Source organism: Sorghum bicolor, chromosome 8 (genome assembly GCF_000003195.3).
Source record: "Sorghum bicolor cultivar BTx623 chromosome 8, Sorghum_bicolor_NCBIv3, whole genome shotgun sequence".
In the NCBI taxonomy this organism is placed as follows: domain Eukaryota; kingdom Viridiplantae; phylum Streptophyta; class Magnoliopsida; order Poales; family Poaceae; genus Sorghum; species Sorghum bicolor.
The window spans coordinates 7,660,712-7,732,800 of NC_012877.2; the positions used below are offsets into that span (position 1 = coordinate 7,660,712).

The 72,089-nt window shown below is 44.1% G+C and overlaps 3 protein-coding genes and 1 long non-coding RNA gene across 4 annotated transcripts in view; 1 reads left to right on the forward strand and 3 right to left on the reverse strand.

Annotated features, from left to right (window-relative positions):
• LOC110437498 (myrosinase-binding protein 2-like) lies at positions 5,044 to 5,661 on the reverse strand. Its single transcript, XM_021465962.1, has one exon. The coding sequence runs from the start codon at positions 5,659 to 5,661 to the stop codon at positions 5,044 to 5,046; it is 618 nt and encodes a 205-aa protein (XP_021321637.1).
• On the forward strand, positions 17,006 to 18,143 carry LOC110437467. The gene is made up of 2 exons (XR_002455521.1): positions 17,006 to 17,240; positions 17,611 to 18,143. It is a non-coding gene; the product is annotated as an uncharacterized LOC110437467 (long non-coding RNA).
• LOC8084755 (L-type lectin-domain containing receptor kinase IX.1) lies at positions 47,157 to 51,780 on the reverse strand. Its single transcript, XM_021445595.1, has 2 exons — positions 50,209 to 51,780; positions 47,157 to 48,127 (listed from the first exon to the last, which is right to left on the reverse strand). Exons 1-2 carry the CDS (start codon positions 51,657 to 51,659, stop codon positions 47,359 to 47,361), a joined length of 2,220 nt encoding a protein of 739 aa, XP_021301270.1. The 5' UTR covers positions 51,660 to 51,780; the 3' UTR covers positions 47,157 to 47,358.
• The window catches only part of LOC8084756 (protein FLX-like 3), a 12,001-nt gene continuing 5,035 nt past the window's right edge, over positions 65,124 to 72,089 (reverse strand). The window contains exon 6 of the transcript XR_002446791.1: positions 65,124 to 67,088. The gene's annotated coding sequence lies outside the window, so the exon portion shown is untranslated. The remainder of the gene's footprint in view (positions 67,089 to 72,089) is intronic.

Consider the following 72,089-nt stretch of genomic DNA (forward strand, 5'->3'; position numbering starts at 1 on the left):
AATGCCAAATCTCTTCTTCTAGTATCAGCATAACTCTTTTGCCGAGACTGGGCTACCCTCAAGTTGTCCCGTATTTTCCGCACTTGTTCCTCTACATCTCTAAGAACATCAAGTCCAAATACTTGACGCTCACCAGTTTGATTCCAAAACAAAGGTGTTCTACATTTTCGCCCATACAATGCTTCAAACGGTGCCATATTAAGACTTTTCTGGTAACTATTATTATATGAATTTTCAACGTATGGCAAACTAGTGTCCCAACCGGTACCATACTGTAACGCACATGCCCTCAACTGTCCTCTAAAATCTGATTTATCCTTTCGGTCTGCCCATCGGTTTGGGGATGATACGCGGAACTAAAGTTCAACTTTGTTCCCAATGATTCATGTACTTTGTGCCAAAACTGTGATGTGAACTGTGTACCCCGATCAGATACGATCTTCTTCGGAACCCCGTGCAGACTCACGATTCTATCCATATATATTTTGCCAATTTTTCACCATCATAGTTGGTCTTGACGGGCAAAAAGTGAGCAACTTTAGTGAGTCGATCCACTATTACCCAAAATTGAATCATACCCACGCTGTGTGCGGGGCAAACCAGTGATGAAATCCATACCTACTTCTTCCCATTTCCATTCGGGCACTTGCATTGGTTGCAACAACCCTGCAGGTCTTTGGTGCTCGACTTTCACCCTCTGACAAGTATCACAAATGGCTACATACTCTGCCACATCTCTCTTTAATCCATACCACCAATATTTTTCTTTAAGATCTAGATACATCTTGGTGCTTCCGGGGTGAATTGAATATGCAGAGTCGTGTGCTTCACGCAGGATTGCATCTCGGATGGATTTCACTTCGGGCACACATATTCTCTTCCCAAACCATAGTGTACCATTTTCATCCAACCTGAAACCTGGTGCTTTTCCAAGCACTACATTCTCTGAAATTTCTTTTAATTTCTCATCCTCCAATTGATCTTTGTGGATTTCTTGCTCTAGGGTGGGCTCTAACTCCAATTCAATAGTGTTGTTCACTAAACCCAAATTGAGATGCTCTATTTCAGCTAGCAACTCTGTGGGAATGAAGGTTAAGTGCAGCCCATTGGCATAACTCTTTCGACTAAGTGCATCGGCAACAATGTTTGCCTTTCCGGGATGGTAATGCACTTCCAGGTCATAATCCTTTATTAATTCTAGCCAGCGGCGTTGCCTTAGGTTCAGTTCCGACTGTGTGAAAATATACTTCAAACTTTTGTGATCCGTATAAATATCACACTTGTGTCCAATTAAGTAATGCCTCTAAATCTTTAGAGCATGAACCACAGCAGCTAGCTCCAAATCATGAGTAGGATAGTTCAGCTCATGTTTTCTCAACTGCCTAGATGCATAGGCCACTACTCTCCCTTCTTGCATAAGCACACATCCAAGGCCTAGGCGAGATGCATCGCAATAAATAGAGAAGGTTTTACTCAGATCTGGTAAGGTCAACACTGGGGCTGTGGTCAACCTTTTCTTTAGCTCCTCAAAATTTTCTTGGCACTTATCTGACCAAATAAATTTAGCATTCTTCTCTAGTAGGGCTGTCATGGGCTTTGCTAACTTAGAGAAGCCTTCAATAAATCTCCTATAATAACCAGCTAGTCCCAAAAAGCTACGGATTTCACTAGCATTGGTTGGAGGCTTCCAATTTAGCACATCCTGCACTTTACTGGGGTCTACGGCTATTCCACCGTTGGAGACCACATGTCCCAAAAATGACACCTCATCCAACCAAAACTCACACTTGCTTTTCTTGGCATACAATTTATTCTCTCTAAGCTTTTGCAAGACCAGTCTCAAATGTTCAGCATGTTCTTCTTTTGTTTTGGAGAAGATTAATATATCATCAATGAATACTACCACGAACTTATCCAAATATTCCAGGAACACCTTGTTCATCATATACATGAAGTATGCATGTGCATTGGTCAGCCCAAATGACATGACTGTATACTCATACAAGCCATACCTTGTGGTAAAAGTTGTCTTAGGTATGTCAGTTGCACGGATTTTCAACTGGTGGTAGCCAGATCGGAGGTCAATTTTGGAGAACACACATGCTCCTTTCAGTTGGTCAAATAAGTCATCTATTCTAGGTAGTGGGTACTTGTTTTTAATAGTGACTTCATTTAATGACCGATAATCCACACACATCCTCCTAGTGCCATCTTTCTTATCAACAAAGATTACCGGTGCACCCCATGGTGAAGAACTAGGACGGATAAGTAATTCCTTAAGCTGTTTCTTAAGTTCCTCTAATTCATTTACCCCCATTCTATATGATCTTTTTGCTATGGGTGCAGTTCTAGGTAAAAGCTCAATAAGAAATTCAATGTCTCGGTCTGGTGGCATACCTGGCAACTCGTCCGGGAACACATCTGGGAACTCGTCCACCACCTGGTCTTCTTGATTACCACCACTCAACTGATTCACTGTAGCAGTCGGCTGAGGTTGCACTGCCACATCCACACTTATTCTGTCCCCACCGGGTGATGTCACCACCACAGACTTCTCCTGACACTGAATTACTGCCCCATGTTGCTTCATCCAATCCATTCCAAGTATGAGGTCAATTCCCATGGTTCTTAGCACAATAGGTTTCACCTTGAAATCTACCCCCCCTTAAGGATATACTAGTGGAGGGACTCCAGTAATTAGCTGGCATGTTGCCTCCCGGTGAATTTACTAGCATGGAATTTTTCAGTGCACAAAGTGGGATGCTATGCACTCTAACAAATGCTTGGGAGATAAATGAATGTGAAGCACCAAAGTCAAACAGTACTGTAGCGGGGATGGAGTTGATGTTGAACGTACCCATCATAACCTCAGGTGCTTCGTGAGCTGTGTCAGTGGACACATGGTTCACTCTTCTAGAGAACGGAGGTCGAGCAGGCCTCTGATTGCTGTTCTGGTTTTGCTAGGCTGGTGGGTTCTGCTTCTTGGGGCACTGGTATGCATAGTGTCCCACCTCTCCGCAGCGGTAGCAGGCATTGGGATTGCCGCTGGGTGCTGCACAATTGCCAGGAGCATTGTTGGGCACTCCTTGGCGTGGTGCTTGGTTGTTGGCCTGTTGTTGGGGACGCTGCTGATTCTGATTGCCATACTGCTGCTGGGGACGTTGTTGGTTCTGGTGGCTGTACTGCTGGGGATATTGAGGACGCTGAGGAAACTGACCACGGTCCCACTGATTCGGTGGTCCTTGACTGCGCTGAGGGAATCCCTGATGAGGATACGCACGTGGGCGAGTGTTGCTGCCCGACGGCTGCCCCTGGAGCTTCCTTTTCTTTGCGTCCATTTCGTTGTGCTTGTTGTCGATGACAATAGCGCGGTTCACCAATTCTTGGAAACAAGGGTAGGTGTTGCTCATCAGCTGCAGCTGCAGTCCATCATACAAACCCTTCAGGAAGAGTCGCTGCTTGTTAGAGTCCCTGGCCACCTCATACGGAGCATATCGTGACAGTTGTGCAAACTTGTCACGATACTCACTGACTGACATCGACCCCTGCTTGAGAGACTGGAACTCTTCTGCTTTCAGCTCTATCAGGCCCTCTGGAATATGATGGGACCTGAACCCTTCAGTAAACTCCTTCCAGGTGACCGGCGGAGCATTGTTCGGGCGTCCATATTGATAGGACTCCCACCACTCCTGTGCAGGTCCTTGCAGCTGGCCTGAGGCGTACAACACTTTCTCTAGATCACTGCATTGGGCTATGTTCAGTTGCTTCTCGACTGCTTTTAACCAGTCGTCTGCCTCCAGTGGATCAGAGGCGTGGGTGAACACCGGGGGACGTCCCTTCAAGAACTCCCCACGCTTGTCACGGACTTGAACCGGCGGTGGTCCTGCTACTGGTTCATTGTTCATGCGGTTCATCATGGCTTGCATTAGATTAGCTTGCATACCCATGAGCTGCTCAATAGTCATCGACGGCGGTGGTGGTGGTGGATTCTCAGGTACACCACGTCCACGGCCACGACCACGGCCACGTCCACGACCAGCGCCTGCTCCTTCGGTGTCCATCTGCTTCCAACAAAGATTCACGGCTTTTAGTGATCTTCCAAAATAATTATTCATCGCTTATAATGAATAAAAACAAGACTAGCAGTTTTCTGGACAAGTTTCAAACTCAGCTGGTCAGTAATCCATGCTTATCTCAGAATTTATAGATCCAATAGGAACATGGTATATATCGTTGGAAATTTTAGGAAATTATCTACAAACTTTATTTAGACCACATTTACTGGTTCCAACAGTAACATAATCAAAATTGTGGTTTATCAGGTTCTGCTCTGGTTCTCAGTCTGCGCAGGTACAGCAGATTAAATCGGACAAATCTCATAGACCCGAACAGATAATGAGGTGGTTCTAGGTGGAGATAAAAGATATGCCAGTCTAGTTTTCACCATAAAAATTTCGTAATTTTTGACTGAACCAATTATGAGATACAGAATAAACATCACAGACTGCTCCAGAATCGGCATGACTGAGACAGTGATAAAGTAACCCAACCTCGCATTTAAACAACATTTACTTCTAAGATTAAGGTTTAGAAACATGTGGACAGGCCCACATGTTTCCACAATCATACAAAAACTCCAAATCATAATTGTTCATCATCACAAACAGCAACAAACTGAAAGTTCACATGCCACACATAACTGAAACACTCGTACTAACGTCTAACTAGAAAGTATTGAGCTCTATCCTGCAAAACGATCTTGCGGGGCTTCTTCTTATAGATGGGTGGCTGTCCAAGCTGACCACGCAACTCATCCACCTGGTGCTGGAGGCGCTTCCCCGCCAGCTGTGCAACACGCAGCTCCTGCCTCAGTGCCACATTCATCTCCTGAATTGCACTAACGTGTCTCACAGTCGTATCCAGGGTAGGGTCACCGGCAGGAGGTGCCAGGACATGCCATGTCCTGCCATATGGGTCGTTGCGGGGAAGGAACTGGTACCTATCCTCCTGCATGGCCTCAAAACGGCGGCCATGGTAGTGGAACTACGCAGCTTGGGCTGCATCCTCCATGCTCTCATAGGCGGAAGCACGCCTAACCTTGCTCTCATGGATGGACTTCACCTCATCCGAGTTGTCGACGTTGTTCCGAGCTGTGATGATCACCTCGGCCTTCCAGTAGGTGTTCTCCAACGGGTGCTTGTGCTCCGAACAGAGGTAGCGGACGGTGGCAGCAAACTCCGGGTAGTAGCTCGCCAGCACACCCGTGAGCAGAGTGTGGTAGTGAGCGTCATCGTCAGCTCCCATGAACTTGTTCCTGGAGGTCCATCCCATCTCTGGGACAACCTGTGGGTGCTGAGGCGTCGGTGCTGAACCCGTCGACGCGTGGGGTGCAGGCGCAGGTGAAGCAGGCACAGGTGGAGCAGGCGGAGCTGGAGCGGCGGCCTGCGGGATCGGTACCGCCACCGGAGTAGGCGCTGAAGATGTAGGCGTAGGAGACCCCGTGTCCATAGGCTCCTCCTCGCCGCCAGTAGAGGCGACGACCTCGGGCTCAGGTACAGGTGCTGGTGCAGGTACAGGTGCAGGTACTGGTGCTGGTGCAACTGGCGGAGCCCGGGCGGCAGTGAAGAGGGCACGGTACGCGGCTGCGCTGCGACGAGGCATCTATAAATTTTATTTTAAGAATTAGAATCAATATGTTTACATAAATAGAACAGTGGGTAAGAATATAAAATTTTAATAAAATAACAAGAAGGTAAAGTAAGCAGTGAAATAAATAAAGCGAAAAGAACCCTAAAGTCGACTGTTTCTACCTAGGTTTGCGTCCTATAGTCAGCCTTGCTTTGATACCAATTTGTCACACCTAAATTTAAGGATAAATTTGAGTACAATAAACCTCATGTGCGCCCCAGGAATACTCGCGCACACAAGTCGACAAATTACAAACGTATCATCACAAGTGTCTCAAAGTCTGCAATGAGCGGGAATAAAATACATATCTAGCTAAGCTTGGTAGCTCCAATCACAGGGACGACCGACTGGTGGATCGCCAACCTAGAAGTCCTCAGGGAATTTCTCATAGTAGCTTTCATCTGTTATCCATCTGGGATTTTGTCCAAAAAGAAATATAGAGACAAGCGTGAGTACATCTCGTACTCCGCAAGCATAACGTAGGATTTTATGCGGCTCAAAAAGGTCAGACACTGGCTACTGTAGTTAGCATTTTAATTGGTCAATGTTTTAATCCTATTTAATAATAAATTATGCTTAAGCTCCCGATTAGCCCAAATGAGTACATGATAATAACACCGTTAACCTTCACGGCTAACACCATCACCATCACGGTTAAACCACATTAATCATCACGATCAATGCGTCAAATTTTCATAAGTCATTTCCCCCATACCCATATGCCCGGGGTTTGCAAGACCCACTAACACTGCCAAGGTGAGCAGGCAAGGAACACTATGAAGCCTTCCAAAGGCCACGTCTAACCAGTTAGGGCCGCAAGGTTTCCTCGGCAGGCAGATATAGAGAACCCCCTTTCCTATGGCACATTTCCATCACGGCTATACACATAGGAACAGAAGCAGTTCTATACCCAAAGTGGCAAGCCCCTCTTGCGCCCTTTCAGGTAACATCTAACCAGCTAGATGAGATCCTACTACTGAGCTAAAGTTAGAGCCATATAACCATCACGGTTGCACTGTATGTCCCGGATAGTCGCTTACAGAGAAGTCCTTACGGAGGGTCTAGGTCAACCTGACCGAAGTCAATTGCACCATAGCCCTTTTACCAACATTTGTCATCATATTCATTAAAGTCAGTGTGATAGTAAAGTCTCAATTAGTTAGAGCACTAGCAAAGCTACCCATATGCAATCTACCCATAGGTGACATAAATATTTAATCAGGTAGCTAGGATGTCCTTAGGCTCATCATATTTAGACAGATGCAGATGCGTAATTAATTAAGTGAATAGGTGTACAAGGGAAACCCATGTTATACTTGCCTTCGGTGAAGGGAAACTGCTGCTGGTCCTGCTGCTCCTCGGAGTAAAAGGGATCACCCACGGACACGTCACCGTCTACGCTCGATCGGTACCACACAACAACACGCATTCCAAGTTCAATCATACAAGCAAACAATCCTTTAGTTAGAACAGTACACCAACAGATCAAAAATGAAATAAAATATTTAAAAACAGAACCTACATTTCGCTACGAACACATAGATACGAAGATCACGAAAATCGGAGCTAAAACGACCAAGTTACGAATTTACAGCGATTTCCTATAGGCATTTAATTAATTAAACCTAACCCTGAAAATAAAAAGTTGCAAACTACAGAAACAGTAGTACTAACATGTAGAGAATTTAAATACGAATCTAACGCAATTCGAACGGGTCAAATCGGAGATAAAACAAATATTTTATGGCCAAAACAATGCAGTGGCAATCTTGTAAATAAAACATGATTTAATCGGATTTAAACAAATTCAGAAATTCAAAAATATGGGGGTCTCTTTAACAATTTTACCCTCGATGGGGTACGGGCCCTTCTCGGCCGTTGATCTCGCGATGGACGGCCAAGATTAGATCGCGAAGAAGGGAGAGAGGGGGGAGCGGCGCGCCTGGCCGGAGAAGAAGAAGAACGTGGCGGCGCCGCCATGGCCGCGGCGAGCAAGCTCGCCGGAGAACTCGCGCAGGCGCTACGGAGCTCGGTTTCGCGAACTAAATACACCGGGAGAGAGAGGAGATCGCTACGAATCCAACACGGGGCATAACGCGGCCAGAGGGGCGGCTTTCAAGGAGGCCGACGGTGGCGCCATGGCCGGCCCCGTCGGTGCTTCTAGGACATCCACTAGAGGCGCTAAAAACCAAAGAAAATGGGTCAGGGAAGAAGAGGGAGGTGGAGCGCGCTCACCATGACGAGGAACGGGAGCAGAGACGGCTCGGAACGGCGGCTTCGCGCGGCCGACGAACAACTCCAGCGACGGTTCTCCACTCGCGCAGCAGAAGAAACGAAGGCGAGGAGAGGGGGAAAAATGAGGAGGGAAGAGGTGCGGGCGCGCGCGGGCTCTTCAAAACCCCCCCGAGGCGCGGGAGCGGGAGAACGTGGGAGCGGAGGCTTCGGCTTGGCGGTTTCGGGGAGAGAGAGGAGCGGGGGCGGCGGTTGGAGGAAGAGGAAAGACCTGACGGGTGGGCCCCAGCCGCCAGAGAGAGAGAGGGGGAAGGGGGAAAATCGGCCAGCTGACTGGGCCTGGCCCAAGAAGGGGGCGCGGGGCGCGGGGGTTTTGGGCCAAAATGGCCGAAAAGAAGGAGGGGGGATTCCATTTCCTTTCATATAATTTTTTTTATACTAAATTTCCAATTGAAATTTTGAGCAGGAAAAGAAAATAAATAAAACATTTTGTTTTCCAACCAATCATCACAAAAGAAATGCTCCAGCATGAATGCAGCAAAAATTATTATTCTAAACTTATATTAAATTTTAATTTCCCCAAATTTATTTATTTTTCTATATTGAAAATGCTCACAAAATAATTCATTAAATTCAATTCATCTATTTTAAATAAATAAAATTTTTGGGTGTTACAATAGGACATGAACAAAAGTGGTTACGCCTTATATACTACGATAGAGAGAGTATTACTCTAGGCTGACTCGCCGAAACATGTCTCCGGCCACCGGTGTTATAATAAGGCCATCCTCAATAGAGATTTCATGACTCAGTTTTCAACATATCTATATTTTAGAAATAGTGCAGAAAGAATTTTATGGGGATGAAACTCTTTCTATTTTTATGAAACTATTATCATCTCTTTCTTCATTAATATAGTGCCACATCAACATATTTAATGTGTATGAAACTCTAATGAAACTCCATTGAGACTGACCTAATATTTATATGCCACATGTCAAGACTTAGGCCTTGTTTAGATGTGAAAAGATTTTGGATTTCGCTATTATAGCACTTTCGTTTGTTTGTGGCAAATATTATCCAATCATAGACTAACTAGGATCAAAAGATTCGTCTCGCGATTTACAGTTAAACTGTGCAATTAGTTTTTATTTTTATCTATATTTAATGCTTCATGCATGTGTCGAAAGATTCAATGTGATAGGGAATCTTGAAAACCTTTTGGTTTTTGGAGTGAACTAAACAAGGCCTTACATATGATAATCAATAGATAGCCTGTTCGCTTGACTTTATCAGCCGAGGCCTTGTTTAGTTCACCAAAAAACTTTGTAAGATTTCCCGTCATATCAAATTTTGCGGCACATGTATGGAGCACTAAATATAGACAGAAATAAAAACTAATAGTATTATTTTGTTAAGTAAATAATTCGATCCTTCCATGTGAGTTCATTAATAGGGCGTCTAGTCTCCTGTTATAATATTTTTATTACTAATTATATTATTTTGCTATATAAATAAATTCATACTGAGCTATGAGTTGTCACCGGTGTGTTCGGTCACCGGTCGTCACACAATTTCTTTACTACTATTAGTATCTTTTTGTTAAGTTAATAATTCTCTATGATTTGCTACTATTACCATTTGCTATTATAAATAGCTTCTTAATAAATAAATCCATACTGACCTATGAATTTATTTTTTGTTACTACTATTATCATTTGCTTTTATAATTAACTATAATAGGACATGCTCGTGTGTAGTCAATTTCTCGCTGCTATTTACCAAAGTGTCCGATCTCCCAATGATGAATTTATTATAGCTATTATCATTTGCTTTATAATTATTGAGGATAGGTGTGCAGTAAATTTGGTTCTTCTACTTATCAAGGTGTTAGGTCTTCTAATGATGAATTCTTTCATTACTGCTATTACCATTTGCTCCCATATATTATTTGAGCTCATGCACAGTAAATTTGGTGCTCCTATACAACATATATCATTTCATTCGTATGATATACGGGATTTCGGGAGATCAAAAACAAATTGTATAAAATTAGCCGCTACAGCTGTAGATTGATCCGGGCATTGCACAACGGCGGCATCTTCTTTAGACAAACACAAAAAAAAATAAAAATAAAAAAAATCATCCATCAATCTATGCTAGTTTCTCTTAGGAGCATATGAACCTGAGCCGCATTTGAAGTACCACCGGGAGATTGATGACACGGATCAAGCCGTGGATTTTTTTTCCCTCCCAAACAATCAACCTCCACATCGAATCCATAGGAGAGGAGAACCTGGAAGCACCGGATGCACAGGGGAGGTTAGAACGGATGCCATCAGTGTTATAATCTATACCTATCTATAAAAAGTCAAAATTTCAGTATGTCCAATATTTTCTTCTGTCTTCTCCTGTCCGCGTTCGGTTTGCCGAATCGGTGGCCTCCTCCGTCTAAGGTTTGTAGAAGAGCAAAAAAATAATAAAAAACTTTCTAGGTCCCCAATGCAAAATCTCCTATTACTTTTCTGCGGCTCCCGTCGATCGCCTTTGCCGTCGGTCGGCCCAATTAGCCCACCTGGAATCGGTACGATGGAAGAGAGAAAAAAAAATTTCTAGGGTTCCCAATGTAAAATCTCCAATTTACTTTTCTTTTATTCTTTAAATCGGCTAAAAATTGATAAATGCGTAGTAATTCATAGAAAAATCTAAAAATTATAAAACAAATTTTGTTCAGCTCCACATATGTAGATCCATGCAGTAAACAAAAAATATCACAAATTTTAGTACACTTATTTTTGTTGGAAATGCTTGCCTATGCTTTTTAGTGTAAAATTAAAATTGTAGTTGTCTTGCTCCAATTATTATAAAAATTTTATGGTAGCCTATTTAATATGATGCTTGATTCATATTTCATAGCAATCCTAATCTAAATAAAAAAATAATGCTAGCATCAAACTTCTCATGTTGATATAATACTGAGTATATTAAGAGGTAATATTAGAGTGAGATAAGGTTTAACTAGTTTCTATTTTTATTATTAAATAAATATGTCTTCAAGCTACATATTATTGTAAATATTAACTATCTAATACCATAGATGTTATGGTTATCAATAAAATAAATTATGGACTTTAAATTTTATAAAAAGAATAAATATAAATAGATATGTAACATTATGTCATCACTTTCTAAGGTCATTTGATGTTTTTCTTCCGTTACAACGCACGGACATATTTGCTAGTAATATTTATATGCCAAAACGTGGTGTCTCCTGCCACCGGTGTTATAATAATATTTATAGGCCACATGTCAGGACTTACCTATGATAATCAATAGGGCGTCTAGTCTCCGGTCATAATATTTTTTATTACTAATAGTTTTATTATTAATTGTATTATTTTGCTATATAAATATATCCATACTTAACTATGATTTGTGACTGGTGTGTTCGGTCACAAGTCAAACTTTTTAATAAAACAATCCATACTGATCAATAAATTTTTTTTGTTACTAATATTATCATTTGCTTTTATAAATAACTATGGACATGCCCGTGTGCAGTCAAATTCTCGCTGCTATTTACCAAAGTATCCGATCTCCCGATGATAAATTTTTATATAACTAATATCATTTGCTTCTATAAATTATGCACCATAGGTGTGCAGTAAATTTGGTGCTTCTACTTATCGAGGTGTTAGGTCTTCTAATGATGACTTTTTTCATTAGTGCTTAGTACCATTTGCTACGATATATTACTGGAGACAGGCTCATGCACACTAAATTTGGCGCTCCTATTTTTTATTGTTACTATTTTCCATGGTGTCCGATCACGATGATTTTTTCTTACTACTATCATTTGCTTCTATGAATAATTTGGGATGGACTTGTGTGCAATAAATTTAGCGCTGCTACTTAGGGCACTCAAATGCAGACTTTATCTCATAGTCTAAAGTTATTTATTACCTCGAACAATGTGGACTTAGAGTCTAAATACGACTTGGAGTCTTATTTTTTCTACCTCTTTCTTCAATAAATATACTGCCACATCAGCAAAATACCATAAATAATATGTAATTAATTGTCTTGGACTCTGTGATAAAGTCTTGCATTGTGAGTGCCCTTATGGAGTTGTCTTGTCCCAGTGATGATTTTTTTATTACTACTATTACCATTTTCTCTGATAAAATAATTCTAGACAGGCTCGTGTATAATAAATTTGGTGCTGCTATTTACCGAGATGTCTAATCTCCAAATGATTGCTCTTGTAAATAATTATGGACAGACTCGTGTCCAGTAAATTTGTCGGTCGCAAGCAGCAATATATGTCAATAAACATCAAGGTGTCTAATCTTAGGTGGAGTATTTTTTTATACTATTTGCCTCATTGACCACATGAATTCAAAAAAACCAAAATATTCATATGTGGCTATAATAGTTTAATTTTAAATCTTTTGCAGTATTATTTTTTATTCTTTGCAACCAAAGTTATTTCGATTTGTAGTAGTTGTTTCAAATCAAGTAATAGCACTACTTTATTCACGTATTACTATAATATACCTGAACAACATGACAAGACATTCTCAGGGCCGAATCAAATAGTAATTAGAGAAAGATTCGTATAGTTTTCATTCAAATCAAATTCGCTAAAACAATTTTTAGATTCATTCAATATATATCATCTCATTCGTACGATATATGGGATTTTGGGAGATAACAAATTGTATAAAATTAGCCGCTACAGCTGTAGATTGATCCGGACATCTAGCACAACGGCGGCATCTTCTTTAGACAAACACAAAAAAAATCATCCATCAATCTATGCTAGTTTAGGACCGCACCTTTCCGTTGTTCTTCGGATACACACTCTCTCTGCCGGGACATGTATCGGGAGAACAGCGGGGAGGTGTTGCCGAAATTCTGTCTCGGACGAGAGCGGAGCATGGAAGCTAACCTCATCTACGCATTTTCGGGTGGCATTAGGACCTATCTTTCACCTATTAGATGGTAGGAACGCCTTGTAGATGCAAATGTTGGTTTTATTACTTGCTTACATTGGCGCATAATAGAGGATGGATGACCGTGAGTGGATGTACACTGCCTGGACAACTAAGAGGAAGAGCGATGAATGGGTTAGGGGACCAATAATTTCCTGGAGCAAGCATTTCGGTCGGATGCTCAAGGGTCGGATTGGACGTTGTGTCCCTGCAAAGAGTGTAAGAACCAAAAAAGAAAAGTAGAGAGAGAGGTCTACAAAGATCTTTTCAAGTACGGATTTGTGGAAAACTACAAGAGGTGGATCTTCCATGGTGAAGCAAAAGCACGTATTAGAGAGAAGGAGGTAAGAGCACGCCTCGAGGAGTATGATGGAGATGCTAGGGTGGCCGGCTTGGTGGTAGACTATAATGAGGCACATGGCAATGAAGGATTGATGGAGGAGAATCCAGAGGAAACCGCAAAGGCTTTCTATGAAATGATGTCTTCGGTGCAGAAGCCCCTTCACGAGAAGACAACAATGTTGCAACTGGATGCTGTTGGTCGCCTTCTAGGGTTGAAGTCGCAGTTGAGCCTGAGTCGAGACGGCTTCAATCTCATGTTGACAGTTTTGGGCACAATGCTTCCGAAGGATCACACGCTGCCGAAGAACACGTACGAGTCAGTGAAGCTCTTCCGTGCACTAAAGATGTCGTATGAATCGATCCATGCTTGTCCTAATGGGTGCGTCCTATTTAGGGGAGAAGATCTAAAGGTTGCAACACACTGTCCAAAGTGCAAAGCCTCTAGGTATGTGGAGGTAGATAGTGGTGATGGCAAGAAGGTGGAGTCTAAGATCCCCGAGATGGTCGTTCGGTACCTTCCACTCACCCCGAGGCTCCAACAGATGTTCATGACAGAGGAGTCCACGAAGCAGATGACATGGCATAAGGATGGCAAAAGATACAGTGACAAGATGATGCACCCATCGGATGCTGAGACATGGCAGTACTTTGATATGCAGTATCCTAACAAAGCTAAGGACGCTCGAAATGTACGTGTAGCCATAGCAATAGATGGGTTCAACCCGTATGGAACACATGCGGCCCTGTACACTTGTTGGCCCGTATTTATGATCCCCCTCAATCTTCCCCCCGGCGTCATGTTTGAACCAAAGAACGTGTTATTGTCACTGATAATACCTAGACACCCGGGCAAGAATATGGGTGTGTTCATGCAACCACTGTGGGATGAATTGGAACATGCTTGGGTATTGACATACGACCAAGCTACAAAGAAGAACTTCACAATGCATGTGTGGTATCTGTATTCAATGCATGACTTCCTAGCGTATGGCATATTCTGTGGGTGGTGTGTTCACGGGAAGTTCCCTTGCCCAGTATGTATGGAATCTGTGATATTCACCTGGCTGAAGAAGGGTGGCAAGTACTCTTCGTTTGACAAACACCGTCAATTCCTGCCTGAGGACCATGAATTTAGACGAGACACCCAACACTTCACTAAAGGTGTTGAAGTCACCGACCCTATTCCTGAGATTAAGAGCGATGCCTAGGTCCTTGCCGAGTTACAGGCTCTCAAAATCGACAAAGACACTGATGGTTTTATTCGGTACGGTCAGGAACACATGTGGACCCATATATCGGGCTTGACTAGGCTCCCCTACTTCAAGGACCTTCTGCTTCCACACAACATCGATGTGATGCACACAGAAAAGAATATCGCCGAGGCACTTTGGGGAACCCTCATGGACATAAAACGGAAGTCAAAAGACAACGTTAAGGCTAGACTTGATGTGGAGGCGATCTGCGATAGACCAAAGCTAGTGATGAAGACCCCTGCGTCGGGCAAGAATTGGAGAAGAGGGCCGGTACTTTCTTGCCCACAGCGTAATCGACCCGGCCACCGTTCCCACCCTTCGTGAGGTTCGTCGATCGGACAGCACGACCTCCTTGGACGTCCCCATACAGCCTCGGTGGCCAAGCTCTACACAGACGATGGCAATGGTTCAGGTAACTATTCGTCGTTTATTGGTTTTACATATGTAGCTTTTCTTATGCATTGTTTAAACATCACGGGTGTAGTATTGCAGTCCCAGCTGGCCGAGCTGCGGGTCCAACAAGCGGCCCAAGAGGAGGCCCATCGGTAGCAGCTGGCGGCCCAGCAGGAGGCCCATCGGCGGCAGTTGGAGGCTATTAATGAGCACTCGGCGCGTCAGATGAAAGAGTTTGCCAGCTTCTTTCAGGGCCTGGTGATCCCTGGTTTCAGATGTCCTCCGTTGACAGCTTCTTTCTTCGCTCCACCCCCTATTCTCGCTCCACCCCCTGTTCCTAGCCCTTTAGGGACTCCGGTGAGTTTCTAGCAGTCTGTCTATTGTTTTCGCTTGTACGGCTATCCCGTAGGTAATAATGAGATCGCTTCTCCTCTATGCAGCCACTGTTGGCGGGTTCAAACCCGACTCCACATGGTCTTTCTCCAGGCCAGGTGGGACTAGGTGGCGTTCCTCCTAGGCTTACGCAGGAGGGGGCCTCTGGGTGGGGTAGCGACCCTCCACCTGCCCAGCAGATCGGATCCGGGTGGGTGTACAGCAGCGCGCCGCAGGTTGGATCGTCCTCGTGTCCTTTGTGGCCAGCTGGGAGCTCTTCACACCACGGTGGCGACGGGTCGCAGGACGTGTGACTAGCTATGTGGTTCTTCTACTTTGTAGGACGTTTGATGTTTGTTTTGCACACCATGTTGGATGTTTCATGTTGGATGCTCGATTAGTACGTTTTGTTGGATGATGGACTTGTTGGACCCATTTGTTATGGTTTATGTGTGCTATATATGTGGATTTGTGTGATATATATGTGGATCTGTGTGATATATGTGAATTCCAGTTATATAATCATATTTGTGATTTGATTGCTGTGATGCAAAACAGAAAAAACAGACCAAAATTTTACTTATTCCAGCTTTGCCACCTGCCACGTGGAAAGCAGGTGGCAAAGCTGGAATCTCATGAACCATGGCACCTTTGCCACCTGCCAATAAAGGCAGTCGGCAAAGAATCATTTGCCACGTGTCAATACAGGCAGTCGGCAAAGAATTCTTTACCACCTGCCAATAAAGACAGTCGACAAAGAATTTCTGTTCTGAAAAAAATTAAAACAGCCTTTGCCACCTGCCCATCAAAACAGTTGGCAAAAAAATTCTGTTATAAAAAAATAAGAAAAGCCTTTGCCGACTGCCGCGCGGCAGTCGGCAAACGGGATGCGCTCTGTCATCTCACAACGGCGTACGTCTCCTTTACCGACTGCCATGCTGACAGGTGGCAAAGGCTTTGCCGACTGGTTTCCACTTGGCAGGTGGCAAAGGTTTATTTGCCGATGAATTTTTTGCTACATGTTCTTTGCTGATCGCCACGTGTAAAGTAGTCGGTAAAACCTTACCACCTGTTTTAGAGTCTTTGCTGACTGTTTTTGGTAGTCGGTAAAGAGGGACATTCCAGTAGTGCACGGTGCCGGAGGGAGGACGACTATGTCGTCGAAGGGAGGACATGGAAGCCACGACGCTCCACCATCCTCTGCGTCCGCGATGGATCCTTGGTGCTAGCTGGTAAAATTAACCGGTGAGGCCACACATAACTAGTAAACCTACTAATAAATGTTAGTTGGTGGAGCTATGCTAACAATTATAATAGTTGGTGGAGACACATTACTTTTAGCACGTGGAGCTATGCTAGCAATAGTATATTATAATAGTTGGCAGAGACACATTACTATTAGAATCGGCAAATAGTGGTTAGCCATTGTTAGTTAATATTAGATGGATAACTACTCGAAACCGACATATGATTATTCAAAATTACAGCATTGGCGCTGACTGCATGTCAAACACAGCAAGGATATCAATATCGGTGCATTGTATATGCTGTTTTTTTTGTGTGATATATATATATATATATATATATATATATATATTGCACATGTTAGTGTAATCATGCATACGGACCATTGATATTTTGACTGAAGATTGCTAGAGCCGTGTGGTGGTGGTGCTGCTGCTAGTATATGTACAACTGCTGTTAGTTGCTTCTCCACTTGCGTCGCGTACGTGTGGTGCTGCTGGTGCATCCGTGTAATAGATTTTCGTCTGCCACGTACGCATCTCGATCCTTCATCTACCTCGCCAGTCGCCGTCGCCGTCACCGATAGAACAGATGCTGCATGCGCATTGGGGCATTGTTGCCACCATGGTATTGGTGTTTCTGCTTCAAGCAACCGTTGACGCCGGCCGCCTCTTCCAGGACGGCGGCGCCATTATTACCCTTCCAAGCGACAACAAAGCAGGTGATCATATCGATGTGTACGCATACTATATACCAATGAAGGCATGCATGCCGGCCAGCCGGCGCAGCCATGAATTTCGTTCTACTTAGGCCTGGTTCAGTTCGCGAAAAGTTTTGGATTTCGCTACTGTAGCACTTTCGTTTGTTTGTGGCAAATATTGTCCAATCATAGACTAACTAAGGTCAAAAGATTCGTTACACGATTTATAGGCAAACTGTGTAATTAGTTTTTGTTTTTATCTATATTTAATGCTTCATCCATGTGCCGTAAGATTCGATGTGACGGGGAATCTTGAAAATTTTTAGAAACTAAACAAGGCCTAACTTCATGCATGAAATATTAATGGATATCTATCTATGATTATTTTCAGGTTGTGAAGACGGGTACAAAGCTGTGTGCGTTCAAGCAGCAATGGTAGCGGGGAAGAACCTGATCAGCTGCCCGCGAAATCAATGCATTGTCTTTCCTGGTATTTGTTTGCCATGCTAAGACAACCAAGTCGCCGTGTGCCAGGCTGCCAGCTGCTAGTATATATGTACGCTACGTACTGTTGTTGTATCGTTGTAATAAACTAAAGCTAGCTAGCTACTACTACGGTTGGTTAGCTAGCTGCTGCTGCTACTACAGCTGGGACAGTGGCCCGTCCGCGGTGTCAGGTGTCATCTCTATTTGAAGCGCTAGCTCCTCCATCAGCATATGTATGTGTTTTAGGGTAGTTGGGTGCCTGTAAGTGTGCAGAACATCGTCTCCACCGCCTCCGGCCTCTGCCGCGCGCTGAGGTGGCTACCCTCTATGTCGTTCAGTTATTTATATGTCGTTTTTCTTGTTGTTTTATGTACCACTGCAATCGTTGTTGTAACTTAATTTGTTTCTTTCAGTGAATCAAATAATGCGCTTCACTTATATACTTTACTGCCCTGGAATTAATGTTCGTGGCCTTGGCCAAACTGGAAACAAAAAATGTGATGTTGTGCGTGATGCTCTCTCTTCTCTCGCCCTCACGTCGTTTGCATGCAAGAATCGAATCGTAGATGGATTCGCTAAGCCAGGGGAAATAATGAACCGTAGATAGATTCGCTAAACCTTTCACCCCACCTATCTTAGCGATTTCCAAGCTACTACAGTTGTCTAAGCGATGGAGAGCACCTCGATCGGGGGTCGACTCCGATCGAGGACCCCCAACGATGTTGGAGTCCGGCGTTCCCATGATGCCGCAGTGACCACTCCGGCAACCCAGATCGCGTTGCCAGACCACGGATTTCTTGGTGGCTCGACGGCGCAACGACGACAGCGCACAGGAGTACGTACGAGGGAGTACGATGACTCCGACAAGCTAGGAGGTCGTATCCCAATCGCCATTGACGCCGGAGTTGAAATGCCGTGCTGCTGTTCCTCATGGCTTTACCGTAGACCAGTTGTTCAAGGCGGAGCTCGTGCTGCGTGACTCTTGGGTCCGCCGATACAACAACTAGTGTCTCCGGCGTCCTCGGACTCGAAAGTGAAGTTTGCAAGCCATGGTGAAGGACGAACCGCACCAGAGGGACTGATGGACGGACGACCCGCAACTACATGGCACTGCTGCGACGTATACGACTATATTAAGTCGTTCCTACTGTATTACACATCTAGTGGTAATTCCATGATATATAACTAGTAGTAGATCCTGTTTTATGGGGATGAAATTTTTATTTTTTGGCTAACATAGCATCCTCATATCTCTACAAAGCAAATATCTCTCACTCATCTCTTTCATATATTTACCATCTTTGTAAGATCGGGAGTGATTCTAAGTGTATTTGCGTGTGATATTGCAACTAATGGCACTTCGGGATCGTTGTGGCTACAGGGTTCTTGTTACTCTTGGTGGTTGCTATCACCTAGACAGCTTAGAGCAATAGAGGAGCATTGACACGAGTTAGTGATTGTTCGTGATCATCTCCTGGCGATTATGAAGGGTTCTTATGCCTTTCCGATGGAGCGCCAAAGACAACTCTAGTGCATTGCACATGTCATTGAGCTACCTTACTTGTGGGTAGGTTCTTGCAATTAATTATATAGTTGAGATTCCACTACTAGAGAACAGACCTTTCGTCGATGTGCCAAATGACATTTAGTCCCAGCATTTTTGGCGCCCGGGACAAACGTGATCTTTAGTCCCGGTTAGTAAAGCCAACCGGGACTAACGGTCCCTCCCCAACGGCTCCGGTCTCAGGGGCTTGAAAGGTCCTAATATGGCTAGAGGGGGGTGAATAGCCTATTTAAAAATTCTACAAAATCACTAGAGCAAGAGGTTAGTAAATAACAAAGCGAAGCTTTTTGCTCTAGCTCTAAAGGGGTGTTTGCAAGCCACCTATCCAACAATTCTAGTTGATATGATCACTAGGTACACAAGAGCTATGTCACTACTTACACTAGAGAGCTACCTAAAGTTTCTATACAAGTAAGTAAGTTACTCTAGTTTGCGGGAATGTAAAAGAGATGGTTTGATCTTTATACCGCCGCGTAGAGGGGATGAACCAATCAACAAAATGAAGTCCAATCACCGGGAGAAATCCAATGAACAATCACAATGGAGACACACAATTTTCTCCCGAGGTTCACGTGCTTGCCGGCACGCTACGTCCCCGTTGTGTCGACCAACACTTGATGGTTCGGTGGCTAAGAGGTGTAGCACGAACCTCGTCCTCACTAGGACACCACAAGAACCTACCCACAAGTGAGGTAACTTAATGACACGAGCAATCCACTAGAGTTACCTTTTGGCTCTCCGCCGGGAAAGGTACAAACCCCTCACAATCACCGGGAGATGGCCACAAACAATCACCAACTCGTGCCAATCCTCCTCCGCTGCTCCAAGCCGTCTAGGTGGCGGCAACCACCAAGAGTAACAAGAAAACCGCAGCTAAATCGATCCCCAAGTGCCACTAGATGCAATCACTCAAGCAAATGCACTTGGAATCACTCCCAATCTCACAAAGATGTTTAATCTATGAAGGAGATGAGTGGGAGGAGTTTGCTTAGGCTCACAAGTATGTCAGGTATGCTAGAATGCCAAGAGTGTGAGCTCTAAGCCGGCCAAACACGTATTTATAGCCCCTCAAACAAATAGAGTCGTTGGCTCTTTCACTGGGCGAAATACGGGGTCACCGGACGCTCTTAAAGGGGCACCGGACGCTCAACACCCGCGACCGGTGCTCCAACAACAGCCACGTGTCGCCCTTTGAAAAACTCGTGTCAGAGTCTAACGGTCACCTGCAGTGCACCGGACGCTGAGCAAGTTAGCGTCCGGTGCACACCGGACTCATGCGCAGAGAGTTTCGCAAACCTGCAGGTCACCGGACGCTAAGCAGCGGTAGCGTCCGGTGCTCACCGGACCCATGCGCAGAGAGGGTCGCAAAACGCCCGCACACCGGACACGCACCACCGGACGCTCAAGCCAGCGTCCGGTGCCTATCGTCCGGTGCCTTACCCTAGCTGGGCCAGGCACTGTCTGCACCGGGACGCTCAGACTCAGCGTCCGGTGCTCCAGAAGCTAGCGTCCGGTGAGTGTTTCTCAGCGAGGAACACTCCCGCGACTTCTCCAAATTTCCCACCGGCGCAATAGAAAATATGCACTTCATTTTCTCAAAAAGCGCCGAGGAACCCATCCTCTCTCTACACTTCAAACTACACCTCCTTCTCAAAGTGTGCCAACATCACAACGTGTATACCAACAAGTGCACATGTGTTAGCATTTTCACAATCGTTTTCTTTGAAGGAGTTAAGTTAGCACACTAGGTTCTAAATGCATGCACATGAACAATGACACCTAGTGGCACTTGATAACCGCTTAGCCAAAGAATTCCCCTCTTTATAGTACGGCTATCTATCCTAAATGTGATCACACCCTCTATGGTGTCTTGATCACCAAAATCAAAACTCTAAGCAATACCTTTGCCTTGATCTCCATAGGGTTTTGTTTTTCTCTTTCTTCTTTTCCAAGTTGAGTACTTGATCATCTTGTGGTCATCACCATCATCACCAAGATCATCACTTGCTCCATCACTTGGCATGTACCAACCTCATTAAGTCTACACACACTTAGTATAGAGGTTAGTGCTACGGTTTCATCAATTATCCAAAACCAAACTAGGGCTTTCAATCTCCCCCTTTTTGGTAATTGATGACAACCCTTTTTACAAAGATTTTCAATAAAAATTTCTTGGATTCATATTGCTTGCCCAAGCATTTTACCATGTGCAAAGATTATGGACAAGATTCATAAACCCAAATTGGTCTCAATTGCTCCCCCTACATATGTGCTAAGAGTTTGGATTTGAAAGGTTGCACATATGCTTGAATAGGAAATATAGGAGTCAATTTCTACCAAATGATGCTAAGGTGTAAAGAATAGACCTTTGAAGCGTGATACCAATCGGAGTTGCCAATATACACCATCCTTAGCACCATTAGTAACTAGACATTCACAAAACTAGAACACCCCGTGAGATCAACATTATAAACAATGTTCTAGTACCACTTGTGAAGAAAAAAAAATAAAGGTTTAGTTACACTACCTATGCATGCTAGTTCTTCATTTCATCAATCAAACCTATAACTAGCATACACCACACAAGCAAGGTATCAGAGAGAAAGCTTCTAAAGCTAATGCAAATGCAAGCAACCATATGTGATGCACATACAAATGCAACATACACGTTTATGAGCTTGCTCCCCCTACTTGTGTGCTTCAAAATTTTAATTGATCCCCTTCTTTTATTATGTTACTCCCCTATCTTAAATCTTTGGGAAATTCTCTCCCCCTTTGTCATCAATGACCACAAAAGGTGAGCTCAAATTTTAGATAGGTTAGTGTGAAACCATGTGAAGTGAGATCATTTTCCCAAATTGGTCCAATCTAGATTACTTGCCTAAGATATTTAACTCGGTTTGATCCAAGGACAAGCTTCTTCACACCTCCAAATAAGGGTTATCTTGTACCATGTTGAGTTAAACACTTATAGCTCATATTCTAGATCAAACACTAGGATTGCAAGCCCAAAAACATGTCATATGCTACCACTAGATCAAGTCAAGCATAGAAGCAATAGTGGTACCATACAAACATCAAATTCATTTGATTTCCATGAATGATCCTAATACATGTAAGGAATGACTAGATGCACTAAACAAGTCCTTAGTAAAGATGGATGACATGTCAATTAATTTCACCTTGCTTTGCTCGAGGGAGAGGCATGTCATATAGTGGGGGTGCATCAACACATATTTGAGAAATCAAGTACATTCAATTCATTCCTTAGCTTGCAAAACCTCTTCTCATCAAGTGGCTTGGTGAATATATCGGCAAGTTGATCATCGGTGCCTATGCTCTCAATGCAAATGTCCCCTTTTTATTGGTGATCTCTTATAAAATGATGGCGGACATCTATATGCTTTGTTCTTGAGTGTTGAACCGGATTGTTGGTGAGCTTCACGGCACTTTCATTGTCACATAGCAATGGCACTTGCTTGAAGTTGATTCCAAAGTCCTTCAAAGTTGCCTTCATCCATAGAATTTGTGCACAACAACTACCGGCCGCAATGTACTCCGCTTCGGCGGTTGATAGTGCAACACTATTTTGCTTCTTGGATGACCATGAGACAAGTGATCTACCCAATAGTTGGCATGTGCCTGATGTGCTTCTTCTTTCAACTTTGCATCCCGCGTATTCCGAATCCGAATATCGAACAAGTTCAAACTTTGCACCTTTGGGATACCACAAACCAACATTTTGTGTATGCTTCAAGTACCTCAATATTCTCTTTGTTGCTTTCAAATGACTTTCTCTTGGTGAGGCTTGGAATCTTGCACACATGCATACACTAAACATGACATCCGGTCTTGATGCGGTCACATAGAGTAGGCTTCCAATCATAGACCGATATAACTTTTGATCCACCATATTTCCACTTGTATCACTATCTAGGCTTCCATTTGTTCCCATTGGAGTGCTAATTGATTTTGCATCATCCATGCCAAACTTCTTGAGCATGTCTTTTATGTACTTGCCTTGACTCACAAATGTGCCATTCTTCAATTGCTCGATTTGAAGACCAAGGAAGTAACTAAGTTCTCCAATCATTGACATCTCAAACTCATTAGCCATCATGTTTCCAAACTCCTCACAAAATTCTTGGTTGGTTGATCCAAATATGATATCATCAACATAGATTTGCAACACAAACAAGTCTTTGCCAATCTTCTTGGTGAAGAGAGTGGTGTCAACCTTGCCCATCTTAAAACCTTTAGAGAGTAAGAAATCTCTCAATCTCTCATACCATGCTCTAGGTGCTTGCTTCAAACCGTACAATGCCTTTCTTAGCTTGTAAACATGGTTGGGTTTCTTGTCATCTTCAAAACCGGGAGGTTGCTCAACATAGACTTCTTCATTGATATAGCCATTGAGAAATGCACTTTTGACATCCATTTGGTATAACTTGATGTTATGAGCACAAGCATAGGCTAACAAGATCCTAATTGCTTCCAATCTTGCAACCGGGGCATATGTTTCACCAAAGTCAAGACCTTCAACTTGAGTATAGCCTTGTGCTACCAATCTTGCTTTGTTCCTTACAACTATCCCATCTTGATCTTGCTTGTTGCAAAAGACCCATCTAGTACCAATAACATTGTGATCACTAGGCCTCTCAACTAATTCCCATACTTGATTTCTCTTGAAATTGTTAAGCTCTTCATGCATAGCATTAACCCAATCAACATCTCTCAATGCTTCATCAATCTTCTTTGGCTCAATGTGAGACACAAAGGAGAAATGCTCACAAAATGATGCTAATCTTGATCTAGTTTGCACTCCTCTTTGAATATCACCTATGATATGATCCAATGGATGATCTCTTGCAATATTTGTTGGTTGGAGTATTTGCACTTGATTGCTTGCACTTGGTTGATCATGAGATGATGTACTAGCTTGTTGATCTTGCACTTGAGTACCACTTGTACTAGCTTGATTTTGATCATGAGAACCACTAGTTTGCACATTGGATGTAGGAAGCACTTGATCTTTGTCATCTTCAACATCAATCACCTCTCTTGGCCTTAAATCACCAATATCCATATTTTTCATTGCATCGGCCAATTGAGTGCCTCTCACATCATCTAGATTCTCATCTTCCTCTTGAGAGCCATTTGTTTCATCAAACTCAACGTCATGCACCTCCTCAAGAGTACCACTAGCCAAATTCCAAACTCTATAAGCTTTGCTAGTAGTTGAGTAACCAAGCAAGAATCCTTCATCACATTTCTTTTCAAATTTACTCAATCTAGTGCCTTTCTTCAATATGTAGCATTTGCAACCAAAAACCCGAAAGTATGCAATATTGGGCTTTCTACCATTCAAGAGCTCATATGGTGTTTTCTCCATCATTGGGTGACAATAGAGTCGGTTGCTATAGTAGCAAGCCGTGTTGATTGCTTCGGCCCAAAAGGAATGACTCACATTGTATTCACTCAACATTGATCTTGCCATATCAATCAAGGTTCTATTCTTCCTCTCAACAAGACCATTTGATTGTGGAGTGTACTTGGCCGAGAATTGATGCCTAATGCCAAATTCATCACAAAGCTCATCAATTCTTGTATTCTTGAATTCACTTCCATTGTCACTTCTCACTTTCTTGATGGTTGTTTCAAACTCATTGTGTATTCTCTTAACAAATGATTTGAAGGTTGCAAAAGCATCACTCTTGTCACTAAGAAAGAATACCCATGTATATCTTGTAAAATCATCCACTATCACAAATCCATATTTGTTTCCACCAATGCTTGTGTATGTGGTTGGTCCAAATAAGTCCATGTGCAACAACTCAAATGCCTTGCATGTACTCATGATGCTCTTCTTTGGATGAGTGTTGCCAACTTGTTTTCCGGCTTGACATGCACTACAAAGCTTGTCTTTCTCAAATGTGACATCTTTCAAGCCTCTAACAAGATCATGCTTGACTAACTTGTTCAATTGTTTCATACCAACATGACCAAGCCTTCTATGCCATAACCAACCCATACTAGATTTAGTGAGCAAGCATGTTGACAATTGAGCTTCACTAGCATTGAAATCAACCAAGTAAAGATTCTCATATCTAAAGCCTTTGAATATCAAGTTGGAGCCATCTACACTTATGATCTCTACATCATCAACTCCAAATATACATTTGAAACCAAGATCACAAAGTTGAGCTACGGATAGCAAGTTGAAGTTCAAGCTCTCTACTAATAGCACATTGGAAATGCTCAAGTCATTGGATATAGCAATTTTACCAAGCCCTTTGACCTTGCCTTTGCCATTGTCACCAAATGTGATACTATCAACACCATTGTCATCATTTGGATTGATTGAATTGAACATTCTTGAATCACCGGTCATGTGTTGTGTGCACCCACTATCAAGCACCCAATGCCTTCCTCCGGCTTTATAGTTTACCTACAAAACAAATCAATGTTTCTTAGGTACCCATACTTGTTTGGGTCCTTGGAGGTTAGTGACTAAGCTTTTTGGTACCCAAATGGCCTTCTTCTTTGGACCCACAATTGGTGTACCAACAAACTTAGCATGCACACCCTTCTCACCCTTGGTAAGCACATAACAAGAATCAAAAGGAATGTAAGATGCATTAGCAATTTTCTTGTTCTTATTTATTTTATTGCAATTAAGCTCTAAGTGCCCAACTTGCTTGCATTTGTTGCAATACCGACCATTGCTCTTCACGAAGCTAGGCTTGTGAGTTGCAAAGGCTTTCTTGCCCTTCTTGGGGGTATAGCCTAATCCCTCTTTATTGAGAGAAAACCTTTGGCTACCCAAGCACTTTAGCAAGCGGGCCTCACCACCATAGGCTTTGCCAAGGGCATGAGTGAGCTCATCCACCTCTCTCTTGAGAGTCTCATTCTCAACCTTTAGTGAGGTATCACAAGTGACACTAACACTAGAAGTAGAGGTAGAGTTGGTGGTGGTGGATGAAGACCTACATGAAGAGTTAGTGGCAACAACAATAGGTGGGTTTGGTGATTCTTTAGTTAAGTCACATGTTGTGCCCACATCACATGATACAACAACCTTTTCCTTGTTCTCTTCTAATAACAAGGAGTGAGCTTTTTCAAGCTTGGTGTGAGCCTTGCCAAGTTTCTCATGGGCTTCCACTAGCCTCTCATGATTAGCATTGAGCTCATCAAAGGATTGCTCAAGAGCTTTTAACTTCTTGGCCAATTCTTTGCACTTCTTGTTTCTAGATTGAATAAGTGAATCGGCTTGTTCTAGCATGTCCATGAGTTGTTCATTAGTGAATTCATTTTCATCATCACTATCACTATCATGTTCATTTTCACTTTCACTTTCACTCTCATCATATTGTACCTTGTGGCCCTTGGCCATGAAGCATGAAGGAGTGTCAAAGAGTGATGGTTTGTTGATAGCAATGCTTGCAAGCGCCTTCTTCTTGGATGACTTGTCATCATCACTTGAATCATCATCCGAAGAGGCGTCACTATCCCATGTCACAACATAGGATCCACCCTTCTTCTTCTTCTTGAAGACCATCTTCTTGTCCTTCTTTTCTTTCTTCTCCTTCTTGTTCTTCTTCTCATGCTCATCATGATCACTATTGTATGGATAATCCGCCACAATATGATCGGGGCTCTTGCACTTGTAGCATAGCCTCACATATTCCTTGTTCTTGGAGTTGTCCCTTCTCTTTCTTGTATGGTAGCCCTTCTTCTTCATCATCTTGCCAAACTTCCAGACGAAGAGTGCTAGTGCTTCATCATCACTATCATCATTAGAGCACTCCTCATCACTTGATTCTTCCTTCTTGGCCTTGCCCTTGTTCTTGCTCTTGGATGAAGAGCTAGCTTTGAATGCTACACTCTTTTTCTTCTTGTCATCATCATCCTTCTTCATGACCTCATCATCATCATTGTCATTGTATTGATCTTGGGTCATGACATCTCCAAGTACCTCATTGGGAGATACACCGGTCAATCCACCTCTAAAGATGATTGTTCTCAATGTCTTGAACCTCTTGGGCAAGCACATCAAGAACTTGTGAATGAAGTCCTCATCTTTCACTTTCTCACCAAGGCCCTTGAGATCATTGATGATGACTTGGAGCCTATAGAACATCTCCGGTATAGACTCATCATCCTTCATCTTAAAGTTGGATAGCTTGTCCTTGAGCATATACAATTTGGCACTTTTTACCATTGTAGTGCCCTCATATGTTTCTTCTAGCCTTGTCCACACTTCACTTGCTCTCTCAAGATCTTTGACTTGTTCAAATACCTTTGAATCAATGCCATTATAGATTGTGTTGAGAGCCATTGTATTGCATTGCTTGTTTGCTCTCTCATTGTCTGTGGGGTTGGCGGGGTCAAGGATCACAATGTCATTCTCCGTGACTTCCCACACTCTATCATTGAGTGATCCAAGGTACATCTTCATTTTTCTCTTCCAATAGTCAAAGGAACTTGTGCCATCAAAGAATGGTGGTTTGCCCCCAACATGGTTGAACACTATTTGAGCCATAATTTGAGCACCGAGGTTGTCAAGCCTTCACAAACGGTGACCACGGCTCCGATACCACTTGAAAGGTCCTAATATGGCTAGAGGGGGGTGAATAGCCTATTTAAAAAATTCTACAAAATCACTAGAGCAAGAGGTTAGTAAATAACAAAGCGAAGCTTTTTGCTCTAGCTCTAAAGGGGTGTTTGCAAGCCACCTATCCAACAATTCTAGTTGATATGATCACTAGGTACACAAGAGCTATGTCACTACTTACACTAGAGAGCTACCTAAAGTTTCTATACAAGTAAGTAAGCTACTCTAGTTTGCGGGAATGTACAAGAGATGGTTTGATCTTTATACCGCCGCGTAGAGGGGATGAACCAATCAACAAAATGAAGTCCAATCACCGGGAGAAATCCAATGAACAATCACAATGGAGACACACAATTTTCTCCCGAGGTTCACGTGCTTGCCGGCACGCTACGTCCCTGTTGTGTCGACCAACAATTGGTGGTTCGGTGGCTAAGAGGTGTAGCACGAACCTCGTCCTCACTAGGACACCACAAGAACCTACCCACAAGTGAGGTAACTCAATGACACGAGCAATCCACTAGAGTTACCTTTTGGCTCTCCGCCGGGGAAGGTACAAACCCCTCATAATCACCGGGAGATGGCCACGAACAATCACCAACTCGTGCCAATCCTCCTCCGCTGCTCCAAGCCGTCTAGGTGGCGGCAACCACCAAGAGTAACAAGAAAACCGCAGCTAAATCGATCCCCAAGTGCCACTAGATGCAATCACTCAAGCAAATGCACTTGGAATCACACCCAATCTCACAAAGATGTTTAATCTATGAAGGAGATGAGTGGGAGGAGTTTGCTTAGGCTCACAAGTATGTCAAGTATGCTAGAATGCCAAGAGTGTGAGCCCTAAGCCGGCCAAACACGTATTTATAGCCCCTCAAACAAATAGAGCCGTTGGCTCTTTCACTGGGCAAAATACGGGGTCACCGGACGCTCTTAAAGGGGCACCGGACGCTCAACACCTGCGTCCGGTGCTCCAACAACAGCCACGTGTCGCCCTTTGAAAAACTCGTGTCAGAGTCTAACGGTCACCTGCAGTGCACCGGACGCTGAGCAAGTTAGCACCAGACGCGTCCGGTGCACACCGGACTCATGCGCAGAGAGTTCCGCAAACCTGCAAGTCACTGGACGCTAAGCACCGGTAGCGTCCGGTGCTCACCGAACCCATACGCAGAGAGGGTCGCAAAACGCCCGCACACCGGACACGCACCACCGGACGCTCAAGCCAGCGTCCGGTGCCTATCGTCCGGTGCCTTACCCTAGCTGGGTCAGGCACTGTCTGCACCGGGACGCTCAGACTCAGCGTCCGGTGCTCCAGAAGCTAGCGTCCGGTGAGTGTTTCTCAGCGAGGAACACTCCCGCGACTTCTCCAAATTTCCCACCGGCGCAATAGAAAATATGCACTTCATTTTCTCGAAAAGCGCCGAGGAACCCATCCTCTCTCTACACTTCAAACTACACCTCCTTCTCAAAGTGTGCCAACACCACAATGTGTATACCAACAAGTGTACGTGTGTTAACATTTTCACAATCGTTTTCTTTGAAGGAGTTAAGTTAGTACACTAGGTTCTAAATGCATGCACATGAACAATGACACCTAGTGGCACTTGATAACCGCTTAGCTAAAGAATTCCCCTCTTTATAGTATGGCTATCTATCCTAAATGTGATCACACCCTCTATGGTGTCTTGATCACCAAAATCAAAACCCTAAGCAATACCTTTGCCTTGATCTCCATAGGGTTTTGTTTTTCTCTTTCTTCTTTTCCAAGTTGAGCACTTGATCATCTTGTGGTCATCACCATCATCACCAAGATCATCACTTGCTCCATCACTTGGCATGTACCAACCTCATTAAGTCTACACACACTTAGTATAGAGGTTAGTGCTAGGGTTTCATCAATTATCCAAAACCAAACTAGTGCTTTCACCGTTGTCGGGGAGGGACCTTTAGTCCCGGTGTGTGTTACCAACCGGGACTAAAGACCTACCTTTAGCCCCGGTTTGTGCCACTAACCGGGACTAAACCTTTTGTCCCGGTCTTTGGCACCAACTGGGGCTAAAGGTAGGTGTTTAGTCTCGGTTGGTAACACCAACCGGGACTAAACCCTCCCCACTATAAATTGAATCTCCCTCCTCCCTTCTTCCTCTCCCTGCCCGAGCCCGAGCTCCTTTGTTCTTGCTTGTTCTTCCATTGTTCTTCCTTGTTATTGCTCTCATCTCCCGCGATCGATCCATTTCAACGGTTCTACGCCGTCGTCGATTTGTTTGAAAGGTTGCTAGCTTCATCCTCCTATGTTTCTCACCGCCATATGTAATTTCATATTCGACATATGTCTATTTTAATTATTTCATGTTGCCATCTCTCCAATCATTGTCTTCTCATGTTTGAATTTTTTTGAACGATGCTAAGTGTGTGCCCGCTAAAAACTAGTATACACAAATCATTACTACTATGTATACATGAATCATGTTAAGTTCTATTATAGATATTATAGGATATTTTTACTTTAATATGTTCATGTTCTTATTTTAAAATATTAATAATATAATTTTTGTTGTAATTGTTAAATAAATTGTTTTTCACTTTAAAAATTCTTGAAATTAATTTTCTTTACTGATAAAATTATAGCTTTTAATAGAAAAATTATAATTCCATGATAATGCAGATAATGGCACGCCATTGGATGTACAATGCTGATCGCCGCTCCAACGAGTTCATTGAGGGCGTGCGAGAATTCCGCAGAGTGGCGGAGCAAAATAAGCGGGATGGTTTTATGTGCTGCCTATGTGCCGTTTGTAAGAATTTGAAGGAATTTTCAAACTCAAGAGAAATTCACTTGCACTTGTTTACGAATGGTTTCATGCCAAACTATATTTGTTGGACCAAACACGGAGAGTCCGGGGTTATGATGGAAGAAGGTGACGAAGAGCAAGCGTACCCTGACGATGTGTTTGCTCAATACTGCGACTTCGCAGTAGAGGACGAAGGTGAAGAAGACGGGGATGCAGGAAACAGTATCGTTGATGATGACGATGCTCTTGGTGATGTCATTCGCGACGTACAGAGAGATTGCGAAAGTGCAAAGGAGAAGGCTAAATTTGACCAAATGCTAGAGGATCACAAGAAGCTACTCTACCTGTCGGCCAAAGAGGGACAGAAAAAGCTAGGAACGACACTGGAGTTGCTACAGTGGAAGGCAGAGAATGGTATTTCTGACAAGGCATTTGGAAAATTACTGAAGATCCAAAAAAAGATGCTTCCGAAGCCTAATGAGTTACCCACCACTACATACGAAGCAAAAACGATCGTCTGCCCTTTGGGATTACAAATCGAGAAGATACATGCATGCCCTAATGACTGCATCTTGTACCGTGGCGAGCACGAGAAATTAGATGAATGCCCTGTTTGCCATGCGTCACGGTACAAGATCTTGCGAGATGACCCTAGCGATGTTGAGGATGAAGAACGTCCGAGGAAGAGAATCCCTGCCAAGGTTATGTGGTATGCTCCAATAATTTCACGCCTAAAACGTTTGTTCAGAAATAAGGAGCATGCAAAGTTGTTGCGATGGCACAAAGAAGACCATAAGGTGGATAACATGTTGAGACACCCTGCAGATGGTTCTCAGTGGAGAGGAATCGATAGAGAATTCCTGGACTTTGCAGAGGACGCAAAAAACCTAAGGTTCGCATTGAGTACGAATGGATTTAATCCTTTTGGGGACCAGAGCTCTAGTCATAGCCAATCGCCCGTTACTCTATGTATCTACAACCTTCCTCCGTGGTTATGCATGAAGCGGAAGTTCATTATGATGCCGGTGCTCATCCAAGGTCCGAAGCAACCTGACAACGACATCGATGTTTACCTGAGGCCATTGGTTGAGGAACTCCAGCTTCTATGGAGCAAACGAGGTGTGCGTATGTGGGATGAGTACAAACAGGAAGCATTCGACCTACGAGCATTGTTGTTCGTGACAATCAATGATTGGTCAGCTCTAAGCAATCTTTCAGGACAGACAAACAAGGGATATAATGCTTGCACCCATTGCTTTGGTGACCTTCAAGCTATCTATTTGAAAAAATGCCGAAAGGTCGTGTACCTTGGCCATCGTCAATTTCTTGCTAAGAACCACCAGTTGAGAAAGAAAGGCAAACATTTTAAAGGTACGGCAGAACACCGGTCCAAGCCAGGCAACCGAGATGGGGCAGAGGTATTCGAGATGGTCAAAGATTTGAAAGTAGTGTTTGGAAAGGGAGAAGGCAGGGAACCTGCTCCGAAAGACGCTTCAGGGCGTGCCCCAATGTGGAAGAAAAAGTCAATATTTTGGGAGCTACCATATTGGAAACACCTTGAGGTCCGCCACTCCATCGACGTGATGCACGTGACGAAGAATCTTTGTGTCAATCTCCTAGGGTTTATGGGTGTGTTTGGAAAGCCTAAGGATACCCTTGAGGCTCGAGAGGACTTAAAGCTCATGAAAGAACGAGACAACCTGCATCCAGAACAGACAGATGATGGACACCAGTATTTAAGACCTGCTAGCTACACTCTTAGCAATGAGGAGAAGGAAATCATGTTTGAGTGCCTAAGTAGCATCAAGGTCCCATCTGGATTCTCCTCCAACATAAAGCGTATAATAAATGTGCCAGAGAAAAAAATTTGTCAACTTAAAATCGCACGACTGCCACGTGATTATGACACAACTGCTTCCGGTTGCCTTAAGAGGAATTCTATCTCCACACGTCTGGCCACCGTGAAGTTGTGTGCATTCCTCAATGCAATTTCTCAGAAGGCAATCAATCCTCTTGATCTAGCTACACTACAGAACGATGTGGTTCAATGTCTTGTCAGCTTTGAGTTGGTGTTTCCTCCATCTTTCTTTGATATCATGACACATCTCCTAGTTCATCTGGTCAAAGAGATTCATATTCTGGGTCCTGTCTTCCTACACAACATGTTTCCCTTAGAGAGATTTATGGGTGTACTGAAAAAATATGTTCACCAGCGGGGTCGGCCAGAAGGAAGCATCATCAAGGGATACGGGACAGAGGAGGTCATTGAGTTCTGTGTGGACTTTATTCCTGATCTTGACCCAATTGGTCTTCCTGAATCAAGGTATGAGGGGACACTCGGTGGAAAGGGTACACTAGGAAAGAAAACATATATCAGCCAGGGTGATGATTTATTCAATAAAGCGCACTACACAGTCCTTCGAAACTCCATTGTGGTGGAACCCTATATTGAGGAACACATGGATTTTGTACGATCCGAGAATCCTGGAAAGAATGAGACTTGGGTTACGCGTCATCACATGGAAACATTCGGTGACTGGTTGCGAAAAAAATGCCAGGGTGATAAAGATATTGGAGATGAACTTTATTTGTTGGCTAGGCAACCAGCGTGGCACGTCCTCGCGTACAAAGGGTACAAGATAAATGGAAATACATTTTACACCGTATCACAAGATAAAAAGAGTACCAACCAAAACAGTGGTGTCCGTGTGGATGCCACGGACACGAATGGGGACAGGCACACATATTATGGTCGTATAGAGGAGATTTGGGAACTAGACTATGCACATAATTTTAAAGTCCCTTTATTCCAATGCCAATGGGTGAAGATGAAAGGAGGGGTATCAGTCGATAAGGAGTACGGAATGACAACAGTGGACCTCAACAATATTGGATATACAAACGATCCATTCGTCCTTGGTACTAAGGTGAATCAGGTGTTCTATGTGAAAGATATGTCTACAAAACCTAAGAGAGGGAACAAGATGAGAAGAACACCAGCGAGCCAAAGCGACACATCGTTCTTACAAGGAAAAGAAACATCGTGGGAATTGAAGACAAGTCAGACGTGTCAGAGGATTATGAAAAGGATGAACGGATCCCACCCTTCTTTGTGGCCAAAGACCCAAGCATCATGCTCGCTACAGAGGACACTCCATGGTTACGAAATGATCATAACCAAGGGCATTATGTTAAGAAAAAGTTTACCACTGTGCTAGCTTGATAATGGTAGTGATTTGTACTTGACATCTTGTGTAATATAATTGTAACATTATGTGTAATATAATTGTAACATCTTGATGTGGATTTTGAACTACACTTTGCCAACACTTTGTCAAATGCAAAAATGGTCTATATATGAAATGTAGATCTTGATGAGTGGAGCAATATTGGTACTCATGAGTTTTCCATTTGAGGCCATCCATGGTTCCGAAAATTAGCGTTTCGCTATGAATTTTTTCAAATTTAAAATTGAGTGGTCCAAACTTTTTCAAATAAAAATGTGACCATTAGAGAAAATATAGGTCTTGATGAGTGGAACAAACTTTGTATTCATGAGTTTTGTATTTGAGGCCATACAGGGCTCGGTCAAAGTGTGTGTTTATGAAACCCACTATTTTGACTTTGGTCAAATGACCCATCTGAGTACTTCAAATTGAAAACTATTGAATACCAAGTTGTTAGGTCTCATCAAGACCTACATTTCATATATGGATCATATTTTCATCCGGATAAATTTGATCGAGTCCGAGGCACATGTTTTCAAATTCGAAGACGGGCTTTGGTCAAACGATGGAGAAAATGACTTGGAATGAAAATCTTTTGAATACCAAGTTGTTAGAGCTCATCAATATCCAAACTTTTTATATAGACCATTTTTCCATTTGGGAAAGTTTATGTAAACAATACTCACCAAATCTTGAATCTCACACAAACTTTATGAAACTATACGTGGGAAGTGTGGATTTTGAACTACACTTTGCCAGCACTTTGTCAAATGCAAAAATGGTCTATATATGAAATGTAGATCTTGATGAGTGGAGCAATATTGGTACTCATGAGTTTTCCATTTGAGGCCATCCATGGTTCTTAAAATTAGCGTTTCGCTAAGAATTCTTTCAAATTTCAAAATTGAGTGGTCCAAACTTTTTCAAATAAAAATGTGACCATTAGAGAAAATATAGGTCTTGATGAGTGGAACAAACTTTGTATTCATGAGTTTTCTATTTGAGGCCATCCAGGGTTCCAAAATCCATCTTACAACTTTTGAAAATTTAAATTTCAAATTTATACAATCAATGTCGCGCATTTGTATAATGCAAAAGTTTAACGTCCAAATGACCCAAAAACAAAGTATCTGTCTAAAGCCAACAATTTTTTAAAATTTAATTGGCCATTATATTTTTGCATTAACACAATATTCATTATGAATAACATTTATTTTGAATAATATGAAATATTTGAAAAACAATTGTGTTAATAATTTTTATACTGATGACTAGAGCAGAATAAAATTAATGTGTATTTTTTAAACAATTTTATCAGATTTATTTAATTTACAATGCATTTAACAATGTAAAGAGAAAAAAAGGAAAAACCAAATTATGGCGCCTAAACTGGCGCCATAAATTGGTGAGAACCCTTTAGTCCCGGGCGCTAGCTCGGCCCGGGACTAAAGGTGCCCTGCCCTATAAAGGGTAGAGGCCTTCTTCCTTCTGCCCACTGCGCCCGCATCCGTCGTCTTCCTCCTGCCCTAACCGTCGCGCGCGCGACCCCTCGTCTTCTCCGCCGCAGCTCCGTCGTCGTTGCTCGAGCGCCGCGCTCCCCGAGGACGCCCCGCCGCCGTACGCCGTGCTCCCTCTCTCCTCTCTTTCTCTCCTTCTCGCGCGCGCGCCCGCCGTCACCTATGCCGCGCGCCCGCGCCGCCGCCGTACACCGACAACGCTGCGGGCGGGGGGCAGTTGCGCGGGCCCCACGCCGTACACCGTCGGGCACGCGCGCGGCCACGCGCGCCCCAACCGGCCGGCGGCGTAGCCGCGGAGCCCCGACCCCGTGCGCCCGAGCCCGTGGCGCTGCGGCCTTGTTTAGTTCCTAAAAAATTTTGATTCTCCGTCCCATTAAATCTTTAGACGCATGCATGAAATATTAAATATAGACAAAAATAAAAACTAATTGCACAATTTGGTCGGAATTGATGAGACGAATCTTTTGAGTCTAATTAGTACATGATTGGATAATATTTGTCAAATACAAACGAAAGTAGTTGCAAATAGACGAAAATAAAAACTAATTGCACTGTTTACCTGTAATTTGTAAGATGAATCTTTTGAGCCTAATTATTTCATAATTGGACAATGTTTGTCAAATAAAAATGAAAGTGCTACAGTAGCCAAAAACTGCAATTTTTGCGAACTAAACAAGGCCCGAGAAAATGAAAAAAATGAAAAAAAAATATGAATAAACAAAGAAATAAGTGATGTTCACGTAATATATATACGATGTTCTTTAATTTTTTTTCTTTGTTACATGTATTTATTTTTTTTCTTATGCTTTGCTCTAGTTATTATTTGTATTACATTATATATTTATTTATTTTCATGTATATTATAGTACCAATTTCTTATAAATCTAGAATATTGCCTCTGCCCTATAAAGGGCAGAGCCCTTTCTTCTCCTTCCGCACCGCGCGCGATCTAGCCCTAACCGCCGCATTTCTTATAAATCTAGAAATGTGATATAATATTTGTTCCCTATTTCTTCCTTCTTCCAGGTCGACGTCTCTCTGCCGTCGTCACCGAAGTCCCCATCGAGTCTCCGCACCGACCGCCGTCTCTCCGCCGTCAAACTACAGGTATGTCGAGATGGATCTATTAGTGGTACAATTAGTGCTATAATTAGTGGTACAATTAGTGGTCTAAATTAGTGGTACAATTATGATATATTTAATTTTTAGCAAAATGCTATACACTAAACCCTAAACCTAAGCCCTAAACCCTAAACTCTAACCCCTGAACCCTAAACCCTAAACCCTCAACCCTAACCCCTAAACCCTAAACCCTAAACCCTAAGCTCTAAACACATATACTCTCTCTCTCTCACTTATTTGTGATCGGTTCAGATCATGCCACTTTTGTTAGCAAATGATGTAAACCCTAAGCCGTAAACCCTAAACCTTGAAACCTAAGCCGTAAACCCCAAACCCTTAGCCGTAAACTGTTGCGGAAAACCCTAAGTTGTAAACCCTAGTTTTATATATTGTTTCCTTGTCAGGTATACACAATAGTGCTAGTAGTCATGTGTCACCAATTTCTTATAAATCTAGAATATTGCCTCTGCTCAAATTCATATATATTTATTTATTTTCATGTATATTATAGTACCAATTTCTTATTTATTTTCACGTAATATATATACGATGTTCTTTAATGTAATTAGTGATGTTCTATGGTGTATTTAGTTTTTTCACGTAATATATATTTGATGTTCTTTAACATATTTTAGCGATGTTCACATAGTATACATATAGTGTTCTGTGATGTATTTAGTGATGTTCACACAATATATATGCGATGTGATGTTTTATAATTTATTTAGTGATATTCTATGGTGTATTTAGTAATGTTCACTTACTATTAGTGGTAGAATTAGTGCTATAATTAGTGGTACAATTAGTGGTATAAATTAGTGGTACAATTATGATATATTTAATTATTAGCCAGTGATATACTCTAAACCCTAAACCTAAGCCCTAAGCCCTAAGCCCTAAGCCCTAAACCCTAACCCCTAAACCCTAAACCCTAGTTTTATATATTGTTTCCTTGTCAGGTATACACAGTAGTGCTAGTAGTCATGTGTCACATATTTCTGCAGAAATGGCCGATCCGAGAGAACACGAAGAGGAAATGATGAACCTGATCTGCGGTCCCACTGAAGAAGTTTATCACGATGATCGCGAAGGTGATGAGAACCCTGAGGGCATCGATGACTGCTCTCAGTATTTGGTCGACCCGAATGAGCAAGACAATGCTGGCCAGCAGGTCTATAATATGGCAGTCTCCTTTGTTTTTACAGATATAATTCAAAATAATATCTTGTATTAAATTGTCTTGTTTCTTTCTATATAGCCCTCTGGCTCGACGACAACCACGGGGACCAGCCGGAGAGTACGAGACCCAAAGAAGCCTATGGAGGGCCGGTTAGTAATATCAGAATTCGAGGAAGCAACAGGCAAGCCACTTGGACCCCATTCAAGGGCCTTCGTGAACCACTTAGGGTACCTTGTCCGGGATATGATCCCAATTAGCCGTGAATGGAAGGAGAACAAGAAACACCCAGAAATCAGTTATGTCTCTAGACATGACAAAGAGCTACTCTGGGGTGATGTCTTGCAACATTTCACACTGGAGACAAACGATGAACAGTTGAAGGAAAGAGTCCGAGATTGGTCTATGAAGAAGATGGCACCAATGTTCTAGGGCTATAAGAAGCGTCTATATTAAGACTACATCAAGAAAACATGACTCCAGATTTCAACTCTCCGAACTATGCGAAGCTACGGCCGTTTTGGGACGACTTTGTACGATTCAAGATGTCCGTAGATGCTCAGGAACGGGTGAGAAAGGACCAAGAGAATGCCCGGCGCAAGACCTACCACCACACGATAGGATCAGGTGGCTACCAAACCGTCGTTCCTAAGTGGGAAAAGGCCGAAAAAGAGTTAATCGACAGGGGGTTGGTGCCCGAATCCCTCGAGTGGCCTGAGCACGCGAAGCACTGGTTTTTCGCTCACGGAGGCTCACTGGACCTTGAGACAGGAAAGGTTGTGTATGGGGAATGCATCCAAGCTGTTGCGGAAAGATTCCATCAAGCCTGCTCCATCGCTGAAAGTGGAGAATGACAGCCGAATAGAGATAAAGATGAGTTGACATTCGCCCTAGGGAACCCTGAGCACGGTGGACGGATGAGAGGCTATGGCACCGTGTCGTGGGAACATGCCTTCCCTGCTGATAGGGAAACTTATAGAAGCCGCCAGAGAAAGAAGGAAGAGGACAGGGAACGGATACGCAGATTGGAGGAAGGACTCATAAAGACCCAAGAAGTGGCTCAACGGGCCCTTGTGCGGGAGCAAGCGCTGAAGGCCACAGTGGATGAGAAAATCCAAAAAGCCATGGAGGAAGCTGTAACTTTCCGCCTCCAAAGCTTGTCACAGCCACCGGCCGCCAACATCAGCCCTTGCTCAGCTCATCTAAAGAGCAGTTGTGCTTCTACGGAGGCGCCTGCGAGGCAAGTTGATGACGTAGGGCTGCGATTCCTGATGGATGACGTCACCGCTCCGTTGACGTCTTGTGAGCTCCATATTCCGGAGGGCGATGGCACAGTAAAGGTGGCTACCGGTGTCGTATCTCCTGTCGACCCCACCAAGACACCAAGGATCCACTCTGTCCCAGTACCAGCCGGATATGCTTGTGTCTCGGTGGATAGAGTGGTCAGAGGCCGTGAAAATGTGCCTCTCGATATCGAAGGCGGTGATGGAGAGAAGACACTTGCTGAAGCGGAGAAGACATTCATATGTTGGAGGAAACGGTACATCATTATTCCTGGGGTGCCGCCGCCACAACCGAACCCTAGCAGGTGCAGATTATTATGGACGCTACTGCTTTTTCTATAATTATATACTGTATCAAATTACATTGAGTCATGTATACATATACCTTATTTGTTTTTCTTCAAATCCAGGGCCTCCCCCCACTGAAGTCCGTCTGTCCATTCACCGCATGACCATAGTGCCGTGGGACACGACGACGACGACGTACAAGAGAAGGCCGCATCCCCACCACCGGCCGCCGCATCTCCTCCACGAAGGAATCCAACGCCGCCCGCGGTCGAATCTCCTCCACAACAGCAAGCTCCACCTACGCCGCTGCCTCCGCCAATGCCGACAACGGCCGCCGCCTCATCGGCACCGGCTGGTGCTGCATCGAGGAGGAAGAGGTCGTCCGCCGAGACACAGAGATCACTCCAACCACCTGCGGCAAAGAGGAAAGCTTTGAACACGAAGATCCCGAAGACGACCAAGCTTCCATATGAGAAGACCGATGAGGAACTGCTTGCTGCAAGCAAAGCGGAAGTCAAAGCATTCTTTGAAAAATGCAAAGCTAATAGAAAAGCAGAGCAAGAGCCGCCATACCTAATGTATCCTTGTTCAAAGCTACGTCAAGTGGTGCAGAAAATTACAGACGCGAACCGTGCTGCGAGTAAACAACCAGGGTCAACAATATCAGACTACGACCGTACTGTCCTAAAGAAAATCAAGGCAGACAAAAGAAAAGTCCAGCAAAGAGTTGCACAGCTCGGCGAACAAGCGCAACAATCAGTTCAGCCACTAGTGGTTGCGAATGAGTACGGTTCAAACGCCAACTTGCTGGCAATGACTATACGTGCTAATGTGGACTTAGATGAACTCGGGAATTGGATGGACGAAACTGGGCTGCCCCTAGAAGCACTTCTAGGCGTACCGATGTGCCAATCCACGGAGGTGTCGATGACTATCAGAGTCAATACATTTACGGCAGGAGTATGTGCCACCCTGAGAAGGTACGAGGACTTGGTACGCAAATATACAAGCTGCACGAGTACTACTTGAGAGTCAGCTCAAAACATATAGAAGAAGAATTGATTGTCGTCTGAGTCCGCGACCGACACTACTTCCATGGAGATGACGTCATATGGATAGATTTTAGTGAAGTACACCAACTTCTCCATATGAATGCTCTCGACAAATCTCTCATGAGATGCTACTATATGTAAGTGATTCTTCCTTTCAATCATTAATTGCATTATAGCATATGTATGTATTCGTAATAACTACGCTCACGATGTGCAGACACATGATGAGACAACAAAGATTGAAAAAAGACAATCGAATTGGTTTCATCGATCCATATGTCGTGTACAAGGACACTAAAACTAAAGATCCATTGAATCTGAAGCCTAAGGAAATGGAGAAGAACCTCCGGATGTTCTTTTATAACCAAAGGCATACGGAGAAGATACTCTTCCCTTACAATATGGGGTAAGTGTTGTGTTATATCATGTCTTAGTTAATCCGGCATTAAGATATACATATATAAGTTGACTCTAAACAAATGCAGAGATCATTGGATACTCATTGAGACTAAGATCACGGAACAAAAAATACATGTGTGGGACTCAATGAAAAAAGACCTGGCACTCTATCAAGACATAATAGACATGATCCAGAGGTAAGTATATATCATACTTTAAATATCGATGCGTGCTCCTTTACTTTATTATGCTAGCTATACCTAATCAACGAGCGTCTTATTGGGCAGGGCTTGGGCTTGGCTACAACAAAAATATCGTACGAATCTGAATGTGTCACTTCCTCCTCCTGTTCTACTCCCTTGGTGCCCACGCAGCTGTTTGAAATGAATCTATGTAGATACTATGTTTGTGAATTTATGCGGTGCACCCTATTTAAACCTGCTCAAAGTGTTCTAAAAGTAAGTAACATGCATGTGTATACAGTAAATTCATACCTTATTTATTTGTTGGAACTAAATAGATTTTATGTATATTAATATCTTTTTTAACTAATGCAAATGGAAGGAGTGGAATATGAAAGATAAAGTGTTCGAGTACACATTACTCCTTGGAATCCAGGAGACGATCGCCGGATTTATCAACGATCATGTCATACCGGAAGACGGCGAGTTCCACTTATACCCGCAGGGCTTCAAGCCCATTCCAAACAAGGACGAACACTTGTATGAGCTTTGAGTGGGCGGGCAAATATTATGTAATCATTAACCGGTGGCAGCACACTTGATTATTACTTGTACATAATATTATTATTGTAAATGTAATGTGTATGTACGTATGTGTATAGCTATATAATATATATTGATATATATATATTATATGGATAATATATATATGTAGTTTCATACTTTAATTGTGTGCAATAATGACGCTCTCGTATAGGTGCAACGTATACGGATAATTGCAGCATATACGATTAAATTGGAGAACATATACAATTGAAAACCAAAATCAATAAAGAAATAAAAAGGAAAAACAAAAAGAAAAACAAAAACAAAAACAAAAAAACCATTAGTCCCGGTTGGTAATACCAACCGGGACTAAAAGGGTGGCCAGGGGTGGCGCCACGTCACTGCCTGGCGCCCCCTGTAGTCCCGGTTGGTATTACCAACCGGGACTATATGTCCCCATTTAGTCCCGGGCCGGAGAGCCGGGACTAAAGGTGGGACTTTTAGTCCCGATCCCTTAGTCCCGGCTCGCCACCCGAGACTACAAGTGCTTTTCAACCGGGACAAAAGGCCTGTCCTGTACCAGTGTTCGTGCTACACTACTTAGCCGCCGAACCACCAAGTGTTGGCGGACACAACCGGGATTAGCATGCCAGCAAACACATGAACCTCGGAAGAAAAATTGTGTGTTCACATTGTGATTGATTGGCATTCTCCCAGTAATTGATTGGTTCATATCTTGTTGATTGGTTCTTCTCCAACACGACGGTATAAAGATCACATCCTCTCTATTTATATTTCCTCAAAGTAGTGTAATTAGCTTTAGTTGCTAGCTTTATCTTGTGTACCTTAGTTCACTAGTGTAGTTTGTAGTGACATAACTCTTATATGCCTAGCGATGTTACTAACTAGAATGGCTAGGATAGGTAGCTTGCAAACCTTCAATTAGAGTTAGAACAAAAAACTTCGCTTTGTTATTTACTAACTTCTTGCTCTAGTGAGTTTGTAGAAATTTTATTAGGCCATTCACCCTCCTTTAGCCATATATCATATTAGGACCTTTCAGACTAGCCTAAGTCTATCTCCAACAACAACACTTAAAATATAAGACCCATTTACCGTTCGGGTAGCGCTACAAGCAAAGGGTTCAATAACCATTCAACATATTCTCCAACAACAGGGCCCAAAAAAGAATCCTTTCTGCACATGGGTTTCCAGAAGAAAGGAAGAGACCTGATCGCGAAAAAAAGAAGAAAGGACACTCATATTTGGGTTGTGCCTCTTCCAAAATGAATCTCCCATATAGGTACTCTGTTGAAAGCCGATTTTGGATCTCCTGCCACCAATTTTAGATTTGGGTGCCTATATAGGTTGCGTGTTAGAGACGGTCTAAGCATGCTAATGGTTTGGAAATTGAACTGAACCTAGGACACAATCATTCATGAGGTCTTGATGAAGGTTTTATGAGAGTTTTACGGGTATTAAATGGGCTGATGTGGCACCGTATTTATGAAGAGAGATGATAATAGTTTTATAAGAATAGAGAATGATTTACAGAATGAAACTCTTCGGTACTATTTCTAAAATATAGATGTGTTGAATCAAAAAAATATAGATGTATTGAAAACTGAGACATTAAACCATCACTTAGACTGGCCTGATTAGAATTTTTTCCTCCAAACTAAATTGAACCAGACCACTTATATTCTTGGAACCGAACCAGTCCAGAGTTGCTTAACACCATGGTTCCAAACTGTAGGTAAGCCATTTAATTATCGTGGCTTGGTTACAGCTAAAATAGATTTCCACATGCTTTCTTCTATTTTGTTTAAAACAAGGGAACAAGGTTCCAGCCTTTATCATTCGTAGATGGTGCATAACTGATAGTCCAAATACAAATCGGAGTCAAGGCCACAAGTAAGATAAACTTTTTAATTAGCCCAGCTAGTGAGCACAACAAACAAGGGAAGAAACTAGTCGGCAACATGATTTCTAAAGCTACATCTAAACATTGCAAAGACCGCCATAATTAACGTCGCCCAGTCTCCGCAATGAATTTTCAAGTCTATCCTCCGCTCTATGCAGCGTGGACAACTATCGCAACTAAAATGTCGCCCTGAAAACTACATATATTAAAGTGTTAGAACTATCCTTCTTAAATACCACATCATTTCTATTCAACCTTATTGCCCAACAAAGTGCAGCAGAATTTTGTTTTTGAGTTTAGGAATTGATCCATGAATCAAAGAACCAAACAAATTAGCAAAGATATAATACTATACAACTAATTTTGCGAGGCGGTACCCTTTTATTAGCTGAGACGTTTATAAAATCTAACTGTCTCGGTTAATGTCTAGGGTTAGCGGAGGCGGACGTTTTAATTAATCGAGGCGGCCACAATTAATCACCTCACAAAATTGATTTATGAAGGCGGTTAAAAAATATCCGTCACCTAAAATCTATTAACGGAGGTGGATCTTATAAGAGGCCTGTCTTCAAAAAATACCTATATTTTTGGAGGCAGACCACTCCCTTAATGTACCTGAGCCCATTAACAGTATACCTCAGTCCATCTTGGCCCAACGGCAACGTCATAGTATATATATGAGATGAAACCCCAGCCCATCTTCAATCCCTCACTCACCTCTCACTCTCACACAGCGCCTCCCCTCCCTTTCCCTCACCCGAGCGTGAGCCCACAGTGGCGGCACCTCTCCCTCTCCCTCTCCCTCACCCTCACCCTCACCCTCACCCGAGCCTGAGTCCATAGTGGACCTGGATGCCGAAAGGAGGAGCTCACGGGCGCAGTGGCCTAGCAACCTAGCAGCGAAGCCTCCCAGGCACGGTGGCATGGCCTCGTGGCATGGCGGCCTAGCCTCGCCCCTCTTCCTCTGTGATGGCGCACCTCCTTCCCCACGCCCTCCTCCTCCACGATGACACCCCTCCTTCCCCATGCCCTTCTTCTTCGTGATGATGCCCCTTCTCTCCCACCCACTGGATCTGGTGGTGGAGCGGCTGATCTGGCCGCATGTGCTCCCATGATGATGGATCTGGTTTAGGAGGCGTGGATCCTATGGTGGAGTGGCCAGATTTGGCCGATGTGCTCTCCCGACGGCGATCTAGTTCTAGAGGTGCGGATCTGGTGCTGGTGCGAGCGGTGGCGGCCTATGATTGGGCTCGCTGAGATTTTCCATGTGTTTTCTTTTTTTGTTTTTATTTAATTTACCGAGGTGGATATTTGAACCGTCTCGGGAAAGATTTATTTATTGTGACCTTTCAACTGAGGTGATTGGGATATCCATCTCGGTTAATCCATTCCGTCGACCTCGGTTAAATTTACAGTTATGTATAAAATAGGGTAAACCTCTTTAAAATAATCTTCTAACCGCATATCCTCCCAAAACACACCTACTCCTCACTCTTCGCCTTAAAAGCACCACAGCTAGAAAATCGTCCTTTAATTTGTTAGATAAGACCAGCTCAGAAATGAGAATCCCCATGCCTATGTTGCACCTTTGTAAGGCAGTATTAGACAAATATTTCCTTCTTGGAGCATCTTCGGTTGTTTAGTAATAATCTACTTGCTAAACTAATAAATCTAACAAGTTAATAAAAGTAGTAACCTTAAATTTTATCCTTCTCCAACAGTTCCCCATAATAGCTTTTTGTGGGCGCTAGCAAGTAGGAAAAAAATAGATATGAGCTTTACTTTAATTTTTGAAAGCTATTATAGGGATCAGTTAGAGAAGAATACAATTTAAGGTTGCTACTTGTTTTATTAACTTGTTATATTTTTATTAGTTTAGCAAATAGATTATACCAAACTCCTGGAGATGCTCTTAGAACAAATCAAAATTCTCTCCCTCTCTTGTAGACTCACAATTAAGGATGCAATTCGGGTGGCAACGACTAACCCGCCCTACTTATGCCAAGCCGCAAAAGCTTCACGGGTTGATGTGGCGAGCCCACAACGGCCGCATGATATACGCTACAAGATGAGGGTTCTTCTAGCCCACTTATCTCCACGTCCAATCTTGTTCGTTTGCATGATATACGCCGCACCCATGGGTCTGCTGCACTGCACGGGCTTGGCCCCGTATGCAGCCTCCGTCCACCACCCACGCGTGACTGCCTCTGCCAACCTTTCGTTGGCTGCCCTCGACATGCTCACCGCATACATGCCGTCTCCCAGCTCTAGCGTGTCCTCCAGTGGCGCTCAGCGACTGCGCTGAGGTGGTCGCCGCCTCTGTAGAGTTCGCGCGGCCAAATGTATGGGAGGTGTCGAGTAGGCCGAGGGGCCTCAGCTGCTCTGGCGCGTGGACAGTGCTGCCATGACCTGCGAGGACACACGTGTGCCAACGACCTCAGGCAACCGGCTCCGGTGAGTACCGAGCTCCACACGAGGGTGCGCCGCGCCAAGGAGTATACCAGCATGGATCTCCCGCTTGTCAATAACCCGCGGCATATGTGCAAGCGGGATGTGGATTGGTGGTACGGTGCTGATGCAGAATGTGGGTTGCTGGCTTACCGCTTGGAATATGTGGGCTAGAGGTTTCAGCCAACTCTATATAACTGGATTAGGTTAGAGTGTTACATGGGTTGGTGGTGTAGGCAACCCAGCGGCTGGGTTGGCGCGGCAGCGCGCCCCACCTTGTATCCTTACTGCCAATGAATAAACTCAATGCCAGGCTCCACTCAATGCGAGGGTGCTCCGATCGGAACCAGGTCCTGAACGCAGTTTTTTTGCCCTCAAGGGCATATGCTCCCACTCTCTCCACCACTGGATTCGCATTGAGAAGTGTGCAAACACACATCTCAAAGCAGATTCACATTAAGATATGTATTTGCACACTTTTCAATGGGAATCCAGTAGTAGAGAGTGGGAGCACATGCCTTAAGGGCAAAAATAACTTTCCCACCGGGTCCTCTACAATCAAGCAAATCAACTGTTGTTTGCAATCAAGCATTTGAGCCGTGCATTTTAGATCCAACCGTGAGCCCACAAAATGCTAAAACCAAACCAAAGCCGGCCCATCTCAGCCCAGCCACGTGAAGGATACCCCCTGGGCGAGTCCTGGACTCCACCACGGTTGCAGCTGGACCTTGAACCCGTACATGAAGAAATCATTGCAATCTGGGCCCTTTGCAGGCAAAATTGATGAAAAACTAAACACGGACTTGTTTAGATCCAAAAAGTTTTTGATTTTAATAATATAGTATTTTTATTTTTATTAGATAAATATTGTTTAATCATGGAGTAACTAGACTTATAAGATTCGTCTCGCGACTTGAAAAGTTTTTGGTTTTTTGGGTGAACTAAACAAGGCCTTATTTATAAATCTTTGGTATATCCGGATTTATGGTCAAGGAGGGTAGATGCTGATGCCTCCAACTGAACGCTTCCCATCATTGACAAATTTTGCATGAAAAAATTTAGTAAGTATAATCCCACTAGCATCAACCTAGGACTTAACTTCACTGAAAATACTGAAATTCAATTAGGAACCAAAGTCAGGTTCGCTTGTCTAAAATGCCATGACTGAAATTACTGTTCACTGATTTATTATGAGAGAGAAAACTGCTGACTGGCAGAAAAACTACGACAAACGAACGCAACCTAATTAAGCAACAAGTCGTATCCGGTCCTATTCGCTTAAACTTATCTACCAAATCAGCTAGTCATGAAATAACATCAGCTTGATCACAATAAATCAGCATCATATTTTAATTTTTAAAGCTAGCAGTAACCTCTGATGCAATAAGTGCACATAACTTCTTAAAAAAATACACTGTAATTTTGAAATGAAGGGCTAGCAGTTAAGTAGTCTATTTGATTTGCTTTAACAAAATTACTGCACTACACACATACCATACTCCCTATGATTTACTTAATCATTGTCTATGCTCTTGGGCTGAAGTGTTGAGTGACCGCCGGCGGCGAGCTGGAGCTAGACGTCCCCGTCGCACGGCTCGTCGTCGAAGTGCATGGCATGGTAACAGAAGACCCGACGGAGGTGGTGGTGGTGTCGCTGAACTGCATGGTGGAGGCACCGAACGGCTGCAGGTACACGGCGACCGGCATCTTGGGCGGCAGCAGCGGCATCCTGAACTTCCTCGACCGCAGCGCCTCGGCGGCCTGCCGGATCCCCGGTCGCATTTTTGGGTCAGGGTGCGCGCACCAGAGCCCGACGGCGACCACCCGCTCCATCTCCCACGGGTCAAAGGCTCCACCAAGCCGCTCGTCGGCGGCGTCCAGAGCGCCGCCTCGGCCGTGCATGTCCCAAGCCCACTCCACCAGGCGGAACACCTGTCCGTCCTGCAGCTTCCCCTCGCCGCCGGCGACGCTAGTAGGCGGCGCCATCGGCCGGCGCCCGCAGGCGACCTCAAGCAGCACGATGCCGAAGCTGTAGACGTCGGACTCCGGGGAGGCCTTGCCGGTGATGACGCACTCCGGGTCCAGGTACCCTGGCGTGCCAGCGACGGCAGTCATGGTCTGCAGGCTCATGCCGTGGTCGATGAGCCGCGCCAGCCCGAAGTCGCCGAGCTTGGCGTTGAAAGACTCGTCCAGCATGATGTTGCTCGGCTTGATGTCGCCATGGACGACGCACTGGTCCCACTCTTGGTGGAGGTACAACACGGCGGAAGACAATCCAAGAATTATCTGGTATCTGAAAATTCAAAATTGAGGTGAAAATTAGGTATGCTTGTTCGATTTGATTCGATGAAAGGAAGTACTCCACGGATTTCCACAAAAAGAAAATGTACTTCAAGACTCAAGACAAGAGGAGTGCTCTAACTAGTCTATCGTTTGAACTTACGTGCCGAGTTTGTTAGCCATTCAACAGTATTTTTCTCTTGGTATTTTCAGTCATAGCTTATCAACCAAACAAATATTAGTTTTGCCGCACATATAGTACAGAGCTTCATTAATCTACAAGGTAATCATAGTAGAAAAGAACCCAACAAGTGAATGCTCTGTTCAAAGTTCACATTACTCCTACAAATCTCATGCACACTTTTGAGAGTCATTCTCATTTTCTATTTGAGTAAAGTCCATCACCGGTTCCTAAACTTGTTCAAGTGTGTCATCCCGGTCCCTATCACGAAACGACCGTTTAGGTACCCAAACTTGTTTGGTTGTATCATCCTGTTCACTAAACTTAAATGTCTCCATATAGGTCTTCAAACTTGTTCAGTTGTGTCATCCCGGTCCCTAAACTTGTTTTTAAGTCTCATCTTGGTCAAAACAGAGTGAATCTAAAAACTCTATATTGAATAATAACTCACAACTTTTCCATTTGAACTCAAATGAAGATAAACTTTATATCAAAATTGTAGTCAACAACACGATCTACAACTTTGTAGTTGAAAAGTGTTCAAATTAAAATCATTTAGGGTCCCAAAATATGTTTTTAAGTTTATAAATTTTGAAATTTAAAATTTAAAATTAAATTTTGTAACACTAAATGACTTCACATAAAAAACTTTTCAACTACAAAGTTGTAGATTGTGTTGAGGACTACAACTTTGATATAAACTTCATCTTCATCCGAGTTCATTTGAAAAAGTTATGAACTATTTTTTGATATAGTGTTTTTAGATTGCTTTGTTTTGACCCAGATGAGACTCAAAACCAAGTTTAGAGACTAGGATGACACAACTCAATAAATTTGAGGACTTAAACAGATGAATTCTAAGTTTAGGGACCGGGATGACACAAGTGAACAAGTTTGGTACCGAGATGACATATACGAACAAGTTCGAGGACCTAAATGGTCAATTTGCGAGTTTAGGACCAAGATGACACAACAGTACAAGTTTAGGGACCGGTGGTGGACTTTACTCTTTTTATTTTTAGCTAGCGAGAAATCTAGAATAGAAGATGACTATATTTCGTCTAGAAAAGCTGTTAGAGGATAATTTTTCACCAAAACCTTTATTTCTAACATTTAGGAAGGATTTAGAGAGTCTCTTAGAGTTGTTCTTACACCTATTTTTAGATGCATGCCAAATTGAGGCATGCCAAATTGCTAAATACGTCTAGAATCCATTTATAGAGACATTAAAACTCTCAGCCACCTCTAGAAATACCTTTATTTCTAGATGCAGCTAGAAATCATAGTCGCCTCTAAATATAGCATTTTTAAAGGTAAGTTGGAGTTTTCAGCCACCTCTAAAATTATAGGGTATTTCTATATGCGCTGGAATGTGTAGAAGTCTCTAAAAATCGATTTGTAAAGGAAGGCTAGCTAAGGAGCCATTTTTTATGGTTGATTTTGATAGAGCCGGGTCAAGCAAAAAGAGGACGCCCCTCTGAAAATCATTCATGTAGTACTATGAGCTAAGTTTCAAATATTATTGCCTCAGACTTTTTAAACCGCTGAGTGCCCAAAAATAAATGGAGAGAGACCGTATCAATCAAACTGTAAAAGATGCCAAACCGGTAGAACTCAAGGGTTTGTCGTGTCTGCGAACATAACTGTCTAATTTGACTTGAAATTTCCACTTGGTTGAATTGCTGGCTTTTCGACGTGGACATACATGTGTGCATTTTTTCTGCTTTCTTGGGTAGGACCGCGGGAGGCTTCATCTGCTAATTTTCCTTGGCCGATTCTAATCAGTGTAAAAGTATAGGTGCTGACAAAATTAATTAGCGTGCTACTGGCGGATCGCTACGTGCACCCATACAACAGAGTGAGAGTGAGAAAAGTAGTAGAGCAGAGCAGCAAAGACAAGAGGGTGTACGTACCTCGTCGGCCATGTCAGTGTCACCTCCGTGCTGTAGAGGTGGCCATCGAGGCTGCCATTGCTGACCAGTTCGTAGACCAGCATGAGCCGCCTCCGGCCATGGCACCAGCCGATGAGCTGCACCAGGTTCCGATGCCGCAGCCGGCTGATGACGGTGACCTCGGACCTGTACTCCTTCCTTCCCTCCATGGACGCCCCCCGAGCGAACACCTTGATGGCGACATCCAGGCCGGATTCCTTCAGGTGGCCGCGGTACACCGACCCCGACCCGCCCTGCCCCAGCTTCCCCTCCGCCGCGAACTCCTTCGTCGCCGCCGCCAGTTGCGCGTACGGGATCGGTCGGGGCCCCGTGCTGGACTCGAAGTCCCTATCATCGACCACGTCCAGGGAGTCGTCGTCGTCGCCGTCCGTCGTTAGCTTCTCCTCGTCGTATCGTTGCTTGCCCCTTCTCCTTGAACGCCGGACTAGTAACACCGCCACGGCGACGACGACGAGCAGGAGTACCAGCAAACCAGCGGCGGCCACTCCGGCGCCGAGTTGCAGGGTCGTCGTCGACTTCTTGGTGGTCACAGCGATGGAGGTGCTGTTCTTGGTTGCCAACGTCGAGCGGAACGAGAACGAGAGCACCGTGTGGTTTGCGGCGTGCTCGTCGCCTGTCGCCGCCGAGAAGCCAACCGCGACTTGCTCCGGCAGCAAGCTTCTCAAGTCCACGGTGGCTGCGGACGTGTAAGTGGCGCCGCTTCCGATTCCGACCATCATCAGGGTGACGTCGAGGCTGCGCGTGCCGTTGTCGTAGACGACGGTGGCGAACATCTCGCCGGCGTCGACGAGGCTGCCGTCGGGCAACACCGTGTAGTCGCCGCGGGAGTCGACGTTGTTGACGTCGACGCCGATGTGGTGGCTGCTGGCGTCCCAGATGTCCTTGTGGATGTCGAACTCGACGGCGACGAACCTGGAGTCGCCGGAGGCGTTGAAGCTGGCGTAGCTAGGCGCCTCGCTCTCGTCGAAGAGGCCGAGGCAGCCGTCGTAGGACTCCTGCGGCAGGTCCGGCGTGTACGGTGCGAGGAAGAACGCCATGCCGTGCCCGGCGCTTGCGGCGCCGCCCTTGCCAGGGACGGACTGGATGCTGAAGCTGAAGTTGGCGGTGAAGCTGGCAGCCTCGCCGGTGGTGCTGTCCCAGAGCTGCACCGGCTGCCTGTGCCACGCCCGCCCCCTGGCGCGCCCGGCGAACTCGTCGCCGAGCAGCTCGATCCTGCCATCGAATACGCGTGCGTCGTCCTCCGGCCTGAAGTCATCCGGGTTGAAGAAGGTGTAGCTGAAGGAGAGAGAATTGGCTTGGTAAGGGACATGCAGCAGTGAGAGGGCCAACAAGGAGAAGACGAAGAGAAGGAGAAGCTGCTGATGATGATGAGCTCTGCTGCTTGAGCATGAGCACAAGTTTTTTACAGCCATGGAAGTTAATTATTTGGGTGTGTTCGTCAAATTCGGTGATTATTGGACTGTCACAACAATATAATGGCATACTCACACAGTTGTGTGTGAGATACGTCGATCAATCATGCCTCATATATACTCAAATTAAATTTATAGAACTGAAGGTTGTCAAGTAGGTCCCATGCTTCGGGACGGTCCACACACAAGTTGCTAGCTAGTCAGATTTTTTATGAGCATGATGTCGACTAAATCTATTACACAGAGTATTTTTTGCGTAATGTTTTTAACATATAAATCTTAGAAACTATCTGAATAATCAGAGACCGCGCGCCACCTCCGGGATGGATCAAAATTAATGTTGAATGGTTCCTTTGTTTTGTAGACAGGCCAGACCGGGCCATCGTTTGAAGGCCCGTGGAAGGCTATACAAAGATGGCTAAGGCCTGGTTTAGTTCGTGAAAAAAAATAGATACAGTAGCATATTTATAATTATAGCAATTAGTATATAATTATAAATTAATTAGATTTAAAAGATTCGTCTCAAGAAATACATGTAAATTATACAATTAATTATTTTGGTGTCCAAATATTTGATGTGGTGACGAAAAGTTTGAGTGGAAACTAAACAAGACGTAACTCAAATCATCATTCAACCGGACTGTGCCCGTATTTATTTGGCAATGATAAGCGAAATTAGAGACAAGTTGAAGCAGGCTTCATCATAGAGGAGGCAAAAGGTCTCACGTATCTACTCTATGAATGGAAGATCTCCCAAGTGAAGAGAGAGAGTAATGAAGTACTCCTTCTATTTTTAAATAGAGTGCGTTGCAACGGAAATAAATTAATACCGAACATAAACTCTTCATATTGCCTGAACAACACTCCTTATGCAACTCCCACTCCAAAAAGCATCCGAGAGACTACGGTAACAAAAGCATTGTCATAAGCCAGCATCCTAATCATCTAGCTTCTACAATTCATTGTGCACATCTGCTAGAGGTGGCTTTCTTCTCCATGTAAAACCTTTCTAAGCAGAAGTCTGGGCAATTTGATCCATGTTCAGTCTATAACGAAGTGAGGAGAACAAGCACATTGTACACCCATCTTTATACCAATCCAATTACTACACCAAATTTTCTACTTCTACTGACAATTCTTATCATTGGCAAGTTAAGGATGCCTTTGTCTAAGAAGCAATCAACAATTCATACAGCTGCCAATTTCAGTGATTGTTAAGGGGAAGAAAGATCATGATTGGCATGGCACCAATGTTAAATTTATCAATTAATGAGAACACTTCATCTGTGCGCAAGTAATCAAAACACTTCCTGATATGCATTTTGTTGCTCCCTTAGGAGCTGGCGTTGATCCTGGTTCAGAAGCATTGTCGGCCAGATTCAATCCCTCTGTGAAGTCGTTGCAGAGGCACCATATGCTAAGACGATAAGATGCTTGTGCTGCTTGCTGCTGGTCATCTGCAGAGGCACCATATGCTGCATCCGTGAACACATTGCCATTAGCAATAAGACAATAAGATGCTTGTGCTGCTTGTTGCTGGTCTGCCCTTGCACGACAAACCTGCATCTGTCCATGAACACATGCACATCCACCATGATCCTAATGAACCAACAAAGATCATGTCCTTCTCGATGGTTCTGCTTTTCTTAGGAATTTTAAACCCATATCAATAGGAGCTAAGAAAATCACGAAAACAGATGTTGAAAGCTTAAAAAAACTGTCACGGTTCGCAATCAAGTGTTGATAATGTAGTTTACAAAGCACACACAATGATTCATAGTTTCATTATGATTTATTTCAGGCATTCATATATTAAGTAACAAAGGAATAAGGGCAAATTTTCTAAAATACATGTTTGCCCAGCCTGCCAAATATCGGCACAACATGAGCTCAGCTGCTCTTCACTGCCCACAAAGTCAGCACCTAGCAGCAATCTGCAATGCAGAGACCAAACCCACTTACTTCTCACGATAACGATCAGGGTGCTTGTATCAAAATCACGAAAAAATAAATAAAAATATTCTGAATCAAACAAAGTTCTTTAAAAAAACCCGTGGAGCCAGCTCTCCAGTAAAATTTATTAAAAAAAAAAAGAACCAAGACACCTTTACAGCAAGGTTAGGCAAAAACTAACCTGAAAAAGAGGGAGAGGTTTACCTATACAACAAAACACTACAAGCAAGGAGAGCAAAACAGATTTGATTGACCATACCTTTGTTTCAAACTGCAGAATCCGGATCTTTGCCGAGTGTTAAATACTTTGCTGAGTGTTTTCTTTCGGGCACTCGGCAAAGAAGCTCTTTGCCGAGTGTCAAAAAAATATTCGGCAAAGAAAATTTTAAATTGAATTTTGAAGCCCTAAACGAATTCAAATCAAAAAGTTTTCAACTTCAAAGTTGTATAGCTTCTCAAGATCTACAACATTTATTTTGGTCATTTTTTCATTTGACAAAGTCAAAATAAATTTGTTCGTAAAATTTACATCTCTCACATATATAAGATTTATGAAAAATATTAGAATAACTATATCGGATGAATAAATGATAAAAAAAACCAAAATAAACTATGTAGATCTTGATAAGTTATGAAATTTTATATTTGTCAACTTTTTCAATTGAGTTCATCTTGTCATGCAAAACTATGTCTTTAATTGAAAATTTTAAAATTTGAATTTTTTAAACGACCTCGGATGGAAAAACTCCCTAAATAAATTTTGTAGATCACAAAAAGTTATGAAACTTTGTAGTGATAACTTTTTGTTTTAGAATCATCTTATCATGCAAAAATTATATTTGAATTTCTCAAATTTGAAATTCAAATTTTGTAAACGACCTCGGATGGAGAAACTATCTAAATGAAAATTGTAGTTCCCAAAAAGTTATGAAACTTTGTAGTTGACAACTTTTAATTTGAAATCGTTTAGAATCTCAAATAATCAATTTATATGTGATTTAGTATAATATATGAGAAACAGAAATGCAATATAGTCACAAATGATAGTGTGGTGTAGTGGATAAGGAATTAGAGACGCGAGAGCGAGGTCTCGGGTTTGAATCCCACTGGCCGTAATGTCACGAAAAATTCTATAACTTGGACCTCGTTTAGTTCTCAAAAAATTTGTAAAATGTTGACAAATGTTGTCCCATATATTAATTAGGCTCAAAAGATTCGTCTCGCAAATTACAGATGAATTGTGCAATTAATTATTTTTTATCTATATTTAATGCTTCATGCATTTGCCGCAAAATACAATGTGGTGAGGAATCTTTGCCATTTTGCAAAACACTTCGGCAACTAAACACAGCCTTGAATAGCAGATAGAGTCGAGTGGGCGCAGGCCTCCTGTGAAAAAACAATTTTTTTCCTTTTTCCCCCTATTTTTTAGATTTTTTTTGGATTTTTTATTTTCTATCTTTGTCAAGTGTCAGCATTCGGCAAAGCCTTTGCCGAGTGTCTGAAAAATAACACTCAGCAAAGACCCCTTTGCCGACTAAAAATTTGTCGTGTAGTCTTTGCCGAGTGTATTTGGACCTTTGCCGAGTGAATTTGGGACTTTACCGAGTCTCATAGACACTCGGCAAAGTAATAGTATCCCGTAGTGGTAGTTTTAGAGCATTGACAATACAACATAACAATACTGAGATAGGGAACACCTGCATCTCGAATCCAAAGATTGCCAAAAAAAATGACAGAAATAAGGTCTATATGATATCTACAACTTTCTAATTATGAGTATTTAGAGAGAAAGAAAGAAACACAGTAGAATCTGCCTATGTGGAAAAGTTTAACGCCAAAACCCACCCTACAACAAGAATCTAGAAAACAAAATGCGTTCTAAATCTTGCACATATCAAGGGGGAATACTTACCTAGTGTTCATGAGAGAACAAGTGAGGAAAACAAAGAAATCATCACAACAAATGCACTTGTTCCAGTCCTCCTTATTCTTTATCATGGCCGTGAGACCACAGTAGCTAATCAGAAAATTGAATAAAGATTTGTGATCAAAGAAAGCACAGGCAGGACTGCACATTTGAGCATGCTGTAGCTGGCACATTGTTGGCGCTGGATCGAGCCAGAGAACTTCCCGGCGCGACGAACAGATGGCGGCGGCGCGGTGACCGCGGCGAGGGACCGAGTAGATGAAAACGAGAACAACAAAGATACGGGAAGACAATTTGTTCGCTGCCAATCGCAGCTTCTCTGGCCCCCTGATTCTCTTATTTATAGACTCAAGATGTTCCCCACGCCGTGCCGCACAGGTGCGCGCTACCCTTTCTACGTGGTGCGCGCCACATGCGCCTTGCACGCCACGGCGTGGCTAGACCGACTCAAACGGGCTGGACCGTGATCGCGCACGTCAACGATCACGCCGCCCAAATCTAACCGACGCTAAGCTTTAATTGAGACAAAGATTACATAAGATATCGCAACAAATTAGCTAACAAATCTCCCCCTAACTTGTTGCACCTCCATAACGCCGAGAGCGCTTCTGAGCTCCACGAACTTGACCCGGCCGAGTGCCTTTGTGAAAATGTCTGCAAGCTGATCTCCCGTTCCAACATGTTCCACCTCCACTCTGCCCTCTTCTATGCATTCACGAATGAAATGATACTTTGTATCAATGTGCTTGCTACGATCATGATGCACAGGGTTCTTGCTCAGCGCGATTGCGGACATGTTGTCCATCAGCAACTTCACCGGCGCCTCCTTTGTTCTCAGCACGTCAGCTATCAACCGGCTCAGCCACACGCCTTGACAGGCTGCTGCCGCCGCCGCCACATATTCAGCCTCGTAGGAAGACAGAGCAACAATCTTCTGCTTTTGCGATGCCCAGGTCACCAGGCTACCACCCAGGAAGTACACAACACCCGTAGTGCTCTTGCGATCCTCCACATCTCCTGCAAAATCACTGTCACTGTACCCGAGTAGAATTGGTTTCAGTCCAGTGCCCCTCTGATACTTGCAGACGTAGCCAATGGTGCCTTTTAGGTACCTCAACACACGTTTGACAGCCATCCAGTGAGCTTTTCTAGGGGCTTCCATGTACCTCCTAACCATCCCAGCAGCAAAAGCTAGGTCCGGTCTATTATTCACAATGTAACGAAGACTCCCAATAATGCTCCTGTAGGCTGTTGCTTCCACAACTTCTCCCTCCTTCGACTTGTAGAGTTTCAGTCTAGGTTCCATAGGAGTATCACAAGCATTGCAGGTCATCATCCCTGTGTTTTCAAGTATCTTCACTGCATATGAACCTTGACTGATCACAATCCCATCATCTCCTTGCTTCACCTCTATCCCAAGATAATAGCTAAGAAGGCCGAGATCGCTCATGCTGAATTTTTCTTTCATCTCAGACTTGAACTCCTCGATGTCATGGACATTCGGCCCTGAGATTATCAAATCATCAACATACACCCCTACCACAAGTGGAGAAGTTTTGCTCTTCCTTTTATACACTGCAGGATCCAGTTTACTCCTCATAAAACCAATATTCAGTAACTCTCTATCGAGTTTGGCGTTCCAGGCTCTCGGAGCCTGTCTCAAGCCATACAAGGCCCTATTCAATTTCAACACTTTGTCACCATTGCCCACAATGAACCCAAGAGGCTGCTTAACAAACACTGTTTCAGACAAGTCGCCATTCAGAAAAGCGCTTTTAACGTCCATATGATGCACTTGCCATCCACCCTGAGCTGCTAGAGCCAGGACCACTCTCACTGTTTCAATCCTCGCAACTGGTGCAAACACTTCATCAAAATCAACCCCTTGCACTTGAGCATACCCCTTCGCCACAAGCCTGGCTTTGTGTTTGACAAAATTGCCATCAGGATCCTTCTTCACTTTGTAAACCCACTTTAGCCTGATTGCTTTGTGGTTCCTCGGAAGATCACTGACCTCCCAAGTTTTATTTGCCTCAATTGCCTGCCTTCAGCCTTCATGGCATTCCTCCAGCAAAGTTCTGTCAGTGCTTGATCCACTGTACTCGGTTCTTCTGCTGCTACAAGACAAACCCCGTTGTACTCGAGCTGAAGCTGCTCGGTTGATTCCAGCAGATCCGGTAATGTCCTATACCGCGGAGGTACTCCCTCTGAATCTACTTCACCACCAGTGGGAGGAGTTGCCCACTGAATCACGTTGCCACCGTTTAATCCTCCGAATGGAGTGTGTGGTGGCGAGACATCTCCTTGTCCTCCAAGGGGTGGAATTGCATGAACAGGTGACCCCGGCTCAGGTTGATTAGCCAGCTCGCCTGCAGCTCCGATTTCTCCCGGCATCGGGCCATCATCGCCAATTGTCGGATCTGCTACAGTACCCTGCTCAGATTCATCATGATAGAACACATCGAAAGTTTCAGGCTCTCAACCTGCAGCCGCTTCTGTTCTCTCCCCCCAATTCCATCCCTTCCTCTCGTCGAATATTACATCACGAGAGATGATGAGCTTCTTGTTTACTGGATCAAACACCCTGTAGGCTTTTGTGCCCGGCTCGTAGCCGAGGAACACACCAGGGATCGACCTGTCCGACAACTTCGACACGCCTGGACCAAGTTTCTTTGCATAAGCCAAACATCCAAACGTTCTCAAATGTCGCACCCCCAGTTTCCTCCCAAACCAAGCCTCAAAAGGTGTTTTACTATTCAAGCTCTTCGTTGGTGCCTTGTTCAGCAGATACACTGCTGTTGACACTGCTTCCCCCCAGAACCTTCCAGGGACTTTCATGCTTTTCAGCAAGCATCGGGCCATCTCCACAACCAACTGGTTCTGCGTTCTACCACCCCATTCTGCTGTGGCGTCCAGGGAGCTGTAGTATTGCGCTTCACCCCCTGCTCATTGCAGTACACAGTAAACACAGTCGAGTTGAACTCGCCCCCTGTCTGTTCTGAACGCTTTCAGACGTTTACCAGATTCAGATTCAGCTGCCGCCTTCACTTTCTTGAAACTTGCAAAGGCTTCATCCTTCGTCTTAAACAATTCAATCCACATGTATCGACTGTAATCATCAACGATTAATAGGAAATACAGCTTACCACCAGGGGTTGCTGGAGTGATTGGCCCACCAAGGTCGCCATGCACCAGCTCCAGGCCAGCAGTCGCCTGGTACGCCGATGCACGTGGGAAGGGTGCTCGATGATGTTTCCCAATTGCGCAGGCATCACACACTTGCTCGCCATGTTGAATCAGTGGAATTCCAACCACCATCTGCTTCTTCCCAAGGTCTCCAAGCGATCTGAAATTCAGATGCCCGTAGCGTGCGTGCCACAGCCACGCCATGTCGTCCATCTTCGCCATCAAGCACACAGGAGCAGTGAGATTAACCTGCATCACATACAGCCTCTCCTTCCTCTCTGCCCTGATTAGGACGCTTAAATTACCATTGGAGCGCTCAAACACCTGCATCACACCATGGTCTATCTCGACCCGACAACCAACTTCTTCTAATTGGCCGAGACTGACAATATTACACCGAAGTGATGGTATATAGTATACCTTCGTGAGGACTCGATGCTCTTGGTTCTTGCCCGCGATCGTGACTGCACCAACTCCGCAGATCACCACCATCGACCCATCTCCAAACTGCACCGCTCCCTTGACTGACTCATCGAGCGATGCCAGCGCCTCACGACACCCGGTCATATGGTTTGTAGCTCCGGTGTCAAGGACCCATGCTCCTGCGTCGAATGAAGATGGGAACACGCGTTCCTGATTCAGGAACACTTGTTGTGTTGTTCTTGCCTCAGTCCGCACCACGTTGCAGACCCGAGCCACCAACAGTGCTCCATTCTCGCCATCGGCTTTTGCATGGTGTGCAACCTCCTGACATTCCTTCTTAACTTTGTTCTTGCACTCCTTGCCCCAATGGCCATATTCGCCACACTTGCGGCATTTACCTTTGCGACGAGGTGCGCCTGTGTCAAGGTTACGCCCATCTCCGCCACCAAAGTTCTTCTTCTTCCGGTGCTTCTCCTTCTTGCCATAGTTCCCACCGCCACCAGTGCCCTTAGAACTGGACACAGATGACTCTGACACCATGCGAGCCTTGTTCCTCTCCATCCACTCCTCCTCCGTCAAAAGAAGTTTCGAAGTCTTCTCGGTCACCTGCTCCACCAATTGCTCAAGCCTCTCTTCAGCTGCACGCAGGTGGCCAACCAACTCCTCAATGGTGAGAGTCTTCAGGTCCTTGGTTAACTCAATGGCTACCGCCACTTGGCTATAGCGAGACGGCACCACACGCAAGAACTTCTTCACCACGCGTGTATCAGTGACACTCTCCTCCCCGAGGCCTCGCAGATCAGTAACGAGTTTGGTGATCCTGATCGCAAAATCGTCAATCGTTTCACCCGGCTTGAACGCCATTGCCTCAAACTCGGCCAGTAGCTTCTGGGCATTAACTTCTTTGACACGATCGGCCCCAAGACGCATGGTCTTGATTGCTTCCCAAGCCTCCTTCACCGATTTCTTGTTCAGAAGCATAGAGTGCATCTCCTGCGGCACCCCTCGGAGCATGGCTCCCAGCGCCAACCGATCTCGGCGTCTTTCTACCTTCGCATCTTCGATCGCATCCCAAAGAAACATGCCTTCAAGATTGCACTGAACATGTGAAGCCCATCCCTGATAGTGCGAGTCAACATCGGCCACGTGAGATTTCCAGCAACCTAGTTGAACGCCCGCTCCATGCTATCCTTCTCCTTCTCGCTGCTGGATGGCTCACTCATGGCGGCTTGATCCGGCGATCTCAATTTCCCTCTTCTTCTCCCTGGTAGATCTCACCACCAGACCTCCACTACTCCTCCTCAAGCACCGACGATCGTCTCCTCCTCGCTCTGATACCACTTGTTGGTGCTGGATCGAGCCCAGGAACTTCCCGGCGCGACGAACAGACGGCGGCGGCGCGGTGACCGCGGCGAGGGACCGAGTAGATGAAAATGAGAACAACAAAGATACGGGAAGACAATTTGTTCGCTGCCAATCGCAGCTTCTCCGGCCCCTTGATTCTCTTATTATAGACTCAAGATGTTCCCCACGCCGTGCCGCACAGGTGCGCGCTACCCTTTCTACGTGGTGCGCGCCACATGCGCCTTGCACGCCACGGCGTGGCTAGACCGACTCAAACGGGCTAGACCGTGATCGCGCACGTCAATGATCATGCCGCCCAAATCCTAACCGACGCTAAGCTTTAATTGAGACAAAGATTACATAAGATATCGCAACAAATTAGCTAACACACATCAGGGCAACTCAGTCCTAATATGGGATATGCCATTAGCAATGGGAAACCAATGGACTGTGAAAAGACAATATATGATAGGAATGAACTGATATGATTACGGATCCTACTTGCTACGGTTCGTAGGTTGTATCGATGGATGACAGGAGAGCATGGGTGAGGTCGGTGCCTGGGCGCTGTGGTTGCGCGAGAGGAGGCACATGCGACGGCTAGGGCTTGACTAGAGGTCTCCCGGCGGAGTGATTGCTCTTGCTTGATTATATTAACAGAGTTTACAAATATTTATGTCCCTTTTACTCTATATATTTTATTAAATAATTTATCTAGGACTAATATAAATTGCAAATACAAATATAACTAATCTTAATAATACTATGGGCCTTAGGCTCCAAATCCCTGCGGCCAATTAGCCACTAATGGGCATTTTCTTCTGGCTATAAGCCAAGCCGGTCATAACATCTCTCCCCACCTATTGAAACAGCTCGTCCTCGAGTTGAAAGTCAGCGAACTGGTCACAAACTCCTGGAGAGACTCCCACGTAGCATCCTCAGCGGGCAAACCACGCCACTAAATCAAAATCCAGCAAGCGCCGCGTTGCTGCTATGCTTGAAGAGCATGTTCCAGCGTTGGAAGGATCCCCCCATCAAAGACCAGAGAAGGGTAGCCGACGATGCTAGAGGGTTGCCGCGGTGGCGCTTCAGCAGCCCCACATAGAAGACGTCGTGGATGCGAGCGTCGTTGGGAAGCTGGAGTCGGTAAGCCATGCGCCCGATGCGCTCCATCACCTGGAACGAGCGACGTAACATGGCCTGAACTTACACTTGGCTCGAGGGTCGATCGGTCGAGAGACTGCGCCATCCCATGAAGCAGGCGCAGCCAAACCTAGTCGCTGATGGAGAACTCCAAGTCATGGTGATTAGCGTCGTGTTCCTTGGACAGCTGTTGTGCCTGCAAGAGACGCTGGCACACCTCGACCAGGATCTCATCATGGCTACGGAGGATAGTGTCGACAGCTTCCATCCGAGCCATCCCCAGTCTGTATGGCAGGAGCAGTGGCCGGGAACGGCTGTAGACCACCTTGAACGGAGTAGCACGCAGGGTGGTGTGGAAGGCGGTGTCGTAGCAGTACTCCGCCCAAGCAAGCTACGCATGGGGATGGTCTCCTGTAACACAGTGCAGATACAAGGCAATGACTTTGTATACCACCTCGGATTGGACATTAGTCTGTGGGTGGAAGGTTGTGCTCATACGCGGCTTGACACAAGCCATTCGGAAGAGGTCGTGCTAGACATTCTCGGTAAAGACGGGGATCCTGTAACTAACAATGGAGGTTGGAAACCTGTGCAAGCGGACGATGTTGTCGAAGAAAGTGCGGGCGATGGATGTGGTGGTGTAGGGGTCGAGTGCAATAAAATGCGCATACTTAGAGAAGCGGTCGGCCACTGTGAGGATGACGGACTTACCGCCCCATCTTCGGAAGGCCCTCAATAAAATTCATGGAGATGTCCGCCCACACCTGGGTCGGAACCTACGGCGGCTACAACAGTCCTACTGGCTATAGTGTCTCCGTCTTGTTGCGTTGGCAGGTGGTGCAAGAGGGTACCTAGTCATATACCAACACCCGATCGTCTGGAATGTAGAAATCTACGCGCAGTCGGTGAAGAGTCGTTTAGACTTTGGCCACCCTCCTGGCCAGCTGAATGGGCCAACAAAAGCACTTGATGGCACAGGTCGTCATGGTCGGGCACAAAGAGACGGTTGTTGGGCAGAAGCAGCCTGTCCTCAAAGCGCCAGGGACACTACAGGTCGCCAGTCTTCAGGCGCCGCAAGAGCAGCCTGGTGTCCTCTGTCGTGGCCGTGGCACGGCGAATGTCGTCGATGAAGGCGAATGAAGGCCCCAAGTGTACGCACAGGGCTGCACCATCCCCGCTATCTGGTGCGGCTCCAAGCTCAACGTCATAGCGGGAGAGAGCGTCTCCACCGTGTTCAGGCGCTCCGGGCGGTACTCGACGGTGAAATTGAAGCCGAACAGCTTGTTGATCTACTGGTGTTGGGGAACCGTCAATAGACGTTGGTCCAAGAGAAACTTCAAACTGTAGTGGTCAGTACATATCACGAAATGGAACCCCCACAAGTACGGACGCCAATGGCGCACAGCCTACACCAAGTCGATGAGCTCCCATTCGTACGCCGCGAGCTTGAGATGGCGCGTGGCGAACGGCCTGCTAAAAACACAAGAGGAACAACGCCCTAGTGTAGGATGGTGCCGAACCCTATGCCTGACGCATCACAGTCCACCATGAACAGCTTATCAAAGTCGGGCATCTGGAGCACGGGCCTAGTGGTGAGGCCGCACTTTAGCACTTGGAAGGCCCCCTCCGCCTCGTCGTCCTAGGCAAAGGTATCATGGCGCAAGAGGCGTGTTAGGGGCACCACATTGAGGACGAACTCCTAGATGAACTTCTGGTGGTGCCGGCCACGCTGCCACGGCCGCCACCTTGTCGGCGTCTATGGTGACACCGTCAGCAAAGATGATGTGGCCCAGATAGGCCACATACATCACCCTGAACGAGCACTTAGGCACTGTAGATCAGAATGTCATCAAAAAGACGAGCACAAACCTTCATAGGTAGGGATGAAGGACGTCGTTCATCAAGGCATGAAATGTCGCGGGGGTATTAGAGAGGCCGAACGGCATCACCAGGAACTCGTAGTGGTCGTGGTGGCTATGGAACGTCCTCTTGGCCACGTCATCAGGGTGCATCCACACCTGATGGTAGCCGGAACGCTAGTCGAGCTTGGTGAAGAAGCGAGCCCCGTGGACCTCATCGAGAAGCTCATCCACCACAGGTATGGGAAACTTGTCCACAGTGACGCGTGCAGTTTAGCAACACTACGTTGGACGCAGGTCCATTGTCCGACGCTGCAGACCTTAGCATCCGACGACTCGTGGCTTCTTCAAAACTTTTCTCCGGCGCAATGAAAAATAGGCATTCCATTTCCATGAAAACGCTGAATCCCACCTCGCAAGCTCGATGGGAGGGAGAGAGGATCCCAAACCTCCCTCTGTCTCTCAAACTTTACCTCATTTGCAAATGTGCTAACACCACCAAGTTTACACCATCATGTGCATGTGTGTTAGTATTTTCATAAATATTTTCCTAAAAGAGTTAGCCCCTCAACTTGCCACACCACTCAATCCTAACATGTATATAAAGTTAGGTCGCTCAAGTGGCACTAGATGATCATAACCGGTGAAATAAAATGCCCTACAAATATATCTTTACCTTGCGTATTTTATTCCAACTCCTCCAATATTAATGCAACACATGCACCAACCGAACACCAAATGATATGATCCACTTCATATCATCACGTGACCGCATTGGTTCATCGATCTTGACCTCACTTGCTCTTCACCATTGCCTTGGTCCATCGGCACTAAGTCTTACTCAAGTTTCACCATCATACGTGGTCCCTTGCTTCAAAGCTTCCGACTTGCCATTCACACTTGCAACTAGTCCATCGAGTCAATCCTCATCTTGATCTTCTCCACCTTGGTCACATGACTCCATATCATGTCTCATGCAATGAGCTCTGCCATCATCATATATTCACCTGTAGACTAATCTCATGTGTATCTCATATAAACAATATTAGTCCACCTAAGTTGTCACTCAATTACCAAAACCAAACAAAGACCTTTCAACGTCCTCAAATGAAAAACTCAAAACTACAAATATATAGATCTCATCGAGGGCTATAATTTTTATATAAATTCCATCTTCCTATAATGTCATATTAAAGAGTTATGATTTTTTAAAGATTTTATCTTATCATGTCACTCCCGATGGCGCGACAAAACAATATCGTCATGTTAGAAACGTCACCTAATATGTCGTATGTTGCCGCGCCAATACATGTGGCGTGACAACATTATTTGATCGTCTCAACACTGTTGGTGCGACAAAAAGGTCAACTAACTTTTAGGAGCGATTATTATTAAAATATTAAATAAAAAAGATTAAAAAATAAAAAAAAATCTCTCGTATCAACAAGCAGATGCTCTTTATGTTCGTGTATTTACGTACACGTGCTGCATGACAATGGTCATGTTCGTGTATTTACGTACACGTTCTGCATGGCAATGGTCAGACCGTAATAGGTCAGCGGCAGCCTGAATATTTTTTATCAAGTTACCATTTGACTTTAGATCGTAATTCATACTTAGCCATGCTTTTTTTTGTCTAATCCATCGACCATCCTGGGCTGAAACTTTTTTGGAGCCTAAACAACATTCGGCCACAATAATCAGAACGCATTAGATTGAGATCCGTCTGCAATGCAGGGCAAGCAAATGTACGTGTTGCGCATTAGCGCAACATACCGCAGACCTGTCCGATGGATAGTGTTTTGAGTGTCTTCCCTTGTCAGAAATCCCTACCGTCCAAAAAGGCAAAACATCATGTTCACGTGTCAAACGCATGGCAAGTGATTATTGCCTAACTTGCCCAAAGTACATCAAAGAATTGCACAGAACATTCAGAACTCCACGGCAATCGGCAACTCGGCAAGTCACCTAAAAACACAAGCGCATATGATTATCGCCAAATTTTCCAAAGTTCATGTGCCAGCATGTAGGATGTAAATCCAGTAGGTCCACATGAAACCATTGCACATGGCCATCCTGAACAGAGGATGATTCAGGAGGCCATGCCCCTGAAAACCACTATCATTTTGTATTGGGCTCAATTACAGGTCAATGCTGTTTGTTCCTTGAGCCAGTCCTCTGAAATGTTAAGGTCAATGCTGTTTCTTGGGTCAGTCCTTACTGAAATGCCTAGCAAGTCAAAATCCAACTGATCCTTCCTAATCTCCTTCAACCACCATGGAATGGAGAATAAACTGTCATTGCCTTATGGGGCACGTTGTTGTACAAAGCCTTACATTCTCAATCTCACTTTTACCAACAATGGTCCAGACAACAAACAACTGTGCAGTTGGATTCAGAAAACAATTCAGCACAGAGAATCTGCAGACACATGGTAGATACGGACCAAAGTCAAATCATGCAAACTGTGATGCATATCATCTCAAGATGGATACTGATTTTCCACAGTAATGAGACTGATAATTGAGTCTACGAAGCAACTGAGGTTGAGAAATCATTGGTTCCTTTCGCTGGGCAACTTTGGATGGTACACACCCTTCCTCAACTTCCAACTAGCTGCCACATTGCACACACGGACATGGGTATTAAAAACCTTCAATTCCAGGTGAACCTTTAGTGAAGGTATCATTGCAAAAGCAAAGCACCATAAACATGATATATTCAATACATTATAAGCTTGCTGGTACCATGTTGTATGGGCAGGTCCTATGATTTGCATTTTTGTTTTGCCATGACACCCATGAGTGCGGTCATACCCACATCTTCTGAAAAGCATGGCATTACACCAACAGGATCACATTCTGGGCTTCAATCACATGGATTATGGACTCTGTTAAACTCATTCATGGGCTCTTGAATCATGCAAGTGACTGAAGTTCAACAACCAACAGGTTTGCTATATTCCAGATTGCAGAAGCTCAGATGGCCCTACTGATCTCAAGCTCCACTGTTGCATAAACTGGTAAGTTCATCCAAATACTGATCATAATAAATAACTAAATTAAGATACAAATTCATTTGGTCCAGGAGCAAAGGGACAGGCAGCTGAACACCCCGAAAATGTTTCAACTTCGAAAGTTGAAGGCCTGACACAAGTAAACCGACCAATGATCAAAACTGTAAGCTCTCACATTTTGCAACAGCCTGTTTTCATCTTTCTCAGAGGAAATCACACTAGACATAGAGCAAAGGTTTCCAAACAAACCAAAGTTTGGAAGCTTTGATGCACTGAAAAACATTTTCACATGCTCTGTTGATGCCCATGGTGTCACATTCATGTTCCGTCAAGTGTCGCAACAATGGGTGCTGTGCCTTCATATGGTTTCCCAGGCTTCTGCTCATATCTCCAATTGCTAAACCATTTGATTATTGAGTTCTTGTACACATATCTGGATGTGTGATTTGCCTGGTTCATGAAAGTTATCTGACAGACAACCTTTGGCATGAGCATTTTTTATAGTACTGCTCTTTTCGACTCACGAATTAAATCTTCTTTTTTTCTGGTGACAAGGACCAACTAAGAATTTCACCCTGCAAGGATAAAAACAAAAGAATTAGACATTTGTGCCTAAAGAAGAAGAAAATCATATGTACAGTTGCAGAATAATAAAGAAAATCATAAATCCGTAGTTCAAGCACTTATGATTCAGCACATCAACAAACAAAAAACAAGTAAAAGGGAATCAACTACATAACTAAAACAAAACTAACTACTTCATGGGTGAAAGACAAATATAGCCCAGAACAGGATACCCAGTAAACGAACACACTGGGTTTGGTGGCTGGAAAAATGACTAAGCCTTTTCTGTTTTTCTCTCATATATATATAGACAGCCATGAGCTACAATCATGGCTGAGATATCCTCAAAAGGGAATCAACAACAGAACTAAAATAAAAGTAACTACTTGAAGGATGAAAGGCAAATAGCCCTGAACAGGATACCTAGTAACTTGAACACAAGCACAAACACACACCAACACAGTCGGTTTGGTGGCTAGAAAATGACTTAGCTTTTCTGTTTCTCTCATATATAGGCAGCCAGCTGACTAATCTTCGTGTCCATGCCCCCAATTGTGCACTGGAAGTTGCATATCTAGCCCCATCTTGTTTAATAAAATAACATAAATGGGTTTTGCTGATATCTAATGTGTTTCAGACCTTGAGGCTAAGGCAATTTGTAATGGTTTCACTGCTAGCTTCAGGCTAAGGTAATTTGTAATAGTTTCGCTGCTATCTATTGTTTTTCAGAGCTTCAGGTTAAGGCAATTTGTAATTACTAACACAAAATCACAGACAAAAAACATCTAACCCTCATGGTAAAGGAAACATGACAATTAGATTTGATGGGGTGGCAAATTCAAAGAAACATGCATAGCCTCAATAGTGTTAATTGTGGTATCTAAATGAGTCATTTAACTATAGCAAACCTAAGGTAGAAATACAGAAAAATGATGAAAACAAAAGTAAAAATCATGGTCCAAGGCTTCAATAATTCTCTAGTGGATACAACACATCACTATATATAAAGCAATAATGCTATTTTTATTTCCTATCAGCATCTGCTCAAAACCTCCCTTAACTAAGTGAAACTATTCAATAATTCTCTAGTAGATACAACACATCACTATATATAAAGCAATAATGCTATTTTTATTTCCTATCAGCATCTGCTCAAAACCTCCCTTAACTAAGTGAAACTATGACAAGACTTATATTCTTCCATGGTACATACATCTCATGAAAGTAACATGTAGCCAAATATATTTCCAAATAAGATGGCAAATTTCAAGATGTAATAACTTTTTTTCCCCTATGATAGGGCAGTGCATACATCTCAAGTGTGATAGGCTGATAGCTAACGGAGAAACAACTAATATCAAATGTTTCTCAAAAACAAATAGAATGTAATAAGAAACAACAGTTAAGCATTGTTTCCTACTCCATTTATAAACGAACAGTGCCATAGAGCTATATTGTGACATCTTACTATCTCCAACAATCGTCACCCAAAATACAAGACCCATTTGTCCTTTAGGTAGCGCTACAGTTAAAAGGTTCCATACCTATTTTTAGTCTTCTCCAACAACAAGACCTAAAAGACAACACTCTCTACAAATGGGTCTCGAGGAGAGAGGATACCCAAATTTGGGTTATGCCTCTCCTGATACCCAAAATGGGTTTTCTGTATGGGTACTCTGTTGGAGGCTATAGGTATTGTGTTGGAAACCTATTTTGGATTTGGGTTTCCAAATACATATCCTATTGGAGACAGCCTGGAGTTACAGGCTTATAGCCATACTTCATCCTATGAATATGAATTGTACGCATTAAACTGCACCTCTTGAGAAGATCAGTAATTGTCTCTGGATTCTAGAATTGCTCAAGACACCTTATATTATAAGATAAAAATGATGATAACAAACATCCTAAAACTAAGCTAAATTAAGCTGCAGACTGATAAATTAAGGAGCACTATAAGAGTAGAAATGCAGCACAACATCTGCTTGGATAAAGAAATTACTTGCCTCGCTGTTCGATAAGCCATCACCAACTTGCCACTTCATTTTAAATACTTTGGAATGATCTTCACTGCTCAACCAATCCCAAGCTAAAAAAGCACTCACTTTCCATCACTAACATCCACTAGTCATGTTCATCTTATATGACTTATTTGGAACCTACTAAACTCTAACTAACTTCCATCAACTGCTGTTATAACAATAATACTTTGCTTTTCCAATCTCAAAGCCTGATCAAAAGAGTTTTTGCACTATAAACTTCCATGTGACACATAAAAGCACAAAGATCTTTCTACTGTCTTTGTGTCTTGGCAAAGGGTTCAGATGCCTTTGGAATTTGGTGATTTGGGTATACAGACCTTTGGATGGGCACTGCATATCTGCGAGACCTTGGGCTGGACTCCCAATTCAAGTTCCAAGAAATGCACAGGCTCTATTTGATGTGGCTGTGGATCATGTGTTGGCATGGTGAATCTACTCGCTTCTGGTCAGATCAGTGGCTGAATATCCATCGCTGAGTTGGCTCCAAATTGATCCAGTTGATTAAAAAAAGGGTTGCTAAATGCCGCACAGTGGCCCAAGCGCTCCAATATAACAGAAGCTGGGTGGCTGATATTAAAGGGGCCTTAACAGTACAGATTATCATTGAATATTGGTTGATCTGGCATCAAGTAGATGGCATCTTTCTTCAACCTGATGTTCAGGATCAATATCGTTGGAAATTCTCCCATTCTGGTACATACAGCAGCAAATCTGCATATGGCTGGCTATCACATAGCAATATTGGACAGCAGACTGCCTAGCCAAGTGAGGGCTGCCCCAGCCAGCCACTTGTCCATTCTGTGATCAGTCCGGGGAGACAATCCAGCATTTGCTTATCTCCTGTGTTTTGACACGGCAGGTCTGGGCCTTGATTCTTCAACATTTGAACTTGGTCCCTGTTGCGCCTTCGCCAATGACATCTAATTTCTCCAGATGGTGCAGGTTGGCTATCAGAAGGGCACCAAAGGAGATAAGGGCTTGAATTCCCTCACCATTCTTGTTTCCTGGGAAGTATGGAAACATCGGAACTCTTGTGTTTTTGAAGGGGCTTCTCCAAGTGTTCAAGAGCTTTTACAAACCATAGGGGATAAGTGTAGTCTTTGGTGCATCGCGGTTGCTTCGAAGCAGTGACCTCTTAGCTAGGTCACTGACCCGGGGGCACGGGTGGGTGGGTGGGGTGGGGGGCGAAGTAGCCAGTGCTGTGGAAGGATGGTCATGTTTTATGTTCTGTCACAAACATAGTCTGCCTTGAGTGTGTGTTGAGGACCTTGAATCCAGGTATTTGAACACCCTTGACAGACCATTGCTTGTGAAGCCTTTTCTCCTCTTGATTAACAGCTTTTCCTATATGAAGTCCTCAACTCAAGCAAAGGTGAATTGAAGTGCTTCACGATGAACAACCTTGCAACCTCTACCATCATCAAATCAGAGAAGCCAAATTCTAGTACTATCCAATGCTTTATCACATGAAACAACAACATAATTCTTCTAGTGAATGAGGGGAAATTCTAATCTAAGAACTTGTAAAGTTCAGGCATAGTACTTGAAGTATCATTAGTTGGAGACTCCTCCAGGAGCACAACATAATAAAGATCCATTTGTACCAATGTTTAAAGAATGACCAAACATCATTTCTCGGAGAACACTGATCTTCAAAACTAATGTCTCCCTCCTCATCCCTAATAAAGTCAAACCTTTCGATTATAGTCATTCACCACAACTCTAATTTCCTACTATTTACTCTTGTCCTACTTTGATTAACTAGCACAACATCGTCATTAAAAGGCATACAAAAAGGAATATCTCCTTATACACCCCATGTGATCACATCCATCATCAACACATATATAGATAAGGGCTCAGAGTTGATCCATAATGTAATCTGGAGCAAGGAGTAGATATGGGCACTTTGCGATTTGACAAATGATAGTTCTTGCAAACTTCAACTATAGTTGCATGGACCTAGAGAAGCTACGTGTTTTAATAGGTGATCAACAATGTGGGCCTATGTAGCTTCAAGTGACTAACTTATCCACATGAAGCTTAGACTAAAGTTCAACACCATTTCACCATCTCGAACTCAGTGTTCCAAATTCACTCGTAATCCAAGTTGAATTCAAAGTTGTGGTATCTGTTAACTTATATAACTTTCTTGGACTATATGGCCCATCCAAGTTGACGTAATCCAACTCTATAGTGTTAAGGATAAGGTCTTTTCACCTTGTTCTAGATTCTTCTCTCCTATGTAACATATGTTGCTCATCAGGGCTGGTGAATACACAAAACTTCGTAATTCATAACATGGTAATAGAGCCCAGTTTGTACATTGTTCTTATTTGATCCTAAGCATAGCTCCAGAATCGCCTCCCCCTCACTGTTCGCACCAGGTGGCCGAGGTACGCCTTGTACTCACTACCCTCAAGAGAAGCAAGAGCAATCTTTTCCCTAGGGGAGGGAACCACTTGGCCATAGTGCAATTGTAGTAAGTGCCAGTAGGGGCTGCTGCTGCAAGCTCACTACCATGCATCGAGCCATCTTCCTTGAGATATAAATCAAGGGCCACCACCTTAATTCAGGCCCCTGAGCCTCCATGCATGAAGCGCCCCATCTGTATAACAATCCACACACCTCGACACATTCATACCTAACCTGCCATGGCCCCTCAGCATTGTGTCACGTCGTGCTTTCGCACCCTATGCAATGCCGTGCCTCTATGGCCCTGCATGCATCATCAAGCTCCAACTCCTGCTGGCCTCTTGCACCGCTTCTTCTCCACCGAGTTGTTAGTTCCCTACTGGCCTGGTGGCCAAAACACGATGGCAAGCTCGAGGAGTCTCCCTACATGCAACAAGTGAGAGCATCTACCCATGGCACAATCATCCCTTCTCCAGGTTGCGCAAAGACTCCATGACCAGGTGTTGCTTCAACATTGCAGTCAGCCCTCCACTACTTAAGGCAAGCCTCTGTTGG

What these genes read in the sequence shown, in the direction of transcription:
- LOC110437498 (XM_021465962.1), bottom strand. Translation starts at nt 5,661, where the DNA reads ATGCCTCGTCGCAGCGCAGCCGCGTACCGTGCCCTCTTCACTGCCGCC.
- LOC8084755 (XM_021445595.1), bottom strand. Translation starts at nt 51,659, where the DNA reads ATGGCTGTAAAAAACTTGTGCTCATGCTCAAGCAGCAGAGCTCATCAT. An exon ending in ACACTGACATGGCCGACGAG is followed by an intron (nt 48,128 to 50,208) that starts GTACGTACACCC and finishes TTGAATTTTCAG; the next exon opens with ATACCAGATAATTCTTGGAT.